Source organism: Hordeum vulgare, chromosome 7H (assembly GCF_904849725.1).
Source record: "Hordeum vulgare subsp. vulgare chromosome 7H, MorexV3_pseudomolecules_assembly, whole genome shotgun sequence".
Taxonomy (NCBI): Eukaryota; Viridiplantae; Streptophyta; class Magnoliopsida; order Poales; family Poaceae; genus Hordeum; species Hordeum vulgare.
The window spans coordinates 3,766,332-3,838,420 of NC_058524.1; the positions used below are offsets into that span (position 1 = coordinate 3,766,332).

General features: G+C 45.8%; 2 protein-coding genes across 2 annotated transcripts; both read left to right on the forward strand.

The window, feature by feature from the left end:
• The first annotated feature begins 31,736 nt into the window (after positions 1–31,736).
• On the forward strand, positions 31,737–54,689 carry LOC123410890 (putative cysteine-rich receptor-like protein kinase 20). The gene is made up of 12 exons (XM_045103817.1): positions 31,737–31,859; positions 32,008–32,083; positions 32,156–32,391; positions 45,003–45,261; positions 45,360–45,582; positions 45,661–45,811; positions 45,917–46,171; positions 46,257–46,515; positions 47,242–47,473; positions 47,554–47,704; positions 47,810–47,992; positions 54,288–54,689. The coding sequence occupies exons 1-12, from the start codon at positions 31,842–31,844 to the stop codon at positions 54,327–54,329; spliced, it is 2,085 nt and encodes a 694-aa protein (XP_044959752.1). The 5' UTR covers positions 31,737–31,841; the 3' UTR covers positions 54,330–54,689.
• An 11,889-nt stretch (positions 54,690–66,578) lies between these two features.
• On the forward strand, positions 66,579–68,461 carry LOC123407904 (UDP-glycosyltransferase 86A1-like). The gene has a single exon (XM_045101144.1). The coding sequence runs from the start codon at positions 66,582–66,584 to the stop codon at positions 68,286–68,288; it is 1,707 nt and encodes a 568-aa protein (XP_044957079.1). The 5' UTR covers positions 66,579–66,581; the 3' UTR covers positions 68,289–68,461.
• Positions 68,462–72,089: the final 3,628 nt, after the last annotated feature.

The following is a 72,089-nucleotide window of genomic DNA, read 5'->3' on the forward strand; positions in this document are numbered from 1 at the left end:
GGTGCCAAGCGCACTGAATCCAATAACCTTGTTCTGTGACAACACTGGTGCCATTGCCTTAGCAAAGGAACCACGGTTTCACAAGAAGACCACACACATCAAACGACGCTTCAACCTCATCCGCGACTACGTCGAGGGAGAGGACGTGAATATATGCAAAGTGCACACGGATCTGAATGTAGCGGATCCGCTGACTAAACCTCTTCCACGGCCAAAGCATGATCAACACCAGAACTGTATGGGTGTTAGATTTATTACAATGTAATTCACATGGTGATGTGAGGGCTAGATTATTGACTCTAGTGCAAGTGGGAGACTGTTGGAATTATGCCCTAGAGGCAATAATAAATATAGTTATTATTATAATTCCTGTATCAAGATAATCGTTTATTATCCATGCTATAATTGTATTGAATGAAGACTCATTTACATGTGTGGATACATAGACAAAACAGCGTCCCTAGCAAGCCTCTAGTTGGCTAGCCAGTTGATCAAAGATAGTCAGTGTCTTCTGATTATGAACAAGGTGTTGTTGCTTGATAACTGGATCACGTCATTAGGAGAATCACGTGATGGACTAGACCCAAACTAATAGACGTAGCATGTTGATCATGTCATTTTGTTGCTACTGTTTTCAGCGTGTCAAGTATTTATTCCTATGACCATGAGATCATATAACTCACTGACACCGGAGGAATGCTTTGTGTGTATCAAACGTCGCAACGTAACTGGGTGACTATAAAGATGCTCTACAGGTATCTCCGAAGGTGTTAGTTGAGTTAGTATGGATCAAGACTGGGATTTGTCACTCCGTGTGAACGGAGAGGTATCTCGGGGCCCACTCGGTAATACAACATCACACACAAGCCTTGCAAGCAATGTAACTTAGTGTAAGTTGCGGGATCTTGTATTACAGAACGAGTAAAGAGACTTGCCGGTAAACGAGATTGAAATAGGTATACGGATACTGACGATCGAATCTCGGGCAAGTAACATGCCGAAGGACAAAGGGAATGACATACGGGATTATATGAATCCTTGGCACTGAGGTTCAAATGATAAGATCTTCGTAGAATATGTAGGATCCAATATGGGCATCCAGGTCCCGCTATTGGATATTGACAAAGGAATCTCTCGGGTCATGTCTACATAGTTCTCGAACCCGCAGGGTCTGCACACTTAAGGTTCGACGTTGTTTTATGCGTATTTGAGTTATATGGTTGGTTACCAAATGGTGTTCGGAGTCCCGGATGAGATCACGGACGTCACGAGGGTTTCCGGAATAGTCCGGAAACGAAGATTGATATATAGGATGACCTCATTTGATTACCGGAAGGTTTTTCGGAGTTACCGGGAATGTACCGGGAATGACGAATGGGTTCCGGGAGTTCAGGGGGGGGGGGGGGCAACCCACCCCGGGGAAGCCCATAGGCCTTGAGGGTGGCACACCAGCCCTTAGTGGGCTGGTGGGACAGCCCAAAAGGGCTCTATGCGCCAAGAAGAAAAAATCAAGAGAGAAAATAAAAAAAAAGGAGGAGGTGGGAAGGAAGGGGGACACCCTCCCACCAAACCAAGTCCAACTCGGTTTGGGGGGGAGTCCTCCCCCCTTGGACTCGGACGACCCCCTTGGGGCTCCTTGAGCCCCAAGGCAAGGTCCCCTCCCTCCCACCTATATATACGGAGGTTTTAGGGCTGATTTGAGACGACTTTTCCACGGCAGCCCGACCACATACCTCCACGGTTTTTCCTCTAGATCGCGTTTCTGCGGAGCTCGGGCGGAGCCCTGCTGAGACAAGGTCATCACCAACCTCCGGAGCGCCGTCACACTGCCGGAGAACCCTTCTACCTCTCTGTCTCTCTTGCTGGATCAAGAAGGCCGAGATCATCGTCGAGCTGTATGTGTGCTGAACGCGGAGGTGTCGTCCGTTCGGTACTAGATCGTGGGACTGATCGCGGGATTGTTCGCGGGGCGGATCGAGGGACGTGAGGACGTTCCACTACATCAACCACGTTCACTAACGCTTCTGCTGTACGATCTACAAGGGTACGTAGATCACTCATCCCCTCTCGTAGATGGACATCACCATGATAGGTCTTCGTGCGCGTAGGAAAATTTTTGTTTCCCGTGCGACGCTCCCCAACAGGCAGCACGGTGTTGCGGTAGCCGGTGGGGACGCACGCAGCGATGAATGAGGGACGAGGAGGAAAAAGGAGGGAACAATGACCCGACTGGCCGACCGACCCGCATTGGTCAATTCTATTTATATTGCAATTATAGTGACAAGTGTTGCTTTAGTTATGAATTTGCTATTATAGTGACAATTGCGTGTTGTGATATATTAGGTGTTGATGGATGTTTTGTAAAGCTATGCATGGCTGCCAAATCCTTGCTGCCATTGGTAGAGATGGGAATAATATGGATAATGGCTAAAAACTGCAATAGCTAAAAAATGTGTGACATTGAGAAGATGTGTGATCTAGTCATGCCACAATGCTTTTGATTTTGCTGTTTATCTTGTTTGGTACAATGGCTACAAACTGTGTGATCTTGTCAAACATGGTTCGGGTTCACACACAGCCATACTTCAAACAACAAACTTACAACAGCAGCAGGTTCCAGCTTACAAACTAAAGCATAGTTCATCCTTACAACAACTAGAGCATAGTTCACACAATAAATAGATCCATACAACAACTAAAGCAGGTTCATTCTTCTTCATTCATTCATCTTATCACTTCATCTTTTCATTGAGTAGCAGGTTCCAGCTTGAATTGGTCACAACTTCTTCAGTGAGCTTCTCATTTGAAATGGTCCTAGCAACAAGTTCATTCTTCAACTGGGTCACTTCATCAGTGATTTTTTGCTTCTGACTTGGCTAGCACCTCCTGTAGATGACTGATCTGCAACTGCATGTTCCCCCTCTGTTCAATCAACCTCTCCTTTTCTTTCAAATGGTCGCACTTCAGATTTTGTATCATTTTTCCTTGAGCTCTTGTAAGGTTCTGAAGAATGACATACTTCTCATTCAGCCTCTGGTTCTCTCCCTCTTTCCTTCCTATCTTTACCTTCTGTCGTTCATATTCCTTTTTGTACTCAGTGACCACATACAAATGCTCTTTACACCTAGAATCTTGGGCCTGGAAAAAGGAGTCCACATCTTTAGCTATTTCCTGAAATTTATCTTCAAGACTCTTCTTCTCACATGTCAAAGTCTAAATTGTCACTGCACTATGCAGATTGTCACTCTTCCTGTCATCTTTGGCATCTTCATACATTTGCCAAAGCTTCAACAGGGCATTCTGCATTGGTATAGGCCAATATGGATCAACCCATTCAACAAATCCACAGTTATCAGCTCCCTGCAAATTAAACAATACACAGAGCATAGTGAGCATAGCATATTATCTATGCAATTAAATATAGAACACATGACATACTGAGCATAACATCTAATGAATACAGTAAACACAATCACTAACCTAACAAATACAGACAACTTTTAATTGCAATATTTACTAACAAATCTATTAGGCAGTCATTCCATTTAGCATATCCAGTGCTAAATTAATACAAAAATGCACTAATCCATACCTGCTCAGCACATGCCAGGAACCTCCTGCCACTGCTAGTTCCTTCAAAAACTACGAATCTCTGTGATGCTTTGCCATGCTTCCGGCAGAAAACCATAAGCTTCAACTCAAGGCCTTTGTAATCCTCGTCTTCAATGCTAGTAGGGATCTAAAGCGAGCAACAATCACAAATGAGAAACCCTAAATCCCCAAACCCAAATCAGCGGGCTAGAACCCTAACTCGAACCCTAAATCCCCAAATGCAGCAGGCTAGAACCCTAACCTTAAATCCCCAATTCCAACAGGCTGGAACCCTAACCCTAACTGCGAGCACTCACCTCGTACTTGTCGTCGTCCTGGCTGTTTTCGCGGAGCATGCCGGAGTAGTCATGGTTGTTGTCATCGCTGCTTTCCTCCTCGTACTCCATGGCGGGGCGCAGACGGCACGGACGGCTGACACGGCACGGCTGGCGGCGACGAAGAATCGTCGGGACAGAGGAGAAGGAGTCGTGCTGGGGAAGAGTGCGAGTGCGGCTAGATCCGAATCGAGCCGGCCTAGGTTGTTATGCGACCGATCCGGTCCGGATGGAGAGAGAGAGTCGGTTTTCCCCCGACCGAAGCGGTCCGAGCCGGGTTTTCCTGTAAGAGACTGATCGGTGGGCCATATCTACCAGAAAGAACAGTTCTATCAGAAAGAACATCTATACGTAGAAATACAAGTTTTGCAACAAGCTGTCTTTATCTTGGTACATATTTGCAAAAAATTTGAAAGATGACATCAACTTATGATTATGGCCCGAATTGTGGTACTCTTTTGCAATGATCTCATATAAAGTTGCATGGTTGATGTGCGCATCTTATGTTTTTCATTCTTTTTTTCTTATTTTGTAAATTCATACTTTTTAAAATTCGTGTTGTTGATAGAATTTATGTTCTTTCTCTGAATTCCAAAAAATAAAATCTTGTGAATTTTTAAATTCACAAATATTGATTTTCGTTAGTAAGTATGGATGAATGGAACTCCTTTGCTAGTCAGTGTAGTAAAAAGAAATTATTCCAGTTGTGTGTTCACCTAGACCAGTTGTATGCACATTTTTTAACACACTTGTGACTCAGTTACATGTCTATTCTCAACACGCAATTTGGGGCCACCCTCGACATACAACATGCCCGACCGAGCTGTATGTCCATCTTCAAAACACAATTTGATCCTAGATAACCTAGTTGCATGTCCATCCTCTGCACACAACTCGATCCAACTAGTTGCATGCTCATCCTTGATCCCACCCACTACAAGTTGGGAGACCCGAGGGTTTTGGTCCCATTTGCATGTCCACTCTAGACATGTAACCGGGCTTGTCATTTTTTCCCTAATTGCATGTCCACCCATTCGACAAGCAACAAGGCTTGACTCATTACAAGTCCACCATTGACACTCTAGGTCTGCTTGTTTTTGTCATAGTTGTAACCCATTTTTATGCCCGTTGGCTCCCACTGTGGTCACACTCTAATAGGGCCGCTCCGATTCCATGCTCGGGTGGTTTGCCTGTGCGTTGCATCAACAGTTCAACACAACAAGCGGCAAATAGGAATTGTTGGAAATATGCCCTAGATGCAATAATAAATTGTTATTATCATATTTCCTTGTTCATGATAATCGTATATATGTGTGGATACATAGACAACAAAGTGTCCCAAGTAAGTCTCTACTAGGCTAGCTCGTTGATGAAAGATGGTTAAGGTTTCCTAGCCATAGACATGAGTTATCATTTGATAACGAGATCACATCATAAGGAAAATGATGTGATGGACAAGACCCAAACCGTAAGCATAGCATATGATCATATGACTAAGTTTATTGTTATTGCTTTCTGCATGTCAATGTATCTGTTTCTATGATCACGAGATCATGCAACTCCCTGACACTAGAGGAATGCCTTGTGTGTATAAAACGTCACAACGTAAATGGGTGATTATAAAGATGCTCTACATGTATCTCCGAGGGTGTATATTGGGTTGGCATGGATCGAGACTCGGATTTGTCACTCCGTATGACGGAGAGGTATCTCTGGGCCACTCGGTAATACAATATCACAAGAAGCTTGCAAGCAATGCGACTAAGGAGTTAGTCACGAGATCTTGTATTATGAAACGAGTACAGAGAATTGCCAGTAAGGAGATTGAACTAGGTATGACGATACCAACGATCGGGTCTTGGGTAAGTAACATACCGCTGGACAAAGGGAACTCCATACGGGATTGACTGAATCCTTGACATCGTGGTTCGACCGGTAATTTTCTTCGTGGAATATGTGGAAACCAATATGTGCATCCAGGTCCCTCTATTGGTTATTGACAGGAGAGGTGTCTCGGTCATGTCCACATGATTCTCGAACCCGTAGGATACGCACGCTTAATGCTCGATTGAAGCTAGAGTAGTATTGGGATATGTACGTTGGCAGGATACATAGGCACTGAGCGCAACAACATTACCCTTAGTACTACAAGAGAAACGGAGTTCTCAGCCATTAACACGCCACCGCGAAGAGCATATGACGAACCGTGTGCTTCAAGGCGGCGCCTTCAGGAAGGTTACGACACCAAAAATGCCGCCACCGCCCGACCCGAGGATCAGAGTTTCCCCTGGAGCAACACGACGGGCAATGAGAGCCATGACGAAGCCTTCAATAAGGGAGCGAGCTACGCCGCCGACGGTCCGTACAAATATGGATTGGGTTCTCATCCCGGCCAACACTCACCACCACCGGACGCCACACCCCAGCGACCACGCCGCCCACACGGCCATGGCCACCGGGCAGCACCAAGCCACGACTCCGCCCAAGAACACCGCGCTACCACCACCAGAGCCGCCGCCCCGACATCCAAGACCTTATCACCACATCACGCGAGACCTGACACACCCCAACCAAAGAGAAGAGCGAAAAAGGTCGACCTTTCGCACCCCTGGGAGACCCCAGCGTTGAGACCCGATAGGCCGGCCAACGCTAGCCTCCATCGACCCATCATGCAGCCCCGAGTGCGAGACGAGCTCGGTCCCGCCACACCTTGCGCGAGACGAGGTCAGTTCTGCTGCACCATGCGCGAGACGAGCCGGTCCTGCTGCACGTGCGCGAGACAAGCTCGATCCTGCTGCACGGGGCGTGAGACGAGCGATAAACCGCGGCTCGGAGAGGGCCAGACCTTTGATGAAAGTAGCGTCAGGGCTACGCGGAAATGGGTCGCAAAGGCCGACACAGACCGCCTACAGACGAGTCGATGCCGGGATAAGCCAGCCGTCGCCGCAGCCAATCTGCCACCATCACAGCACTAGCGCCTCCACGTCCTGGCCAGATCCGTCCGAAGCTCCACCATCCCGCACCGGAGCAGCGAAGACACTAGCCGCATCACCACCGCCTTATCAGGGCCGCCGGCCACCCCAACCAACGCCATCCACTAATGCCATGTCGGTTGACTACCAGGGCGAAGGACACATGTCAACTTCCCGTCCAACGCCTGGCGCACGCATGAGGGAACGCCTTTGAGTATGAGAGCAGTCTCCATGGCCAGGGAGAAGAAGCACCCGAAGGCTGAGGTACTTCTCAACGATCGGCAAGGCAATGATCCGTTGGTGGTGTTTTGGATGAATGAGGACACACACAATCGATTATTTGCCCTTCCTCCTCCCCTGATATTGACGGGTAAGGACCGGACCACTAGTCATTGAGACAATCTTGAGGCAAATCCTAAAATGCCATGTAAAGTGGGGCAAGTGATCTAAATTCCTTACTACGCCTTGAACAAGTCATTGTTAAATGCTGCTACCAAGAAAAAAAATGAGAAGCGCTAGAAGGACGAGGAGGACAGTGATGACGATAACTTCTGGGATGAACTAAAACTGATTTCGGAGTATCTACAGCTGAGAGCCAAAAAAGATTTTTCATTTTGTCATTATTTTATATACTTTGACCTTTTTGTGTGTGTGTGTGTGTGGGGGGGGGGTTTATAAAACAGGGTGAGAACATGTTTCATGGATGCCCACAAAAAATCGAGTAGCACAGGCCACGAAAACAAGTCTGGTGTTGTCTCCTGCTGACACCAGGCCCCACAGTACGAGCGCACGAGGGCGAATCACAGCCACCAAGATCAAGATATTTTCGTCACCAACAATAGTGGACTCCTTGTAGTAGACTTTGAGTCGAGGAGGAGCTGGTGTCCATTCGGCCGACTCGATTCCGCCGGGGCACATGAGATTAGAGCAACTCCAACAGGTCCACCCAAACACACATTGAATTTGTTCATTTTTTTTTTGTTTGTTTGGATCGGTCGTCCGCCCAACGTCCGTCTATTTTAGATTTAGGTTGGCAGTGTGTCCAACTGCCGACCTATTTCATGTCCGCAGTCAACATATTTAAAAAATAGGGCCCGCGGTCGATCATGTCAGCGGCCATGTTTCATGCCAGCATCATGCCAGCGACCATGTTTCATGTCAGCAACATGCCAACGTCGGCATACAATGTTGGCCTCAAAAAATAGGACCACTGTCATGCTGGCGCACTCGGCAGCCGGCCGGCACACATGCCAGCAGACAAGAAAACAATGCAACTTTAGTTCGACCACGCCATTGCGGCCCGTGGTCATGCCAGCACACCTGCTGGCATCTAAAAAATATGGCGCTCGCCGTCATAGATCACTCGTTGTCGAAGTTGAGCATGTTGGCCTGCATCTTCTCGAACCACGACCTCTTCCTTGGCGACATGGTGTTGAGATCCACCTTCATAATCTCCACCCCGGTCATCATGCTCGCTAGAGCCACTTCTTTGGACTTGGTCTTGGCGTTGACGGCCTCGATCTCTAGCATCTTGGCTTGCTTCTCCGCCTCCATCTCAAGCATCCGTGCTTGCTTCTCCGCCTCCATGTCAAGCCTCCTCCTTTGGAGCTCCAAGAAGGCATTTATTTGCTCTTCTCTTTCTTGCCGGTGCTTCTCCTCCCTTGAGTCCTTTTTGGTGATCATGCTCTCCACAGTTGCGGTCAAGACGATCGATGCCGCATCCCTCTTGTCCTCCTTCTTGGAGTTGTTCTTCCCCCTCGGCCGAGCCTTCTCGCCGTCCCAACCTCCTCCACGGCTTGTTTCCCACCACACGACTTGAGGCCGGCATATTACGCCTTGAACTTCTCCTCGTCTTTGATCACCCTAAAGCAATGGAAGAGGTTGAAGCACTTGCCATTGTGTTGGACCTTGAATGCCTCCAACGCTTGAAATACCTACAAATGTATTTCATGCAAGCATTGACAAAATGATATGCAAAAGCATGTATATGATGACACAAAAAGAGGGCGGTTTGCTAGCATACCTTGTCTTGCACACCGATGCCGCTCACGGGGCGGGCCTTGACGCTCTCAAGAGTGGCCCAAAACTTGTTGCACTCTTGTTGGATCACCATCCAACGCTTCGAAATGGACACCCACCCGCGCGCTTGCTATTTGATACGGCGGAAACTTGTTGCGTTCATGAAACTCACGGTGAACACGAATCCAAAAGGTTGAATGCTTTTGTTCGGCGCCCGTCTTGGGGTCTTGCCCAATGTCTCTCCAACACTCGCAAAGAAGTTTGTCCTCGGCCGCCGTGTATGCCTTGGTCCGCTTGCTCTTGCGCTTTGGTGCCGTCCCGTCCGCTTGGTTGGCGAGCTCGTCCTCAAACAAAGACTCCGCTTCGATGTCGCACTCGTCCTCTTCCTCTAGCCCATAGTCCTCCCGGAACTCATGGTCGAGAGGGAAGCCGTACAGGTCCAGGCCGACGCCGAGCTGATCACGCATGAAGGCGGCCTGATCTTCGTTGTAGCCTCGGTCATCCTGGCTTTGTGTCTCGTCAGGATCGAAGCCAGCGGCCTGCGACCACCCTCGAAGATCATGTTCTGCATGTAGTCGTTGTTGCGACGGTCGACATTCCATCGAACAGGTTGCGTGCGCCCAACAGCTGGTCGGCTGGCGTCAGCCTCACACGTTTCCTCGCGCCTCCGGATGACGAGCCACCGGCCACCGGTGTGGCGTTGAGGTCGATGGTCGTGGGCGCGGGCGTGGAAGGCGCGACCACGCTCACCTCGGTCGAGCAGTCCCCTGAGAGGCGGGAGGCCTGCGGGTAGACGTGGAAGCCGAGCACCGGGTTGCAAGACGAGACGCGGGGCGAGTCGGGCAGCAGCGCACGAGGGAAGGCGGATGAGCCGGTGCTGACCGCGGCGGCCACGACGGCGTTGACGAGGCCGTGCTGGATAGGGTTTAACCCCAACATGCAGAGCGCCTCCCTCGTTGCCGTCGTGACGTGGGCGTTGGTGACTTGCTGCTGCGCGGCGGCCGCCGCGATGGCTTCATCCCTCGCGCCCGCCGCGTGCCTCCGGTCCTTCCTCTTGACCGACTCCTTTGCCCGATGTTCAGACGTCATCACCTTCTTCGGCTTCGGCGCGGCGGCCTTCCGGGAGGCGCGAGGCTTGCCTTTGTCGGACGCGAGGGAGGCTAGGCCGGCTGCGTCGTCGAGGTCGAGGTCGCCGTCCATGGCGGGCATGGGGCGGGAGCAGGCGCGGGGCGGGAGCAGGAGTGGGTTGGGAGCGTGCGCCGGCGGGAGTTTTTTTGGGGGGAAATGGCGGTGGAAGCCACCGACCGGCGGACCCGGGAAGAGGATGTCACGCCCAAGATGCGACCCTATCCTCAGTTTGGCACGAAGGCCTCGTCAGGGATAGAAGCGCATCTCGTCGTGTCGCAAGAATGGATATCGTTACAAGTACATGTACTAAAAAGATGAGATATAAATAGAATTGGCTTACACTCGCCACAAGCTACATCAGAGTCACATCAGTACATTACATAATCATTAAGAGTAAGAGCAGGGTCCGACTACGGACGAAAACAAACGAGAAAAGAAGAACGACGTCCATCCTTGCTATCCCAGGCTGCCGGCCTGTAACCCATCCTAGATCGATGAAGAAGAAGAAAAAGAAGCAACTCCGAATGAACAATCAACGCACTCGCGTCAAGTAACCTTTACATGTACCTGCAACTGGTGTTGTAGTAATCTGTGAGCCACAGGGGACTCAGCAATCTCATTTCCAAAGGTATCAAGACTAGCAAAGCTTAATGGGTGAGGCATGGTTAAGTGGTGAGGTTGCAGCAGCGGCTAAGCATATATTTGGTGGCTAACTTACGAGTGCCAGAAATTAGAGGGGGAAGATCTACGCATAATGGACGTGAACTACTCATGATCAAATGAATGATCCTGAACACCTACCTACGTCAGACATAACCCCACCATGTCCTCAATCGGAGAAAGAACTCATGAAAGAGACAGTCACGGTTATGCACGCAGTTGGCATATTTTAATTAAGTTAACTTCAAGTTATCTAGAACCAGTATTAAACAAAGTTTCCACGTTGCCACATAACCGCGGGCACGGCTTTCCGAAAAGATTTAACCCTGCAGGGATGCTTCAACTAGTCCATCACAAATTACTACAAGCCGCATAGAAATCCTCAATCACGAAGCTTGCGATCTTGTAGGATTCCCTAGTGGAAAACCTCGACTCTGAGATTACCCAAAGCATCACCGGAATCCCGATGCACAAGATATTTCGTCAAAGGTAAAACTAATCTAGCAAGGCCGCCCGACGTGTCGACGATCCCGATGGGAGTCGCGTACCTCGTTCTCAGGACACGACGGATGAGCGATGGTTACCACGCCAAACGCCGAGTTGCCCCGGGAAGCGTTAATAAGTTGCTCTGTTTTGGACCAACACTCATGAGTAGCACTGGCCCGGGGGTCTATTAAATTAGTCCGCGGGTGACGGTGGGTCCCTATGCATTATTATTAGGTTATTACGCAAATGTAGTACCAAAGTTGGGCCTTGCCAGACCAGCTTTAATCTAAAACGAAATATCAAGGGGGTCCCCATAACAACCCCGATCGTGTTAGGAGCGCTCAAATATGGAACATAACACCGGTAGCCGAAACTAAGGGGGCAAAGGTGGAACAAAACACTAGGCTAGAAAGGCCGAGCCTTCCACCTTTTACCAAGTATATAGGTGTTGGAATTATGCCCTAGAGGCAATAATAAATATAGTTGTTATTATAATTCCTGTATCAAGATAATCGTTTATTATCCATGCTATAATTGTATTGAATGAAGACTCATTTACATGTGTGGATACATAGACAAAACACCGTCCCTAGCAAGCCTCTAGTTGGCTAGCCAGTTGATCAAAGATAGTCAGTGTCTTCTGATTATGAACAAGGTGTTGTTGCTTGATAACTGGATCACGTCATTAGGAGAATCACGTGATGGACTAGACCCAAACTAATAGACGTAGCATGTTGATCGTGTCATTTTGTTGCTACTGTTTTCTGCGTGTCAAGTATTTGTTCCTATGACCATGAGATCATATAACTAACTGACACCGGAGGAATACTTTGTGTGTATCAAACGTCACAACGTAACTGGGTGACTATAAAGATGCTCTACAGGTATCTCCGGAGGTGTTAGTTGAGTTAGTATGGATCAAGACTGGGATTTATCACTCCGTGTGACGGAGAGGTATCTCGGGGCCCACTCGGTAATACAACATCACACACAAGCCTTGCAAGTAATGTAACTTAGTGTAAGTTGCGGGATCTTGTATTACGGAATGAGTAAAGAGACTTGCCGGTAAACGAGATTGAAATAGTATGCGGATATTGACGATCGAATCTCGGGCAAGTAACATACCGAAGGACAAAGGGAATGACATACGGGATTATATGAATCCTTGGCACTGAGGTTCAAACGATAAGAGCTTCGTAGAATATGTAGGATCCAATATGGGCATCCAGGTCCCGCTATTGGATATTGACCGAGGAGTCTCTCGGGTCATGTCTACATAGTTCTCGAACCCGCAGGGTCTGCACACTTAAGGTTCGACGTTGTTTTATGCGTATTTGAGTTATATGGTTGGTTACCGAATGTTGTTCGGAGTCCCGGATGAGATCACGGACGTCACGAGGGTTTCCGGAATGGTCCGGAAACGAAGATTGATATACAGGATGACCTCATTTGATTACCGGAAGGTTTTCGGAGTTACCGGGAATGTACCGGGAATGACGAATGGGTTCCGGGAGTTCACCGGGGGGGCAACCCACCCCGGGGAAGCCCATAGTCCTTGAGGGTGGCGCACCAGCCCTTAGTGGGCTGGTGGGACAGCCCAAAAGGGGCCCTATGCGCATTGGAAAAAAAATCAAAGAGAAAGAAAAAAAAAGAGGAGGTGGGAAGGGAAGGAAGGACTCCCACCCACCAAACCAAGTCCAACTCGGTTTGGGGGGGGAGACCTTCCCCCCTTGGCTCGGCCGAACCCCTTGGGGCTCCTTGAGCCCCAAGGCAAGGTCTCCCCTCTCCCACCTATATATACGGAGGTTTTAGGGCTGATTTGAGACGACTTTTCCACGGCAGCCCGACCACATACCTCCACGGTTTTTCCTCTAGATCGCATTTCTGCGGAGCTCGGGCGGAGCCCTGCTGAGACAAGGTCATCACCAACCACCGGAGCGCCGTCACGCTGCCGGAGAACTCTTCTACCTCTCCGTCTCTCTTGCTGGATCAAGAAGGCCGAGATCATCGTCGAGCTGTACGTGTGCTGAACGCGGAGGTGTCGTCCGTTCGGTACTAGATCGTGGGACTGATCGCGGGATTGTTCGCGGGGCGGATCGAGGGACGTGAGGACGTTCCACTACATCAACCGCGTTCACTAACGCTTCTGCTGTACGGTCTACAAGGGTACGTAGACCACTCATCCCCTCTCATAGATGGACATCACCATGATAGGTCTTCGTGCGCGTAGGAAAATTTTGTTTCTCATGCGACGTTCCCCAACAGTGGCATCATGAGCTAGGTTCATGCGTAGATGTCTTCTCGAGTAGAACACAAAAGTTTTTGTGGGCGGTGATGTGCGTTTTGCTGCCCACCTTAGTCTTTTCTTGATTCCGCGGTATTGTTGGATTGAAGCGGCTTGGACCGACATTACTCGTACGCTTACGAGAGACTGGTTTCATCGCTACGAGTAACCCCGTTGCTCAAAGATGACTGGCAAGTGTCGGTTTCTCCAACTTTAGTTGAATCGGATTTGACCGAGGAGGTCCTTGGATGAGGTTAAATAGCAACTCATATATCTCCGTTGTGGTGTTTGCGTAAGTAAGATGCGATCCTACTAGATACCCGTGGTCACCACGTAAAACATGCAACAACAAAATTAGAGGACGTCTAACTTGTTTTTGCAGGGTATGCTTGTGATGTGATATGGCCAACGATGTGATGTGATATATTGGATGTATGAGATGATCATGTTGTAATAGATAATATCGACTTGCACGTCGATGGTACGGCAACCGGCAGGAGCCATAGGGTTGTCTTTATACTAACGTTTGTGCTTGCAGATGCGTTTACTATTTTGCTAGGATGTAGCTTTAGTAGTAATAGCATGAGTAGCACGACAACCCCGATGGCAACACGTTGATGGAGATCATGGTGTGGCGCCGGTGACAAGAAGATCGTGCCGGTGCTTTGGTGATGGAGATCAAGAAGCACGTGATGATGGCCATATCATGTCACTTATGAATTGCATGTGATGTTAATCCTTTTATGCACCTTATTTTGCTTAGAACGACGGTACCATAATGAGGTGATCTCTCACTAAAATTTCAAGACGAAATTGTGTTCTCCCCGACTGTGCACCGTTGCTATAGTTCGTCGTTTCGAGACACCACGTGGTGATCGGGTGTGATAGACTCAACGTTCACATACAACGGGTGCAAAACAGTTGCGCACGTGGAACACTCGGGTTAAGCTTGACGAGCCTAGCATGTGCAGACATGGCCTCGGAACACATGAGACCGAAAGGTCGATCATGAATCATATAGATGATATAATTAGCATAGGGATGCTTACCACTGAAACTATACTCAACTCACGTGATGATCGGACTTGAGCTAATGTAAGTGGATCATGAACCACTCAAATGACTAGAGAGATGTACTTTTTGAGTGGGAGTTTAGCGAATAATTTGATTAAGTTAAACTCTAATTATCTTGAACATAGTCTAAGTCCATGTTGAATATATTTGTGTTGTAGATCATGGCTCATGCGACAGTCACCCTGAATTTTAATACGTTCCTAGAGAAAGATAAGTTGAAAGATGATGGAAGCAACTTTGTAGACTGGGCTCGTAATCTTAAGCTAATCTTACAAGCTGGGAAGAGGGATTATGTCCTTAATGCTGCGCTAGGAGATGAACCACCCGCTACGGCTGATCAGGATGTTAAGAACGCTTGGTTAGCACGTAAGGAGGACTACTCAATAGTTCAATGTGCAGTCTTGTATGGCTTAGAAACGGGACTTCAACGTCGCTTTGAGCGTCATGGAGCATTTGAGATGTTCCAGGAGTTGAAATCTATCTTTCAGAAGAACGCCCGGATCGAGAGGTATGAGACCTCCGATAAATTCTATGCTTGCAAGATGGAGGAAAACTCGTCTATCAATGAACATGTGCTCAAAATGTCTGGGTACTCAAACCGTCTAGCTGAGCTGGGGATTGAACTCCCGCAAGAGGCTATCACTGACAGAATCCTTCAATCACTGCCGCCAAGCTATAAAGGCTTTGTGTTGAACTACAACATGCAAGGGATGAACAAGTCTCCCGGCGAGTTGTTTGCGATGCTGAAAGTCGCAGAGTCTGAACTCCGTAAAGAGCATCAAGTGTTGATGGTGAATAAGACCACTAGTTTCAAGAGAAACGGCAAAGGCAAGAAGGGTAATTCAAAGAAGAGCGGCAAGCCTATTGCCAATCCGACGAAGAAACCCAAAGCTGGACCTAAGCCTGAAACGGAGTGTTACTATTGCAAGGGTATGGGTCACTGGAAGCGCAATTGCCCCAAGTATCTGGCAGATAAGAAGGCGGCCAAAGAAAAATCAGGTATATTTGATATACATGTTATTGATGTGTACTTAACCGGCTCTCGTAGTAGTGCCTGGGTATTCGATACCGGTTCTGTTGCTCATATTTGCAACTCGAAACAGGAACTGCGGAATAGACGAAGGCTGGCGAAAGATGAAGTGACGATGCGCGTAGGAAATGGTTCCAAGGTTGATGCAATCGCCGTCGGCACAGTTTCACTTCAGTTACCATCAGGATTAGTTATCAACTGAAATCATTGTTATTTAGTGCCTGCGTTGAGCATGAACATTATATCTAGATCTTGTTTATTGCGAGACGGTTACTCTTTTAAGTCAGAGAATAATGGTTGTTCTATTTCTATGAGTAACATCTTTTATGGTCATGCACCCAATGTGAGAGGATTGTTCATATTGAATCTTGATAGCGATACACACATATATAACATTGAGACCAAAAGAATTAGAGTTAACAATGATAGCGCCATGTTTTTGTGGCACTGCCGCTTAGGTCATACTGGTGTAAAGCGCATGAAGAAACTCCATGCTGATGGACTTTTGGAGTCACTTGACTTTGATTCACTTGACACGTGCGAACCATGCCTCATGGGCAAGATGACTAAGACTCCGTTCTCCGGAACAATGGAGCGTGCAAGTGACTTGTTGGAAATCATACATACCGATGTGTGTGGTCCGATGAGCGTGGAGGCACGCGGCGGATATCGTTATTTTCTCACCTTCACTGACGATTTGAGTAGATATGGTTATGTCTACTTGATGAAACACAAGTCTGAAACATTTGAAAGTTCAAGCAATTTCAGAGTGAAGTTGAAAATCATCGTAACAAGAAGATCAAGTTCCTACGGTCTGATCGTGGGGGTGAATATCTGAGTTTCGAGTTTGGTGCTCACTTAAGACAATGTGGAATTGTTTCACAGTTAACACCGCCTTGAACACCACAGCGTAATGGTGTGTCCGAACGTCGGTTTCGTACTTTATTAGAGATGGTGCGATCTATGATGTCTCTTACCAATTTGCCGTTATCGTTTTGGGTTTATGCAATAGAAAGAGCTGCATTCACTTTAAATAGGGCACCATCAAAATCCGTTGAGACGACGCCATATGAACTATGGTATGGCAAAAGGCCAAAGTTGTCGTTTCTTAAAGTTTGGGGATGTGATGCTTATGTCAAAAAGCTTCAGCCTGAAAAGCTGGAACCCAAAGCGGAAAAGTGCGTCTTCATAGGTTACCCAAAGGAGACAGTTGGGTACACCTTCTATCTCAAATCCGAGGGCAAAGTGTTTGTTGCTAAAAACGGAGCTTTTCTCGAGAAGGAGTTTCTCTCGAGAGAATTGAGTGGGAGGAAGATAGAACTTGACGAGGTTGTCGAACCTCTCATCCCTCTGGATGGTGGCGCAGGGCAAGGGAAACCTGTGTCGTTGCGACACCGTTTGAGGAGGAAGTTAATGATGATGATCATGAAACTCCGGTTCAAGTTTCTGTCGAACCACGTAGGTCGACGAGACCACGTGCTGCTCCAGAGTGGTACGGTAATCCCGTCTTATTAATCATGTTGTTGGACAACAATGAACCTACAAATTATGAGGAAGCAATGGTGGGCCCAGATTCCAACAAATGGCTAGAAGCCATGAAGTCCGAGATAGGATCCATGTATGAGAACAAAGTGTGGACTTTGGAGGTACTGCCTGAAGGCCGCTAGGCTATTCAGAACAAATGGATCTTTAAGAGGAAGACGGACGCTGACGGCAATGTTTCACAAGTTCAAGGAGTTGACTACGATGAGACATTCTCACCCGTGGCGATGCTTAAGTCCGTCAGAATCATGTTACCAATAGCTGCATTTTTCGATTATGAAATCTGGCAGATGGATGTCAAAACGACGTACCTTAACGGTTTCCTTAAGGAAGAATTGTATATGATACAACCCGAAGGTTTTGTCGATCCTAAGAATGCTAACAAGGTGTGCAAGCTCCAGCGATCCATTTATGGACTGGTGCAAGCATCTCGGAGTTGGAACAAACATTTTGATGAGGTGATCAAAGCATTTGGGTTTATACAAGTGGTTGGAGAATCTTGTATTTACAAGAAAGTGAGTGGAAGCTCTGTGGCGTTTCTAATATTATATGTGGACGACATATTGCTGATTGGAAACAACGTGGAGGACAAAAGCAATAAGCCTACATCGAGCCAGCGCCAGAACCGACCACCCGCCTCGCATAGAAATCCTCAATCACGAAGCTTGCGATCTTGTAGGATTCCCTAGTGGAAAACCTCGACTCTGAGATTACCCAAAGCATCACCGGAATCCCGATGCACAAGATATTTCGTCAAAGGTAAAACTAATCCAGCAAGGCCGCCCGACGTGTCGACGATCCCGATGGGAGTCGCGTACCTCGTTCTCAGGACACGACGGATGAGCGATGGTTACCACGCCAAACGCCGAGTTGCCCTGGGAAGCGTTAATAAGTTGCTCTGTTTTGGACCAACACTCATGAGTAGCACTGGCCCGGGGGTCTATTAAATTAGTCTGCGGGTGCCGGTGGGTCCCTATGCATTATTATTAGGTTATTACGCAAATGTAGTACCAAAGTTGGGCCTTGCCAGACCAGCTTTAATCTAAAACGAAATATCAAGGGGGTCCCCATAACAACCCCGATCGTGTTAGGAGCGCTCAAATATGGAACATAACACCGGTAGCCGAAACTAAGGGGGCAAAGGTGGAACAAAACACTAGGCTAGAAAGGCCGAGCCTTCCACCTTTTACCAAGTATATAGGTGTTGGAATTATGCCCTAGAGGCAATAATAAATATAGTTGTTATTATAATTCCTGTATCAAGATAATCGTTTATTATCCATGCTATAATTGTATTGAATGAAGACTCATTTACATGTGTGGATACATAGACAAAACACCGTCCCTAGCAAGCCTCTAGTTGGCTAGCCAGTTGATCAAAGATAGTCAGTGTCTTCTGATTATGAACAAGGTGTTGTTGCTTGATAACTGGATCACGTCATTAGGAGAATCACGTGATGGACTAGACCCAAACTAATAGACGTAGCATGTTGATCGTGTCATTTTGTTGCTACTGTTTTCTGCGTGTCAAGTATTTGTTCCTATGACCATGAGATCATATAACTAACTGACACCGGAGGAATACTTTGTGTGTATCAAACGTCACAACGTAACTGGGTGACTATAAAGATGCTCTACAGGTATCTCCGGAGGTGTTAGTTGAGTTAGTATGGATCAAGACTGGGATTTATCACTCCGTGTGACGGAGAGGTATCTCGGGGCCCACTCGGTAATACAACATCACACACAAGCCTTGCAAGTAATGTAACTTAGTGTAAGTTGCGGGATCTTGTATTACGGAATGAGTAAAGAGACTTGCCGGTAAACGAGATTGAAATAGTATGCGGATATTGACGATCGAATCTCGGGCAAGTAACATACCGAAGGACAAAGGGAATGACATACGGGATTATATGAATCCTTGGCACTGAGGTTCAAACGATAAGAGCTTCGTAGAATATGTAGGATCCAATATGGGCATCCAGGTCCCGCTATTGGATATTGACCGAGGAGTCTCTCGGGTCATGTCTACATAGTTCTCGAACCCGCAGGGTCTGCACACTTAAGGTTCGACGTTGTTTTATGCGTATTTGAGTTATATGGTTGGTTACCGAATGTTGTTCGGAGTCCCATATGAGATCACGGACGTCACGAGGGTTTCCGGAATGGTCCGGAAACGAAGATTGATATACAGGATGACCTCATTTGATTACCGGAAGGTTTTCGGAGTTACCGGGAATGTACCGGGAATGACGAATGGGTTCCGGGAGTTCACCGGGGGGGCAACCCACCCCGGGGAAGCCCATAGTCCTTGAGGGTGGCGCACCAGCCCTTAGTGGGCTGGTGGGACAGCCCAAAAGGGGCCCTATGCGCATTGGAAGAAAAATCAAAGAGAAAGAAAAAAAAAGAGGAGGTGGGAAGGGAAGGAAGGACTCCCACCCACCAAACCAAGTCCAACTCGGTTTGGGGGGGGGAGACCTTCCCCCCTTGGCTCGGCCGAACCCCTTGGGGCTCCTTGAGCCCCAAGGCAAGGTCTCCCCTCTCCCACCTATATATACGGAGGTTTTAGGGCTGATTTGAGACGACTTTTCCACGGCAGCCCGACCACATACCTCCACGGTTTTTCCTCTAGATCGCATTTCTGCGGAGCTCGGGCGGAGCCCTGCTGAGACAAGGTCATCACCAACCACCGGAGCGCCGTCACGCTGCCGGAGAACTCTTCTACCTCTCCGTCTCTCTTGCTGGATCAAGAAGGCCGAGATCATCGTCGAGCTGTACGTGTGCTGAACGCGGAGGTGTCGTCCGTTCGGTACTAGATCGTGGGACTGATCGCGGGATTGTTCGCGGGGCGGATCGAGGGACGTGAGGACGTTCCACTACATCAACCGCGTTCACTAACGCTTCTGCTGTACGGTCTACAAGGGTACGTAGACCACTCATCCCCTCTCGTAGATGGACATCACCATGATAGGTCTTCGTGCGCGTAGGAAAATTTTGTTTCCCATGCGACGTTCCCCAACAGTGGCATCATGAGCTAGGTTCATGCGTAGATGTCTTCTCGAGTAGAACACAAAAGTTTTTGTGGGCGGTGATGTGCGTTTTGCTGCCCACCTTAGTCTTTTCTTGATTCCGCGGTATTGTTGGATTGAAGCGGCTTGGACCGACATTACTCGTACGCTTACGAGAGACTGGTTTCATCGCTACGAGTAACCCCGTTGCTCAAAGATGACTGGCAAGTGTCGGTTTCTCCAACTTTAGTTGAATCGGATTTGACCGAGGAGGTCCTTGGATGAGGTTAAATAGCAACTCATATATCTCCGTTGTGGTGTTTGCGTAAGTAAGATGCGATCCTACTAGATACCCGTGATCACCACGTAAAACATGCAACAACAAAATTAGAGGACGTCTAACTTGTTTTTGCAGGGTATGCTTGTGATGTGATATGGCCAACGATGTGATGTGATATATTGGATGTATGAGATGATCATGTTGTAATAGATAATATCGACTTGCACGTCGATGGTATGGCAACCGGCAGGAGCCATAGGGTTGTCTTTATACTAACGTTTGTGCTTGCAGATGCGTTTACTATTTTGCTAGGATGTAGCTTTAGTAGTAATAGCATGAGTAGCACGACAACCCCGATGGCAACACGTTGATGGAGATCATGGTGTGGCGCCGGTGACAAGAAGATCGTGCCGGTGCTTTGGTGATGGAGATCAAGAAGCACGTGATGATGGCCATATCATGTCACTTATGAATTGCATGTGATGTTAATCCTTTTATGCACCTTATTTTGCTTAGAACGACGGTACCATAATGAGGTGATCTCTCACTAAAATTTCAAGACGAAATTGTGTTCTCCCCGACTGTGCACCGTTGCTATAGTTCGTCGTTTCGAGACACCACGTGGTGATCGGGTGTGATAGACTCAACGTTCACATACAACGGGTGCAAAACAGTTGCGCACGTGGAACACTCGGGTTAAGCTTGACGAGCCTAGCATGTGCAGACATGGCCTCGGAACACATGAGACCGAAAGGTCGATCATGAATCATATAGATGATATAATTAGCATAGGGATGCTTACCACTGAAACTATACTCAACTCACGTGATGATCGGACTTGAGCTAATGTAAGTGGATCATGAACCACTCAAATGACTAGAGAGATGTACTTTTTGAGTGGGAGTTTAGCGAATAATTTGATTAAGTTAAACTCTAATTATCTTGAACATAGTCTAAGTCCATGTTGAATATATTTGTGTTGTAGATCATGGCTCATGCGACAGTCACCCTGAATTTTAATACGTTCCTAGAGAAAGATAAGTTGAAAGATGATGGAAGCAACTTTGTAGACTGGGCTCGTAATCTTAAGCTAATCTTACAAGCTGGGAAGAGGGATTATGTCCTTAATGCTGCGCTAGGAGATGAACCACCCGCTACGGCTGATCAGGATGTTAAGAACGCTTGGTTAGCACGTAAGGAGGACTACTCAATAGTTCAATGTGCAGTCTTGTATGGCTTAGAAACGGGACTTCAACGTCGCTTTGAGCGTCATGGAGCATTTGAGATGTTCCAGGAGTTGAAATCTATCTTTCAGAAGAACGCCCGGATCGAGAGGTATGAGACCTCCGATAAATTCTATGCTTGCAAGATGGAGGAAAACTCGTCTATCAATGAACATGTGCTCAAAATGTCTGGGTACTCAAACCGTCTAGCTGAGCTGGGGATTGAACTCCCGCAAGAGGCTATCACTGACAGAATCCTTCAATCACTGCCGCCAAGCTATAAAGGCTTTGTGTTGAACTACAACATGCAAGGGATGAACAAGTCTCCCGGCGAGTTGTTTGCGATGCTGAAAGTCGCAGAGTCTGAACTCCGTAAAGAGCATCAAGTGTTGATGGTGAATAAGACCACTAGTTTCAAGAGAAACGGCAAAGGCAAGAAGGGTAATTCAAAGAAGAGCGGCAAGCCTATTGCCAATCCGACGAAGAAACCCAAAGCTGGACCTAAGCCTGAAACGGAGTGTTACTATTGCAAGGGTATGGGTCACTGGAAGCGCAATTGCCCCAAGTATCTGGCAGATAAGAAGGCGGCCAAAGAAAAATCAGGTATATTTGATATACATGTTATTGATGTGTACTTAACCGGCTCTCGTAGTAGTGCCTGGGTATTCGATACCGGTTCTGTTGCTCATATTTGCAACTCGAAACAGGAACTGCGGAATAGACGAAGGCTGGCGAAAGATGAAGTGACGATGCGCGTAGGAAATGGTTCCAAGGTTGATGCAATCGCCGTCGGCACAGTTTCACTTCAGTTACCATCAGGATTAGTTATCAACTGAAATCATTGTTATTTAGTGCCTGCGTTGAGCATGAACATTATATCTAGATCTTGTTTATTGCGAGACGGTTACTCTTTTAAGTCAGAGAATAATGGTTGTTCTATTTCTATGAGTAACATCTTTTATGGTCATGCACCCAATGTGAGAGGATTGTTCATATTGAATCTTGATAGCGATACACACATATATAACATTGAGACCAAAAGAATTAGAGTTAACAATGATAGCGCCATGTTTTTGTGGCACTGCCGCTTAGGTCATACTGGTGTAAAGCGCATGAAGAAACTCCATGCTGATGGACTTTTGGAGTCACTTGACTTTGATTCACTTGACACGTGCGAACCATGCCTCATGGGCAAGATGACTAAGACTCCGTTCTCCGGAACAATGGAGCGTGCAAGTGACTTGTTGGAAATCATACATACCGATGTGTGTGGTCCGATGAGCGTGGAGGCACGCGGCGGATATCGTTATTTTCTCACCTTCACTGACGATTTGAGTAGATATGGTTATGTCTACTTGATGAAACACAAGTCTGAAACATTTGAAAGTTCAAGCAATTTCAGAGTGAAGTTGAAAATCATCGTAACAAGAAGACCAAGTTCCTACGGTCTGATCGTGGGGGTGAATATCTGAGTTTCGAGTTTGGTGCTCACTTAAGACAATGTGGAATTGTTTCACAGTTAACACCGCCTTGAACACCACAGCGTAATGGTGTGTCCGAACGTCGGTTTCGTACTTTATTAGAGATGGTGCGATCTATGATGTCTCTTACCAATTTGCCGTTATCGTTTTGGGTTTATGCAATAGAAACAGCTGCATTCACTTTAAATAGGGCACCATCAAAATCCGTTGAGACGACGCCATATGAACTATGGTATGGCAAAAGGCCAAAGTTGTCGTTTCTTAAAGTTTGGGGATGTGATGCTTATGTCAAAAAGCTTCAGCCTGAAAAGCTGGAACCCAAAGCGGAAAAGTGCGTCTTCATAGGTTACCCAAAGGAGACAGTTGGGTACACCTTCTATCTCAAATCCGAGGGCAAAGTGTTTGTTGCTAAAAACGGAGCTTTTCTCGAGAAGGAGTTTCTCTCGAGAGAATTGAGTGGGAGGAAGATAGAACTTGACGAGGTTGTCGAACCTCTCATCCCTCTGGATGGTGGCGCAGGGCAAGGGAAACCTGTGTCGTTGCGACACCGTTTGAGGAGGAAGTTAATGATGATGATCATGAAACTCCGGTTCAAGTTTCTGTCGAACCACGTAGGTCGACGAGACCACGTGCTGCTCCAGAGTGGTACGGTAATCCCGTCTTATTAATCATGTTGTTGGACAACAATGAACCTACAAATTATGAGGAAGCAATGGTGGGCCCAGATTCCAACAAATGGCTAGAAGCCATGAAGTCCGAGATAGGATCCATGTATGAGAACAAAGTGTGGACTTTGGAGGTACTGCCTGAAGGCCGCTAGGCTATTCAGAACAAATGGATCTTTAAGAGGAAGACGGACGCTGACGGCAATGTGACCGTTTATAAAGCTCGACTTATGGCAAAGGGTTTTTCACAAGTTCAAGGAGTTGACTACGATGAGACATTCTCACCTGTGGCGATGCTTAAGTCCGTCAGAATCATGTTACCAATAGCTGCATTTTTCGATTATGAAATCTGGCAGATGGATGTCAAAACGACGTACCTTAACGGTTTCCTTAAGGAAGAATTGTATATGATACAACCCGAAGGTTTTGTCGATCCTAAGAATGCTAACAAGGTGTGCAAGCTCCAGCGATCCATTTATGGACTGGTGCAAGCATCTCGGAGTTGGAACAAACGTTTTGATGAGGTGATCAAAGCATTTGGGTTTATACAAGTGGTTGGAGAATCTTGTATTTACAAGAAAGTGAGTGGGAGCTCTGTGGCGTTTCTAATATTATATGTGGACGACATATTGCTGATTGGAAACAACGTGGAGTTTTTGGAGAGCATAAAGGATTACTTGAATAAAAGTTTCTCTATGAAAGACCTAGGAGAAGCTGCTTACATTCTAGGCATTAAGATCTATAGGGATAGATCAAAACGCCTGATAGGACTTTCACAAAGCACATACCTTGACAAAGTTTTGAAGAGGTTCAAAATGGAACAGTCCAAGAAGGGGTTCTTGCCAGTTTGACAAGGTACGAGATTGAGTAAGACTCAGTGCCCAGCAACTGATGAAGATAGAGAGCATATGCGCTCCGTTCTCTATGCTTCAGCCATAGGTTCTATCATGTATGCGATGCTGTGCACTAGACCGGACGTTAGCCTGGCCATAAGTATGGCAGGTAGGTTCCAGAGTAATCCAGGAGTGGATCACTGGACAGCGGTCAAGAATATCCTGAAGTACCTGAAAAGGACTAAGGAGATGTTTCTCGTGTATGGAGGTGACGAAGAGCTCGCCGTAAAAGGTTACGTCGATGCAAGCTTTGACACAGATCCGGACGACTCTAAGTCGCAAACCGGATACGTATTTATTCTTAATGGGGGTGCGGTAAGCTGGTGCAGTTCCAAGCAAAGCATCGTAGCAGATTCTACATGTGAAGCGGAGTACATGGCTGCCTCGGAGGCGGCTAAGGAGGGTGTCTGGATGAAGCAGTTCATGACGGATCTTGGAGTGGTGCCAAGCGCACTGAATCCAATAACCTTGTTCTGTGACAACACGGGTGCCATTGCCTTAGCAAAGGAACCACGGTTTCACAAGAAGTCCAGACACATCAAACGATGCTTCAACCTCATCCGCGACTACGTCGAAGGAGAGGACGTAAATATATGCAAAGTGCACACGGATCTGAATGTAGCAGACGCGTTGACTAAGCCTCTTCCACGGCCAAAGCATGATCAACACCAGAACTGTATGGGTGTTAGATTTATTACAATGTAATTCGCATGATGATGTGAGGGCTAGATTATTTACTCTAGTGCAAGTGGGAGACTGTTGGAATTATGCCCTAGAGGCAATAATAAATATAGTTGTTATTATAATTCCTGTATCAAGATAATCGTTTATTATCCATGCTATAATTGTATTGAATGAAGACTCATTTACATGTGTGGATACATAGACAAAACACTGTCCCTAGCAAGCCTCTAGTTGGCTAGCCAGTTGATCAAAGATAGTCGGTGTCTTCTGATTAAGAACAAGGTGTTGTTGCTTCATAACTGGATCACGTCATTAGGAGAATCACGTGATGGACTAGACCCAAACTAATAGACGTAGCATGTTGATCGTGTCATTTTGTTGCTACTGTTTTCTGCGTGTCAAGTATTTGTTCCTATGACCATGAGATCATATAACTCACTGACACCGGAGGAATACTTTGTGTGTATCAAACGTCGCAACGTAACTGGGTGACTATAAAGATGCTCTACAGGTATCTTCGAAGGTGTTAGTTGAGTTAGTATGGATCAAGACTGGGATTTGTCACTCCGTGTGACGGAGAGGTATCTCGGGGCCCACTCGGTAATACAACATCACACACAAGCCTTGCAAGCAATGTAACTTAGTGTAAGTTGCGGGATCTTGTATTACGGAACGAGTAAAGAGACTTGCCGGTAAACGAGATTGAAATAGGTATGCGGATACTGACGATCGAATCTCGGGCAAGTAACATACCGAAGGACAAAGGGAATGACATACGGGATTATATGAATCCTTGGCAGTGAGGTTCAAACGATAAGATCTTCGTAGAATATGTAGGATCCAATATGGGCATACAGGTCCCGCTATTGGATATTGACCGAGGAGTATCTCGGGTCATGTCTACATAGTTCTCGAACCCGCAGGGTCTGCACACTTAAGGTACGACGTTGTTTTATGCGTATTTGAGTTATATGGTTGGTTACCGAATGTTGTTCGGAGTCCCGGATGAGATCATGGACATCACGAGGGTTTCCGGAATGGTCCGGAAACGAAGATTGATATATAGGATGACCTCATTTGATTACCGGAAGGTTTTCGGAATTACCGGGAATGTACCGGGAATGACGAATGGGTTCCGGGAGTTCACCGGGGGGGGCAACCCACCGCGGGGAAGCCCATAGGCCTTGAGGGTGGCGCACCAGCCCTTAGTGGGCTGGTGGGACAGCCCAAAAGGGGCCCTATGCGCGTTGGAAGAAAAATCAAAGAGAAAGAAAAAAAAGAGGAGGTGGGAAGGGAAGGAAGGACTCCCACCCACCAAACCAAGTCCAACTCGGTTTGGGGGGAGAGACCTTCCCCCTTGGCTCGGCCGAACCCCTTGGGGCTGCTTGAGCCCCAAGGCAAGGTCTCCCCTCTCCCACCTATATATACGGAGGTTTTAGGGCTGATTTGAGACGACTTTTCCACGGCAGCCCAACCACATACCTCCACGGTTTTTCCTCTAGATCGCGTTTCTGCGGAGCTCGGGCGGAGCCCTGCTGAGACAAGGTCATCACCAACCTCCGGAGCGCCGTCATGCTGCCGGAGAACTCTTCTACCTCTTCGTCTCTCTTGCTGGATCAAGAAGGCCGAGATCATCGTCGAGCTGTACGTGTGTTGAACGCGGAGGTGTCGTCCGTTCGGTACTAGATCGTGGGACTGATCGCGGGATTGTTCGCGGGGCGGATCGAGGGACGTGAGGACGTTCCACTACATCAACCGCGTTCACTAACGCTTCTGCTGTACGGTCTACAAGGGTACGTAGATCACTCATCCCCTCTCGTAGATGGACATCACCATGATAGGTCTTCGTGCGCGTAGGAAAATTTTGTTTCCCATGCGACGTGCCCCAACAATAGGTGCATTTAATTAAATAGCATTTAATATGGTGATATAACAAGGAACCCATGCTTTCACATGGAAGCAATGCACCTGCAACTAGCAACGCTAACAACAGGGTTAAGCAAGCAGTAACATAGCCAATCAGTGGTTTGCTAGGTTGAACAGGTTGAGGGTTTCATGGCATTGTTGAGAGGCTGATATTTAGCATGTGGTAGGCAACGAGACATAAACGGTAGAAACGGTGAAACTAGCATGGCAATGATAGTAACGGTATCTGGGGAAATGGTCATCTTACCTGAGGTCCCGCTTGGAAGAAGAATGCCTCCGTGAAGCAGATGAACCGACGTAGTCGAACGGGTCCTCACAATCCGGCACGCTGCGGAACTCTATCGAGACGAAGCAAACCGGAAACAAAAATCAACACACGGAATTCACCACATGATGCACAACAAAAATGATGCAAGAGCAGTTGAAAACATGCAAGTCACGGCATGACAAATCACACAATCAAACACTACACATTAAGTGAAGTTCAATATGCAACGAGTTGCATATTGACGAAACTCCACGTTAATTATTTAGTTATATCCCGATTAGGTACACGACAATATTGAATGTGGTTAAACATGGCAAGAGGTGAAGCGTAATTAATCTACCTATCTAGGCATTTTAAATGAGGTCGGAAATGACATATAGCACCTCCGAGGCGACCTCACATGTTAATTTACAATTCTGTCCAGATCTGAACTAACACGTTTAATTAGTTGTTAAACAGCAAAACAAACAGGTTCACGTGATTCTACGCGTCAATGCAAGCAATCTACACGTAGAGAACATCTCCAACGGAGCTACGGATCAAAACATACAAGCACCGTAAGATATGATGGCATGAATGTAATATGTGTGCAACAATGATCACGAGCACTTCAAAACATATAACCAGCAAGAGAAAATGAAACTATACGAGATTCTAAGCAAGTTTCATATAGGACACGATCAAAACGGAGCTACGGATCAAAAGCTACGAGCAAAACAAGAAATCACTATAATCTGCCAAAATCAGCCACATAGCATTTTCTACACCCCACAACTACGGGCTACACAACTCCGATAAACTCAAGCAAGGCATGGCACGAAAGAGGGCAAGACGCACTACTACAAACAACTAACAACAACTATCATGGCAGCAAGGAGCACTAGGAAAAGAAGACACAAAATGACATCCCACACACTATTTCAGACTTAGTGAAAATTACACCTCATGAAAGTTCAGTTTTCGATCTGAAGCAATATTGACAGCAGCAAAACCATAAGCTACAGGTCTCCAAATGGCATGAAAATTCACTGCATGCTAGAGAAACACAAGGTTTACAACTTACTCCATTGCACCTTCCTCAAAAGATCTACAGATCAAAAGGTAGAAGCAAGACAAGACAGCAACAAAATATAACAGATTCCAGACTTAGTAATATTTCAGCACCTCCAAATCAGCACTATTTCTAGCAACTTGAGAGCAAGCAAACAACACCTAAACATGCATTTCTATTGCAACCAAAAATACCAGGGGCTAAACAAAACATCCAAGATCAACTCTCTAGTTGACAACTCCGTCAAACGAAGCACGGAATAAATCCTACGAAAATGACAAGAGGGCAACATGGCAAAATATCGCGCGAACTAACTTGCTCTAATGCTAAAACTAATTGCACAGAAAAATCCATGGGATTTTTATACCCCGGAAACATATAAAATATGTGGGGTTGCACAAAAAAATAAAGCCACACATAAATGCGGGAAAATAACCTATATACGAGAAAATAAACTAGCGGCAAATACCTACACGTAAAAATATAAATGACCGCTCTAAAATACATGGAAAATTAGTTCCTAGAACATGGGCATTTATACTACGGCATTCGAGCAAACCGGACTTGCGCGAAAATTAAATACAGGACGTATCCTATTAAAACAGCACGTTATTCTAGGCATACGGCACGCTAAATGTCGTCAAACATTTGTGCAAGTTTTAAAAACGGATTCTATGCGAGAAACTACATGAAAACCATATATTACTCGCTTCGTTCTGACTTACGGATAATAAACTACGGGCATTCGAATATACGTTATTTTTCTGAAATTAGTTATAAAATTCCGAAAAATCCCTAAAAGAAAAAAATAACTATCGGGCCTATACTATTTACTAATGGGCTACAGAGCATGGGCGTAACATAAAAAAAATGCACGCGGGCGAGGGCTCTCACCTCGGCCACTTGGGCCGGCCTGGAGAGAGGGGGCAACCGACCTGGAGGGTGCTGGGCCGAAGGCCTCGAGGCGGACCAGGGGCGAGGCGAGGCCGGCCTGGGGGTGAAGCAGATGGGCCGACGCGGGGCGGTCTGGGCCGCAGCGGCTGGTGGCGATAGCGCCACGCATGGCCAGGCGTTGGCGATGCGATCCGGTCAACGCGGGCAGAGCGAGCGCCTGCGCCTCCCGATCCGATCGAGGCCACGGCTCGCCGCGACGGGACTCGTCGGCGGGGCTGCAGGCGGCCGGGGGTGTCGAGGTAGCGGCGGGATCCGACGGGATCCGACCCGTGGAGGCGGCAGGAGGAAGATCCGGCGGCGGCAGAGCTCGAGGTCGGGCATGGGAGCTCGCAGCGGCGCGGGCATGGCAGAGGACGTGCGGGTCTCCGGCGAGCAGCGGGGATGCGGCGGCGAGGTGTTGCGCTCGGCTCTCCGGCGAGCTGCTGCCGGCAGCGGGGCATGAGGACCTTGGGGCGACGTGGCAGGGGGGTGGCGGCTCACCACCAGGGGCACGGGAGCACGGGGGTTGCGGGAGGAACGGGCGAGGCGGCGGCGGTTCGGGCCTGGCGGGCCCCAGATGGGCTCGTGCGGGCCGGCCGCTGGGGGGGAGGAGGTGCTGCGGGGAGAGGAGGGAGACCAGGTGGCGGCGGCTGGGTTGGTGGGCGCAGAAATCGAGGCAGCCACTAGGGTTTCCCTAGAATGGCAGGGGGCTTCTATTTATAGGAAGGGGCTAGGTTAGGGGGTATTTGGGGGTTTTTCGACCCTCCGATCGCGATCGTGCGGTCGGATTCGGACGATTCCGCACGCAGGAATGGGTATGTGACCGTGCAGGGTGGTTTACCGGAGACGAGACGGAGAACGGGCGGCGCGGCAACGAATTTTAAAACTCCGACAAACGTCCGACGGTAGACCGAATACGGTGCCGCTACGGTCGACCGTTCGGGTACCAGACGGACTCCGATCGCGACGAAATTCGACAGGCGGCCTAGCTATATTAAAATAAGACTGCACGTCAAATCTCAACCCGATCAAAGAAAGTTTTACGCACACTTTTAAAACAGGGTTTGACGATGCCGCGGGCGCGTGCGAGTGCGGTCGGACTCAGAACGGACAACGACGGATACCGGCAACTACTAACGGATGTAAGTTTTGAAAAAGGGCGGCAACGGAGACGCCGATGCAATGTTGATGATGCGCATGATGCGATGATGATGCGACAAATAAAAATAGACACACGAAGAAAACGGAAAGAGAGGGGAATCTTCTGGAACGTCGGCATCGGGCTGTCACAGAGGAGTAGCCGTGCGCGCGAGCGTCTGTCTCGTGTCCGCGCCGATGCAAATCCGTCCAAAATTGTGTCGGGAATGGGTCGCCAAACAGCCCGTCCGTTTAGGTCGGCGCGTTAGGCCGACTTTTGTGTCCACGCCGACCTAAACGGATGATGACGGACGAAATGGATCGTCACATTGAAGTTGCTCTTAGGCCCAGGCAACTAGTTAGTGAAACAATCCTGGAGCAAATCATAAAACAACATGTAAAGCGGGAAAAATTATCCAAATCCCTCACTACACCTTCAACGAGTCGATGTTAAACACCGTCATCAAGAAGAAAAAATGGGGAGCGCTGGAAGGACAAGGAGGACAGTGATGGCCACGACTTTTGGGGGGAATCAAAACGGGTTTCAGCAGTATCTCGAGCTGAGAACCAAAACCGATATTTCATTTATCATTGTTTTATATCGTCTAGGCTTGTACTTTGACTTGTATTTTTTTATAATTTATATAAAACAGGATGAGAACATGTTTGATGGATGCCCACAAAAAATTGCGTAGCACAGGCCACGGAAACAAAGTCTGGCCTCGGCTCCCCGGACAGAGATCAGTTGACATGCACGTTTGCATGTCACCGTGTGACTTACGGCCTAAATTCAAATTTAAACATTGCGAAAAAATCCGAAAAAAAATCATGCATGTTCACATCACATATTAAGATAACTCTTACAAAATTCAGATCAAAATTCGAAACATACACCGAGAAACAAAAAAAAAGAAACTCAGATATAAATAGTCTACACAGAATCATTGTGACTATTCATGACAGATTTCTCTTTTTTTTTTCTCACATGTAGGTTTCGCGAACCACAACCACAAAGATCAAGATATTTTCGTCACCAACAATAATTGACTCCTTGTACTAGTCTTCCAGTCGAGCAGGATTTGGGTGTCCATGCGGCCGACTCGATCAGATCTATTTTGCCTTCCACTTTCCTCTCTCTCAGATCTATCGACCCCCCATTGGTGTTGACTTGATGGCGGCTGCGAGGAAGGTGATTATAGCTGAGAATTCTTGCTGATTTGTACTTGTTGCATGCCCTCTAGATGCTGATTTGCAGGCCTTGGCTGCTCATCTCGTTCTGTTCTCTAAGGAAGATTTGCAGACTTTGCTCATCTCGTTTTGTTCTCTGACGATTGCAGAAGATCGTGGTGAAGGTTGAGCTGAAAGACGACAGCCAGTGCAGGAAGGCGCTCAAAGCACTCTCTGCTCTCCGCGGTACTACTATAACTTCTATTCATTGAAGTTTTATTTGATTCCGTTTCTGACGTGCACAACAACGGGCCTCAGGCATCCATGTGATTTCTGCTAACCCGAGGCATGGGAACATCACGGTCGTCGGCGAGGTTAACCCCGAGGATGTCCTGGCCAGGCTGCAAAAGAAGTTGTTTCCAAACGCTCAGATCGTCGCCGTCGGGCCCGTCATGGAGACGAACGAAGTTACATTCGAGTTCGTGAACCGCATCACAAACAATTTCTCCGAGGAGCGAATAATTGGTCGTGGTGGCCACGGAGTAGTTTTCAAGGTACTGCACGATTACTACTAGCATCTTTTGCTTTCTAGGAGTACTCCCTCCGTCCAAAAAAAAAAACTCAAATTTAGCAGTATAGCTTACAAAAGTTGATACATTTATTTTAACAATTAAGACGGAGGAAGCACATATAAAACTCATAATACAAACAGGAAATGAAAATAGATTATTGTTCCTCATCTTTGACGATATTCGTCTTAAAACATATACTCCTCTTCCAGCCACAGGACTACAGAAACTATTCTTAGAGCAGCTGACGGTTGTTGGACTAAATCCAACAAAAAACACGACCGTCAGCTGCTATCCTTAGAGCATTAGGGTGTGTACAATGGTTAATAAGGTAGTATTATTTTTAGTTTTGCATGTACTTTAAAAATGGTAAAAAATATTTATAATGGACCATCTCTTAGTTTTATCTTGTATAACTAGTTATTTTTAAAAATATGGTAAGACATATTGTGTTAAGAGATCATCTCTTGTCTTCTCTTACATAAGAGAAGGCAAACCTTTTTTATGAGTTCTCTCTTCTCCATCTCATCATTTATCCTATGTGGCACATCTAAGATATCACCATTGTACATACCCTTAGGACGCCCAAAACCCAAGTCAAACATCCGGACTAGACGAATGTCCCAAACGGGCCTCAAACATCCTAGTTGATCGCCTGATCGACATTCCACATATCTAGCCCAAAATTGATGCGGATGTGGATGTCCCAAACAGGTCTCAAACGTCTTAGCTGATCGACATTCCGCATATCTAGCCCAAAATTGATGCGGATGTGGATGTTCCAAACAGGTCTCAAACGTCTTAGCTGATCGATGTTCCGCATATCTAGCCCAAAATTGATGCGGATGTGGATGTCCCAAACAGGTCTCAAACGTCTTAGCTGATCGATGTTCCGCATATCTAGCCCAAAATTGATGCGGATGTGGATGTCCCAAACAGGTCTCAAACGTCTTAGCTGATCGACATTCCGCATATCTAGCCCAAAATTGATGCGGATGTGGATGTCCCAAACAGGTCTCAAACGTCTTAGCTGATCGACATTCCGCATATCTAGCCCAAAATTGATGCGGATGTGGATGTCCCAAACAGGTCTCAAACGTCTTAGCTGATCGACATTCCGCATATCTAGCCCAAAATTGATGCGGATGTGGATGTCCCAAACAGGTCTCAAACGTCTTAGCTGATGCGGATGTGGATGTCTCAAACAGGTCTCAAACGTCTTAGCTGATCGACATTCCGCATATCTAACCCAAAAATGATGCGGATGTGGATGTCCCAAACAGGTCTCAAACGTCTTAGCTGATCGACATTTCGCATATCTAGCCCAAAAATGATGCGGATGTGGGGTGTCAAGGCCCCTTGGGGCGCGCACAGTATGTCAGACCCGACCCATGCTGGTCCACCCGACTGCATATATTTTCGCCCCCATTTCCTTCCCGGACCAAACCAAAGCCACTCCACATAACCCCCTGCTCTCCACTTCGTCATCCAAGCTCCTATTCGGTGACTTGCAGCCTTCTTCGGTATGACGGGCAGGAAACCTGACTCCAACTAGTCCGGGTCCGTCAACTGGGGTGTCATCTCGTACTGGTTGGAGGAGGCGATGACTGTTCGCCTTGCACTCCGCCACTCCCGGGAGGACAACGCCCACCAGACGACAAGATCTGTACGACGCGACTCCATAGCATCGTTGCATCAAGTGCTCGGATCCTCCGAGGCTGGATCATCACGGTCACGGGATCCTTCAAATCACCCCTACCCATTACAGGTCTGACGGAGTATGAGTCCCATCGGGACCGGTGTGTCCGCCGTGGGAAGGAGAGGATGAGGGGGGCTGAGGCCCGCCTCACTGCCCACATGACGGAGGCGGAGGCGGCTGATGAGGTGGTGCAGGTGGCCGCAGAGGAGAAAGCCATCCGCGCACGCATAGATAGAAGCGGCACCAGGGGAACACGCACGCCCTTGCCTGATAGGAGAATCGGGTGATCCATGCCATGGCCGGACTGCCACCCAAGGAGGAGAAGGAGGACAACAACGGGTTGGACAGCTCCCGCGAGGAGAAGATCTTGCTCAATCGTACGTGCCTCCGACTAGTACTTCCGTGACAAGGATTAAAATGGCGACCGAAAGGGCAAGGGCAGCCCGTTGATCTTGTCCACCATAGCCAAACATGATAAATTTTGATAGTTCGTTGGCATGTTGTACGTAGTAACAGTCAATGTATACAGTGTATCATCATAGTTGCATGGGTTTGTATGGATTTAAGGTATGCTAATTAAAGAATTCTGGTGTGAGAAGAAATATTTGAGGCTTGATCGGACAATGCCCGCGGACGTGTCCGACGCGTCCTCAGACATTTGAGGGGCTGAATTAGCCCATCGCGGCGGCTTCGCCTGCTAAAAGTTTCAGCTGAAATCTGTAGCAACAGTTCTGGCCAATGGCTAGTATTTAGCGAAAATCAGGGAAAACACTAAATGAGGTAAAACGTTTCGAAATTACTTTATGTTGTAATTTAAATAAAATAAAATTAGATGGCTGTAACTCAGCTTGACCGAAACATGAAACGATCATCATTGAGTTCAGCTGTGTCTAGGATCCTAATCAAGTATTTCTCTCTAAAGTTGCCATATCTGCATCCAAGACCCAACTTCCACAGAACAATCTTTGTGATGAAGGTTGTCAGGCACCCCATATGCTCTGGCCCATATAGAGATAAGTTTATAAAAGGCAGCAAACTGGTGATTACTTAGCAATCTACTCCCTCCGTTCCTAAATATAAGACCTTTTAGAGATTATACTATAAACTACATACGGATGTACATAGACATATTTTAGAGTATAGATTCACTCATTTTGCTTCGTATGTAGTCTTCTAGTGAAATTCCTAAAAGGTCTTATATTTTGGAATGGAGGGAGTATATCACAGTACTTCTTCCTTTCAATCTAAAGGGATAATCATTCATCTCTTCAAGCTTATAAGTCTATGCAAACTTGATCATGAAAGATGTGTCCATTACCTCAGCAAGTCATTCACGTTCTCATGGAACAGTCACCTAAAAGCATTTGTAAAGGGCTCACCAGTGATTTCTCCATCCAGAAAAGACACTAAACTCCACACCTGGTTGTGCCACCATCAATTGTAATCTATCTCTGCAGAACATCCAACCAACTTAGCAACTGGACTAGCTTTTTTTTTAGAAAACGAGTTTTAGCCCCAGCCTCCGCATCTAGACTGGACTAGCTCTTGTTAGCATTGAACACTTATCTGACACATCCGTACGTGCTTTGCAATATGGGTGATACATAATAGTACCTCCTTGCAGTCCTTTACCAGGCGCCCTGGTAACAAGCATATTGTAACATCCTGCAGCACCGTACCTTTACAGCAACCCAACGGAGCCGATCTAATAACGGAGCCGATCTAAATGGACGACGATTTTATCCGTTTGTTGTTCGTTTCGGCTGGTTAGGCGGACACGAACATTCATTTCCATGTTTGAATCGACGCATGCGCTCAACGCTGGTCCGATTAATTTTGACGATGCGAGAAAAAAAATGCATGCATATTTGAAATAAAAACAACACTAATTAAACATTAAAGCCGGTCATAAAGGCCGACGAGAGTCCACGCGTCCACATTTGCATTCAAGAAAATTAAAAACAAACTAAACTACGAGGCGCGCGTTGCCCTAGGCGTCGTCGTCGTCGTCCTCGGGGTCCGTGAGGTCGATGAGCGTCGCCGGAGGGCCGGCCCAGGGGAACGCCGTGTTCCAGAGGGCGTTCATGTCGGACACGGGCTGTGCCGCCACGGCCTCGCGCCCCTTCTCCTCGGCTTCGCGCTGCTTCTCCTCAGCGTCGTGCTCGAGCATCTCGAGGTACTCACCATAGCGGCGCTCCTCGGCCAGGCGTCGCTGGCGCCAATGTTCGAGGTACGCCGGCGCAGGCCCAACCCAGACCGGTGGTGAGCTGACCCACTCGTGCACTACTCCCGTCCAGGAGTAGCGCTCGATCAGCTCCAGCTCCGGCTCGGCGTTGACAGGGGACAGCGGGGTAACTGGTGGCAGGACGAAGTCGCCCGCAGTGGAGAAGGCCATGTCTTGCGCCATGACCACCTCGTACGCCGCCTCCTCTTGCTCGGCCGCCGCCGCCCTGCGCCGCTCGTCCTCCTCGCTCTCCCGGTAGACCGCCGCAAGTTCCTCCTGGTAGGCATCCTCCGCCGCATGGTCTTCCTCGCGGACGATGAGCGGGGGCGGTGGCACGGTGCAGTCGACTTCGCGAACTCCGCGTCGCCTCGCCTCCTTTGGCTCGAAGGCGAACCACCTAGCCCAGTTGGGCGAGTCGATTGCGTAGGCGGGGTCGCAGCGCTGCTCCGGCGTCAGGAGCGCCCGTCGGCGCCGCACCTCCTCCGTGTGAGCCCTAGCCGACCCCGGCGCCGCCGGCACTGGGATCCTCTCCGTATCTAGGTGCCAGTCGTGCGGCGGGGTGGCGTCGGGTACGGGAGAGGCACGCGGTGCTGCCAGTGCCACTCCGCCTGGTGCAGTAGCACGTTGATGCGCTGCCTCGGCCGGTGAGCTGGCGCCGGCGGAGGCGGGAGGAACTCCGAGGGAAAAGGACTGGCGGGGGACTTGCTCTTGGCCTTGCTCCTGCCGGCGCCGGAGAAGAGCACCATCTGGCACGGCTGGGGTGGCTAGGGTTTGCCGACGACGGGGAAACGAGTGTGGCTAGATGGGGACGGGGCTAACGGATGAGGACGGCCCCGCCGCACGGTCGGCTTAAAAAAGGACGACCACCATCGCTGACGCGTGGGCCCGAGGTCATAAATTAAGGTGACCACATAGGCCGCGGGCAGTTGGACGACTGCCAAGTGGGAAGCAGCGGACACCGAGAAGGCGCGCCTGGTGTCCGTTCCGCGTCCGCGTCAACGCATTTAGGACGCAAATTTGGGCCGCAAATGCGTCGACGCGAAGCAGACTCGATTTGTGTTTGGGTCGGCGCATTAGGCCTCCTCTTTTGTTCGCGCCAATCCAAACAAACGACGACGGACGAAATGGGTTGCCCCAGTAAGGTTGCTCTTAGTTCCACTAAATTCGGTTAGATCTCTAACCACACCATTACTGTTACCTGCACCTCTAGGCGCGCGCCGCTACCCTCGATTGAACTTGAGACAGAGGTGCCTGATCACCCGCACGAAAACTTCCTGATGAATCTGAATTCTATCCCAATGCCTGCCTCATGCCCTGTGCATGAGCATCACAACCAATCTGACCCCCTACCCCCAGCAAACTGAGGTTGTTGCTGATGGTGCCACGCGGGCGGGACGGAGGAGCCATACCTGGGTGTGGGAAACACGGCTTCTGAACGAAGCTTTGCCAGTACCCCTGCTCCTGGTATGGCTGCTCTGCCTTTCCGGCCCCCTTCCACCTTGTTCATTATAGTTTCAACGGGAGCAGCAACAACCTCTGTCAACGGAAGCTGCTCTGAATCGACGGCAACGCTGCACTGCTCCTCGTCACCGCACTCATAGAACAACCTCTGTCGGACTCTGCAATCGTCGCCTCCACCGCTAGGGTCGCCATCGCCGGGCGGGACGCGGAGACGGCCGCCACGGCACCTGTCGCCTCCGTTGCTAGGGTCGCCGTCGCCGGGCGGGACGCAGAGACGGCCGCCACCGCACCTGTCGCCTCCGTTGCTAGGGTCGTCGTCGCCGGGCGGGACGCGGAGACGGCCGCCACCGCACCTGTCGCCTCCGTTGCTAGGGTCGTCGTCGCCGGGCGGGACGCGGAGACGGCCGCCACCGCACCTGTCGCCTCCGTTGCTAGGGTAGATGGCCGCCATCACCGCCGCCGCTTCCTCCGCTAGGCTAGAAACCTGGCCGACATCCATTTTTTATGAAACGAAGGCAAAAAGCTTTGCCTCATCTCATTAATTAAGAAGAAGAGAATTATTCGGTTGATTAACGGAAAACAGAACGAAAACCGTTACAATCACGTCTACACAGGACACATAAGACGACCTTGTAACCTACATAAGAACGCACATACGTCGCCGAGGAAAGAACACCGTCGAGGCTGCAACCCGGTGTCATAACCATCACGCCTACACAAGGAAGATTCCGACTCCACCATCGACGACCATCAGTATAGCCCTCACCACAAGCAAAAGCCGAGGCCCACGACGGCCATTACCAAACAGTCAACCGCACGCGCCAACTACCAAACAGTTCCGACTCTGTCGACAAACATTGCAGGACAAAAGCACTAAGCCTGCATCGAGCCAGCGCCAGAATCGACCACCCGCCTCGCATCATCGTCGCCGCAAGGGCTCCTCCTCAGCAGCTCCGACTCCAGAAAGATAAAAGTGAGGCACGGCCACCCCTCGAACATGCCAGATGAGACCGACTACCAAAACTCAGGAGCAAACGAACTCCACTCGAAGCCGCCATCGTTACCACACAAGAAGTCACGGCAACCATCCGCACCGCCAGTCGGGCACCTGCCGACCACGATGTTGTGCGTGTCTAGCTTCGAAAAAGCACGAGGGAGACCGATGACACTCAAGGTAAAGCCTCCAAGGGGGTAGCGATGTGGGAGAACGACGCCACACCCATAGATTAAGAACAAAAACCAAAACTGAAAAAGAAAACAGCCGCCGCCATCTTCTACATGGCCCAGGCGACCGCCAATGTGGTGGCCTCATAGAACACCTTGACCTCATCTCTGATCAGTCCAGCAAGCGCGAGCGATGTCAACTCTTTCTGCTCAAACACCCTGCGGTTTCTCTCTTTTCAAGTATTCCACGCAATGTAAGCTGCTAAAGTGATTTTTTTCCCTGTTCTTCTCCTTGTTCCCACGGCCTGCGCACAGTGTGGACCATCATGCCCCAATGGATGTTCCCGAGGGAGCCAGCATGCCCATCCTGCCATCTAGCTGGAAGTGCATCTAGACCTTTTTCACAAAGCAGCAGTTGAGGATGATGTGATCGGCCGTCTCCTTCGCTTGGTCACATAGAGAGCACATGTTATTGTGCGGCCATTCCCTTGCTTGCAGCCGATCCGTCATCCAGTTTCTGTTTTGGAGCAGTAGCCATAAGTAGAATTTAATCTTCCCCTCCATCTTACTCCTCCACGCATTAGCCCATCCAGGTTTGACAATTCTTGCCACAAACTGGACGTCATAAGTAGAAGCGGATAAGTAGCCCCGATGGGCAGTAAGGGTCCAAAGAACCTTATCTTTGCTGTCCGTAAGATGGATCAATTGGTTTTCCAGTTTCCATCCAAAGCCGCACAAACTGACTGAGTCGTGTTAAACCATTTCAAATTCAGATTAGAAACATCCGGCTGACAGAGCCAGCCATACTCGGTTAGGTAGTTAGAGATATATTTCAGTTTAACTTGTGCTTATCTCTTCTATCTCTTCCGTGTATCTCTCTGGTTGTTGATCAACCGACTCATGTAACCTAAACCTCATATATCAATATAAATACCGTGGGCCTCTCTGTATAGAGGTTAAGACGCTTCATAATCTTCACATGGTAATCAGAGCAAGCCTCTTCCGTAGCATCTATCGCTCTTTTCCCATCTCAGCCATCATCCCCGATCATCACCACACCAGCGCCCCTGCCATGGCCACCTCCACCGCTGATGTCTCCTTTGGCCTCAACTACAATACCTCGGAGCCTCTCACCCGGACAAACTATGTTCTCTTACGAGCCCAAGCACGATCCCAGATACTGGGCGCCGGCTTGTATGGCTATATTGATCAATCCATCGCACATCCTCCACAAACAATCTCCACCAAAGACAAAGATGGCAAGGATCAACTAGTTCCCAATCCCACCTATACCCCTTGGTTAGTCCAAGATCCACAGATAGTAGCATATCTCCTTCGAAATATGTCCAAAGATGTACTGGTTCAGGTAGCTTCGCTCGAGTCATCGCATGCCGTCTGGACTGCTTTGGCAAACATGTTCTCTGCCGTATCTTTATCTCGTGTCAACAATATTCGATCTGCTCTACCCAATGCACAGAAAGGATCTCAATCGGCCTCTGCGTATTTTGGTCATATGCGCTCTCTCTCCAATGAACTTGCTGCAGCAGGCAAACCTCTCGAAGATGGGCAGCTCATCTTCTTCATCGTCGCCGGGCTGGACATGGACTACCAGCCCATCATCTCCGCCCTCGACGTTCGCACTGAACCTATCACCATCGACACCCTCTTCTCGCTGGTGGCGAACTTCGATCAACGAGTCGAGATGTTCCATGGAAACGGCGGCTTCAAGTCGTCAGCAAACGCTGCCTCAACATGATCGAAACAAGCGATGTGAAGTTTCACTTCATCCGTGACAACATGGAAACTGGGCAAGTGGAGGTCGATTATGTGCGGACACAAGAACAGCTAGCAGATGTCTTGACGAAATCCGTTGGAAGAATTCAGTTCACTGAAATGCGTCCAAGGCTGAGCGTAATGGAAATCACCGTGTAGAGAATATTGACTAGTTAGGAAATATGAGATAGACTAGGATTTGTCCTATCTTTCCTTGTATTTTAAATTGATCATTGTACTCCTATATACATGCCCATGAGGCTTACGAAATACAACAACAATTATTCTATCAATCCATTTATTTCCGTTCGATACAACATATCGAACGCCAAGCTTGGCGCAGATATGTTAGAATAACCTCTCCGTCGGCCATTAGGGCCTTTTCAGACTTTTTAATGATGTGATGTTCACATCGCAGCATGGGCGTGTTCACGGCATATTCCTGTTTTCCCTTTGCTGTTTTTTTTCTAAACCCGGTCAGCATGGCACATCGGTGTGAAAGAGATCGCGGGATGGCGCGAATCCGGATCACAGAAGTGGTGAACGGGGTTTATTAAATACTAGCAAAAGGGCTCGTGCGTTGCAACGGAAGAAAAAAATCACCATCTTTAATGACGATGACCACATTATGTTCTTATCTCATCGCATTATTTTTAAAATTTGTTCATAAATGCAAGAAAATATTTCTTCTTTTAATTTTATTCATAATTCAGAAGTTGAAACAATGTTCATATTTTTTTTAAAATATAATGGTTGTAAAAAAACTTGGTAACTCAAAGAATTATTCTGAATTTCAAAAAACATTTTTTTAAATATACTATAATATTCCGATCCACCCCGACAATTAATTCTTCAAAATCCACTCAGGTATATAATTAGAAAGACTCAAAAGCATTACTGTTTAATTGCATACATTCAATCATTCGTGAACATTTTTACAAATTTGGGAACATTTTTAAAATTGAGAACATTTTTTACTATTTATAATCATTTTTTAAAAAATCCAAACAATATTTTATGTTGCGAACTGTTTTCAAGTATTTTCTTGTGAATTGGCGAATAATTCATTTTTTGAATTATCAAACATTTTCTTTAGTTGCATTAAAAATTTGCTCAAAATGATAGACTTTTTTTGATTCACGAATGTGTTCTCCAAAATTATGATTTTTTTTAATATGCAAACATTTTTACAAAAATCCCGAACAATTTTTGAATTTGCAAACATTTTATGTTTTATCAAACATTTATGTAAATATAATCTTTTGAATTCGATTTTTTTGATTTATTTGAATTAGAAAATTTAAAAAGGAGCAGATAAATAATAATTAAAAAAGTAAAACTAAAAAAACAGGCCCCCACCCATGGGCTGGCACAAGTGGGCATACTGTTTATTTTCCAGCGAGCAGAGCCTAGTATGGCTGGTCCCTATGTTTTGGTCGGCCCATGCAATGATTCCCTGCAAAACGTTTTTTTATAATTTATAGGTGGTATTGGTGGGTAATATTAGACAATTTTAATGACGTACCACAGAAGCAATAGGTGCTTTATTAATAGGTAAAGATCTTTCGGATGTAAAAATAATAAGGGGTTGGAAGGAAAACTAAAAACGGGGTGACTTTTGGAGGTCGTCCTGCCCGCTCCCGCGACCGCGGGGGGGGGGGGGGGGGGGCTCCCTAGGCGGAGGCGCGGACGGCTGCGGGTCAGGTGGCCCGTGTCTGCGCAGGGACGCGGGGGTGCGTTCGATCCAGGTCTGGATCTGAGGCTCCTCCGGTGGGCTGCCTGCAGGAGGCGCGGGCCGAGGCGGCGTGGGCTTGCCGTCGTCGGTGGCCTCGGCTGTTGGTGTGGGTTGGCGTGGGTTCGGGCCGGCTGTAGTTCTGTCGAGGATCTGGCATGACGGCGCGGGTCCGGCGAGATGGAGCTGCTCGGGGTCCTCCGGGCGGTGTTGCTCGGCTTGGTGGCGGTCCGGCGACACGGCGGCGGTCGCCGACGGCGGGCGAGGTGGCGGCGTTGCTCTTTGGCGACGGGGCACAGCGGTGGCACGGGGTGGCTGGCGGCGCGCACCCGGCCCAGATCTGGGCCCTACGGGGCCCATCTGGGTTCTAGCAGGCCGGCCCTCGGCACGGTTGTGATGTCCTCTGCGTGGTGAGGAGGAAGGGCAGCTTGGACGGGGAGTGGTGACGCCGATGGCGTGCCTGGTGCAGCGCGATGGCAGGAGCTTCACGGGCTTTGAGGTCCCAGCCGGGCCTGTGGGCCCACGGTCCTGCTATGCTTCGGCCACTGTGTCCGGTCGGCGACCGCCGTTGGCGGTGGAGGTTGAGCCCTCCCGCATGCCGACAGTGATGATACTCCTTGTCCCGGCCCATTCTTCGTTGTTGTCCAGGTCTCACCTTGTAGTGTCGTGGTGAGACGGCATGGAGGCCTCAAGGCTGTGTTGGCGAAGGGTGGAGGTTGGCTTGGTGGCAGGCTTCGGAGTGGCCGAGGTGCAGGTCGGGATCGGGGGAAACCCTTGTCGGCTTGGCCGACACCGTCACGGTGGCGCCTGTGGGTGCCGCCGATATCCTTCCTGAAGGGCGGCGGGGCTAGCCTTCCTTGCACCTCTTTGCGTACCGGGGGAAACCCTTGACAGCAGCGTCGTCATCGCCGCGGTCCTTCTTGGAGGTGCTGATTGGTACCGGCGCTCCAGAGTCTTGGAGCTTGCTGGGAGATCCCTGGTGGGCGCAGCGGTCACGAGGCTTCTTCGTTTTTGTCGATCCGCCGGTGTCGGCATTTGTTTCGTTTCTTTTCTTTTTCTTTTTCTTTTCTTTTGGGCGTGTTGTGCTGCTTCCGTCCCAGCACCTATCGTTGGTTGTATCGGCTGGTTGCTTTGTAATACAAAGTGGAGGGAAACCATTTTTTGAAGAAAACTATGCGCAGTCAGTTGCAACACAATACTCGCCTCTCTCTCTCATTATTTTTGGCTCCGGCTCATAATTTCTTCTCATCGGCAAATCGATAACGACAAATTCGTTCGTTTTTAGAAAAAAGGAATATATTCATATCACAAAGATATCAATTACATCCAGCCACTGCACCTACAAAATGTCACAAGACATTGAGGATGCACACAGCTAAAGGAGAAAAACATAAGATAAAAACAAGATCCCGTCACAGCGATCAACTCCTCTCAAGAGTAGCACTCCAACCACAACGCTGCTTGTGAGAGTTACGAAACACTTATAAGAATTAAACTTTGCAACTCCATGCTTAAAAAAACAAAATTTATATACAAACATCTCAACATAAACTCACTGAGAACATCAAATAATTCCCATAGCAAAGGGTGGGATTTACACCCGCTCCTTTTGCTTCCCTTCTCCAACTGAGTCTCTATATATAGCTGCGCATGTAGTAGCGGCGTGTCAACATTTGGAGCGGATGGTCAGGGAGTATTTTACCCAGGAGCATGGATGGCGATCTAGTCTAAGAATTGATGGTTCATAGCATTTTTCTGTTATTTCACTTGTTATAAAATTCTTATGTGTGTGTGTGTGGCTGTATGCATCTTAGTTATGCAGAGGCCGGGAGTGATCTCAGCACGATTGTATCATCTTGATGTAATGATCTGAGTTTAATAAAAGCTTTCTTTATCGAAAAATGTAGTAGAGGGTTTGACATTCCACCTCAGCCCCTATGGTCTGGCCACAATTTTGAACTAGTTCCACTACCCGCTCTTGTGCTTGCGAGCTCTAGAGATTGACCCCCATCATGGTCATCCTGAACCTGTAACCACACACAACGTACACAGCATCCAGCGGAAATCGCACTTGGCTCTAATCCTTTCTCTGGAGATTGGTGTGCTCTCGCCCCGCGCACCACCGGCACACCCAAGCGAAGACGTCCTTGGCAATCCGCCAATGCCAAACCATGCCCCCTTCAGCGATAATGCCAAACCACCAATGCCAAACCATTTCCACCACTAACACATTGTAGCTCTCCCGTACGTGCTTCTTCCCACAGTCGGTGTTGTCAAGTTCTCTTTGGATCTCTGACATGCTCACGATAAAGATCGGAAGCCCGTGGGCGAAATCTTACCATCTGACGTGAGAGATCTCCCTATGGCAATTCTACCCCGGCTCCAACAAAAAACTTCCTAGGATCAACTTATCTGAGTTGTAGAAGTGGAAGTAGTGAAGAACCGTCTTGATCCATTAATTTCTATACCATCTATAATATTAAATGCTTAACCAACAATATTATATGTTAGCATATAGTGACCTAATAGATATGTTTTAACAGGGATTACAGGACAATGGGGAATGCATTGCTGTGAAGAAGTTTCATCTCATGCAGGGGCTTGACAACGAGGAATTTAAAAATGAGTTTAATAATCTTATGAGGGTCCAACATCAAAATACCATACGGTTAGTTGGTTACTGCCATCATACAGCACAAGTGCCTGTTGAGCGCAATGGAGAACATATTTCTGCTAGAGTGGAAGAAAGAGCCTTATGCTCTGAATACTTGCCAGGAGGAAGCCTTGATAGACATCTTTCTAGTATGATTATGCTCTACTTACACTATCATTTTTGCATGCAAGGACAATGATCCCTAAACTTTACATCTTGGTAATACACATTTTGCTTACTTCTATAGATGAATCATGTGCGCTTGATTGGCACATATGTTATAACATAATTAAGGGATTATGTGAGGGTTTACATTACCTTCATGAAGGATTCGGGTATCCTATTTACCATCTGGGATTAAAACCTTCAAAAATTTTGCTGGATAAGGACATGATGCCCAAAATTGGGGGTTTTGGTTTCTCTAGACATTCAACAGAAACCTTCAACACATCAGATGTTACGGGAACAAGGTATGCTAACAACCATGAGAAGTAATCGGATTCTTTCATGAACTTTTTGTGAGAATAAATTCCTTTTGTACTATGCAGTGTATACATGCCACCAGAATACATCAGTACACGTCAAATTACACCAAAGTTTGATGTATTCAGTCTGGGCGTTATAATCTTGCAAATAATGGCAGGAAAGCAGAGCTACATCAAATGTGCAGATATTCCTCCTGAAGAATTTATTGAGCTTGTAAGAAAAAACTCTTATATTGTGGAATCTATTTTTTTCCACTAATATTAGGTTGTTCCATACATCTAAGCCTGCATGCCAAGGAATTGTGTTTCAATTCTGCAGGTATATGAATTATGGGTGAATAGGCTGCAGGCCACAATATCGAAGCGTACTTCACGTGAAGTTAGAACATGCATCCGAATAGCTCTAAAATGCGTGGAGTTCAATCTGATGAAGAGGCCTACCACAAATGAAATCATACAAGAACTGAATAAGATTGATATTGTTGAGTGGTCATTTGAGTTTTTAGAACGCATTACAAATGGTTTTTCTGAGCAGAACATAGTTGGCCGTGGCGGATATGGAGTTATTTACAAGGTATAGTTATTACACTTCTAACTGTCAAATGAGGCCGTCCGTTAGTATCAAGAATTGTGTGACATAAAATCTGAGATTTTAACAGGGGGTGTTAGAGAATGGAGAAGAGATTGCTGTTAAGAAACTTCATCCAGTGTTGTGGATTGATGATGAGCAGTTTAAGAATGAGCTTAATATTCTAACGAGGGTCAAACACAAAAATATCGTACAGTTAGCTGGCTACTGCCACCATACATCACAGATAGTTGCCGAGTACAAAGGAGAACATGTTTCTGCTAGTGTGGTAGAAAGAGCGATTTGTTTGGAATACATGCATGGTGGAAGCCTTGCCGATCAACTTTCTGGTATGATTCTGCTCTACTTCTATTAAATTATATTTGAATTTTCTAAGACATAATTAACTACATAAGGGGGTAAATATGAGTGCAAAGTTTTGGTGGACGGGGTATTTGACGACTTTATTTCAAAAGATTGAAAAACAATATTTCTATGTTTCAAAAAAATCCGAAAATAAATATGTGAACACTTATACATATTTGCAGTGGATCCGTAAAATTTCTTTCAAAAAATATATTTTTTGCAAGCTGCACAAAAATAAAAAAATTCCGGCCCAAGAACAACAAAAAGGGCCCATTTTCATTTGTGTTTTTGTTTTTTTATGTGTACGCCACGTATAAAGTATATTGTTATGAACTTTTCCTCAACGTGTTATATATGTATCTGCGTATGTATAAATTTTTTGACCTTTTTTATGTGGAAATATATTCTCTTTTAAGTCCACCCTGGTGCCCGGGTTCCATTTGCACTTTTCGGGTAAATATGGTCTATTTGCTCACCCTTGGATCCATATATATGATTCTTCTTGGGCTAGCTGTTGAGGTAGCAACCAACAACAAATGAGATAAAAGGTTAGGGTTCAGGTAGATAACAGAACCATTTTTTGGGTAGCATCTACGAGTAAAAATCAGGCGGTACGATAAAAGTCAGGAGTACGTTTTATAGAAAACAAACTTGATAGTACTAGTATGCCTTCTATTTAATAGTAACATGCTTTTTCTTTACTTCTGCAGCTGAAGCTTGCACACTTGATTGGGACAAATGCTACAAAATAATAAAAGAAATTTGTGAGGGTTTACATTACCTTCATAATGTTGATGCTCCCATTTTCCATCTGGACTTAAAACCTGCAAATGTTTTGTTGGATAAGGATATGGTAGCAAAACTTTGTGATTTTGGTTTGTCAAGATTATTTGATTCGATGCAAACCTATATCACAGAATCCCAAGATATGAAAGGAACACGGTAAGTTAATAACTCAGAAGTAATTAATCAACTTGTTTTCTCAAACTTGTAGAAAATTAACTATATTTGCTGAAGTGCAGTGGATATATGCCACCAGAATACATCAACAGACAACAAATCAGTCCGAAGTTTGACGTATTCAGTCTCGGGGTCATAATCATACAAATAATGGCAGGAAAGGATGGCTACTTCAATTGTGCAGACACCCATCCAAAAGTATTTATTAAGCATGTAAGGAAAAAAGATCCGATATCAGGGAAAGAAATCCCAAATATTTTATTGTGCCTTACCCCTATTCGTGCATGCCTCTTTTGGCATTATGTTTCAATTCTTCAGGTATGTGAAAACTGGCGAATGAGGATGGAAGCAAATATGCCGTCCCATGTATCTCAAGTGAGGACATGCATCAAAATAGCATTAAAGTGTGTGGAGGACGACCGAACCCGAAGGCCTACAATAGCCCAGATTGTCAATGAACTAAGTAACATTGGTATTCCTAAAAGTAAACCGATACGTCAGGTACATATTCTCTGCTCCCGCGGATCATCTCTTTTCACTATGACTGGTCTTACGTCTTTCATGATCCTACTTTAATTCATATGTTCCCTGCCATAATCTGAAATCATCAACACGTGTGGTTGCATTGGAGGAATTTTAAAGCAAATTATTAGTATTCAAATAATATAAAATTTTGTAGAAAAAACATTTAGGACTTTGTTTGGAAACATAGTTCTTTGATAAAAATAGTAGTCTCGACGAGCTACTTTTCCCAGCCCGCAACAGGCTGGCTCCACCAAATCCCTGTAGCAGCCGCCATGAATACGGCAAGGAGGAGGCCATGCTGCATCAAGTTAGAAACATTTTGGTTGTCTTACAGCACCTTAACATATGGAAGTTTGACCCACAAATTTATCCCACGATTGCTTTGTTGTTATGACCGGTACAACGTACCAACGGAGGAGGCCTAATGGGCAGGGTTAATTACGGGCTTAGCCCAAGTTATCTTACCTATCTTAGAGTCCAAGTTATATTAGAGTCCAAGTTAGAGTCCAAGTTATCTAGGGTTTAGTGAAGGATGTCCTCCTATATAAACACATGTACCCCTTCGATATTAAGCAGACAATAAACAGAATATTCTGTTGTCGTCTTCCTCAGGAGACGAGAGCCCCAAACCCTAGCCGCCTCTCTCTCTCTCACGCCGCGACGACGCCCAACCGCCGGCGTCAGCGTCCCCAACCTCGCAGCCCGCACTTCCACCCCTACAACCTACGTCCGAGACCTGGTAGAACCCTAGCCTCTACCAATTTAGCCTCTACCATTTGTGCTATGCCTAAAAGCTAGTTAGTAATTACAGAACATATCCTCAATGCTAGTAGGGGTTATGTGGTTGGTTTCTGAATGCACTGATTATTTTGCAGTCTAAATATAAGATACCAGCAGTTAGCCATTTAGACCTTCATTCCGAGGGACTGCTTGAGAAAAGACCAATTCACCTTATCATAGGCTTTTGGGAGTGAGATTCGGCTGGGAACAAACTGTAATCCATCTGTAATAAACCAAAATCGCTCGCCTCACCTCCAGGGGGGCGACTCAGGCGCTCTAGCCGCTGCAGCCCTCAACCTCTCTCCTCCACTGCTTCCCCGCCGCCGCCGGAGGAGGCCGGCGAGCGAAGCTCGCCCGGGCGGACGGCGGACGGAAGGCCTTCCTTCCTTCTTCACGAGGGGATCCTCTGGCTGAGATGCGACGGCGCCCCTGGGCGTACGGCATGGAGGCGGAGTTGGCGCGCTCGGACGGTGGCCCAATGGAATCCTGGCGGTGCTGCGGGGGCTAGCATCGGCGGATCTGGGGTTCACAATCCCAGATCGGTCCTCTTTGGACTCGGGTGTCGTCCTACGGCTCTAAGCGGTGGTGGGCGTGCGTGTTGACTGTTCTCCTTCACAGATGTGATTGGGGGCAGCAGGAGGCGTTGGTTGGCGTGCTGCTGGATCTGAATAAGGTGGTGGCGCCATCCCCTTTGTCAGGGATGACGGCCAGGTGGTGGGTCCTTGTGGTGTCGCCGGTGGCGGCGGATCTTGGGATCCCGCTTCTGGGGACGTCGCACGATGTGGTGGCCCGTGCAGGAGAGATGGGTTCTTCGAACAGATCTGGGTGAAAGCTTGCTTTCGGCTACTGCCAAGACCGGCGATGGCGACTCTGTCTACGTCGTTCCCTTCCTAAAGGCATCGCTGAGGAGAAGTTCAAGGCCACTCTCTGCTAGCTTCGAGGGAAACCCTAGATTAGTAGATCGGATGACGCCGACGCTCTGGTGTCGTTTCCCTCTTGGGGGCGTCATTCATGGAGGTACACACGGCCTCGAGGGACCATTGGTCGGCATCTACGGTGGAGCGGCGTTCCATGTGACACCCCGACGTCATGGAGTCTCGGCGGCGAGGCGCAGCAAAATCTCGGCGATGGATGTGTGATGATGAGCGTGCGTAGGGAGAAGGCGCTGTCTGGCGCCGTGGGGGCATCGACGGCAGGCCTTGCAAGGTCGATGCGTCACTAACTGTTCTGAAGATGGATTGATGGAAAGCGGCGGCGACGACCTATGAGGGTGCGTTGGACCGGTTTGTGCCCCTGACCCGGTATGTGGCTCGGTCGGGGCTTCCGGCTTTAGATGTTAGGCTAGGCGAGAGGTCTGGATACATGGCTCACACTTTCCGCACCCCTTAATCATTGGATAGGAGTAGCGATAGATGTTACCAAGAGGGTGGCTTCAGACATATTGATGTATTGCTTTGTAAGATCTTTGTGAATAAATAATAAAGTGGATGCATGCATCTTGCAGATGCAGAAGCCCGGGGTCATCTTTTTTTCTAAAAAAAATAGGTTTTTGAGAGTCTATTTAAAAATAACATCGTTTAACTTTTTAGAATGAAGCTCGTGGATTGCCTCATGTATACCTAAGAAACACTAGCAAAATGGCCCGTGCGTTGCAACGGAAGAAAAAAAACATAATCTTCAATCATGGTGACCACATTATGTTCACATATCATCGCTTGATTTAGAAATTTTGTGCACAAATGCAAGAAAATGTTTCTTTTTTTTAAATTTATTCAAAAATTGAAGCAATCTTTACATTTTCAAGAAATATATATCATGGTTGTCAAAAATCTTGGTAACTCAAAGATTTATTCTGAATTTCAAGAATTTTTTTAAAAAAACATATAATAATAATCCGATCCATCCAACAGTTAATTTTTCAAAATTCACACAGGTATATTGTCATAAAGACTTATAAGCATTAATGTTTAACTACATACATTAGATCCTTCATGAACAATTTTACAAACATGGGAATAATTTTAAAATCGAGAATATTTTTTACAATTCACAAACATCTATTAAAAATCGTGAATATTTTTTATATTTCGAACGGGTTTAAATATTTTCTATTAATTGGCAACCAATTCAAGAAAAGACGAACATATTTTTTTATGTTGGAGGATTTTATTTTAAATTTACAAACATTTTTTAAAACACATGAAGCTTTTCTGAATAAACAAACATTTTTATAAATCAGTCATATATTTATTAAATTCATGGACATTGTTTTGGAATTTGCAAAAAAAAAAAATCCGGCGCTTTTTTTGAATCCTATTTTTAATTCAAAATAAAAATTCATCAGCATTTTAATTCAAAATTCCTATTTTTTAATATGCAAAAGTTTTTGTAATTATAAATTATTTAACTGATAAATAAACAAAAATGTAACGGAAAATTTTAAATATAAAAAATAAACTATCTTATTGTACATGGAATTGTATTTGAGGTCATGGACTTTGCTTATTGTACAAACATTTTTTCTAAAATTGCAAACATTATATTGTATATGCGAGTATTTTTTACAAAACTCCGAGCAGTTTTTGAAGTCACAAACATTTTAATTTTTTAAATATGTTGATTTATATTTTTCAGTTTATTAAAATTTTAAAGATTATTTGAAGTTCTAATTTATTTAAAATAAAAAATAAAACGGAACTGAAAATAAATAAATAAAGGGAACTAAAAGAAGGTGCCTGTGCATGGGCCGGCCCATACGATGTGCTGGATATTCTCCCAGCGTGCAAAGCGTAATATAGGAGGTTTTTACATGGGCCGGCACAGTTCAAGATTTTTCGCTTTGTGAAACTTTTTCTACTCCCTCTGTTCCTAAATATAAGTCTTTAAAGAGATTTCACTAGAAGATTACATACGGATGTATATGGACATACTTTGGAATGCACATTCATGCATTTTACTACGTATGTAGTCACTTAGTGAAATCTCTAAAAAGACTTATATTTAGGATCGGAGGGAGTATTACTTACCGTGGCATGGTGGTAATTTATGTAAAATTTGGGGATAATTTCCAAGACGGACGACCAGAAACCGAATTTTGCTTTATTATTAGAGAGAGATTTTATACATGGAATTGTATTTGAGATCATGGACTTTGCTTATTGTACAAACATTTTTTCTAAAATTGCAAACATTATATTGTATATGCGAGTGTTTTTTACAAAACTCCAAGCAGTTTTTAAAGTCACAAACATTTTAATTTTTTAAATATGTTGATTTATATTTTTCGGTTTATTAAAATTTTAAAGATTATTTGAAGTTTTAATTTATTTAAAATAAAAAAATAAAACGAAACTGAAAATAAATAAATAAACGGAACTAAGAAAAGGTGCCTGTGCATGGGCCGGCCCATACGATGTGCTGGATATTCTCCCAGCATGCAGAGCGTAATATAGGAGGTTTTTACATGGGCCGGCCCAGTTCAAGATTTTTCGCTTTGTGAAACTTTTTCTACTCCCTCTGTTCCTAAATATAAGTCTTTAAAGAGGTTTCACTAGAAGACTACATACGGATGTATATGGACATACTTTGGAATGCACATTCATGCATTTTACTACGTATGTAGTCAATTAGTGAAATCTCTAAAGAGACTTATATTTAGGAACGGAGGGAGTATTACTTACCGTGGCATGGTGGTAATTTATGTAAAATTTAGGGGTAATTTTTAAGACGGACGACCAGAAACCGAATTTTGCTTTATTATTAGGGAGAGATTTTATACATGGAATTGTATTTGAGATCATGGACTTTGCTTATTGTACAAACATTTTTTCTAAAATTGCAAACATTATATTGTATATGCGAGTGTTTTTTACAAAACTCCGAGCAGTTTTTGAAGTCACAAACATTTTAATTTTTTAAATATGTTGATTTATATTTTTCGGTTTATTAAAATTTTAAAGATTATGTGGAGTTTTAATTTATTTAAAATAAAAAAATAAAACGGAACTGAAAATAAATAAATAAACGGAACTAAGAGAAGGTGTCTGTGCATGGGCCGGCCCATACGATGTGCTGGATATTCTCCCAGCGTGCATAGCGTAATATAGGAGGTTTTTACATGGGCCGGCCCAGTCCAAGATTTTTCGCTTTGTGAAACGTTTTCTATTACTTACCGGTGTCTTCGTGGGTAATTTATATAAAATTTAGAGGTAATTTCCAAGACGGACGACCAGAAACCGAATTTGCTTTATTATTACTAGCAAAAGGGCCCGTGCGTTGCAACGGGAGAAAAAAATACCACACATTTTTAATCTTTTTTATAATCATTTTGATTTATTAAAATAATAAGCTAACTAACTAATGTAGTCAGTCCTATCCTATTTTGTTGAGGAATCAACCCGTTCATTGTTAATTCCATCATGATGAGAAATTGAGCAGGACAAGCAAAGCAAAACAAAGAGGCTACGTGAATTGATCAATGGACTGTTATCTTATTTCACTCATGGGGTAGAGAATATGGGATCAGATGACAAACTGAAGGTGGTGTTCCATTCTCTGTCTCTACAACAATACAATCTTATATTCAATACATTCATTCATCAGCAAACAAATCACCACAAAACAAAATTTCTTGCCGGTGCTTGGCACACGATTGGAGGCATGGGGAGGGGATCTCATCAGATGATGAGTTCCTGCCGGAGGAGGGGATACGATGAGGGGAGCAAGGGTTAGGCGTCTCTATCAGGCCATAAGGAGTCGCCGTTGCCGCGCCATAACCTCGGAGTTCTCCGTGTGAGCCATGGAGGCCCGCCTCCACCTGCAAGTACTTCGCTCCGTCGCGCCTTATCCGCGCGCCGTCGCCGTTCTGCATCGAGCAGACGCATCATCCCCAGTCACTGTAGGTGTCGCGTTGATTTGATCCAGAAGCTGTGCTCGAGCGCTAAAACGGGGGCATCAAGCGGGCAGAGGTACGGCCGCGGAGGCGGGTGGGTTGAGATCGACAATAGTGGTGGTTGAGGTCGGCCGCGACGGCGAGTGGTGTGGCAGCGGCCTGGGCACAGGCCAGAGTGGACCAGGGTCGACGCGATGCACTCGATCTCCGCAACAGGGGCAGTGAGCGGGGAGAGGTATGGCCGCGGGGGCGGGTGGGTTGAGATCGGCAGTGGTGGCGGTTGAGGTCGGCCGCGGTGGTGAGTGGTGTGGCGGCGGCCTGGGCACAGGCCAGGGTGGCCCAAGGTCGACAAGAGGAGGCGATGCGTACGGGTATAATTTTTGCAATGAATCGTTTTTTCCTTTTGCATTGCAGATAAATGATGGAGCGCGGGTTGAATAACCAAAATTACAGGGTTTTTTTTATAAAAATGCCGCGGTGGGTTTTTCGACGGAAGCAATAGCCGCTTTATTATTAGGTATAGATTAAGGAGAGATAAGGCATGTGCGCGCGAGTGTATGGATTCATGCATGATTTAACTGCTCTTTTCTCTGGATACAGTGGGCAAACAAGCTGACTTCGTTGAAGACCTTCCTCACTTGAAGCATTGGCTGTTCGTCTTAGTTGCAGCAATTGCCATATTTTTGCATGGCCTCAATACTCGATGTTTGCAAATCGATGCATCATATCGACGCATCATAGCCAAACAGGATTGCTTACATCAACACACAAGTTCGTTGGCTTCAATTAATGTGCGCAAATCTTCGAAGTCATTGAGTATGTACTTCAAGCACTGATGTGCGTGTTCTGCTTGTAATATCTCGGCACCATGAATCTGTAAAAATTAGTGTGTAATGGGTACGCTGGCCAGATGTTATAGACGAGGGCTAATGTGTTGGAACTCGGTCCACTCGATCCCATCATATCACGATAAACACGTGCATAAAAAATCTTGTAGTCAAATGTCCTTGTCGTACCTTAATTTTCCTTTTTTATTTTTTTATTTTCTCTCAACTCATGATATTACAAGAATCACGACAGACTCAAGTATATATAGAAGCTATCCTACACGCACCAAGCCGTCCACAGCTACACACGGAATCGGACTTTGACTTTCTAACCGCTAATACGTACGTGACTCCTAGTACTAAGAGAACTCTAACCGCTAATATACTCCTAGTATTACGTACGTACATGAAACCTGACTCCAAACCCGACTCATGATGCATGTCTACTTTAGACACGATCAAGCTAATTAATTTAGTCAAGATTAAACCCATCAATCTCCTCCTAATTTTGATTCCTCCTAATCTGAACTTATCATTGCTTTGTACTCCTTCTGATCGTGGCTCTCGTTGTAGATCCACGACCTGACGATTCCATCCCAATGTATGATACAGACTCACAGTCACGTTGTTAGAGGACAACATCAGTCACCCCATCAGTAACGCAATACATGCTAATGTATCACACACCATCCCATGTAGAGACATGTCCTCATTGAAAAGGCTCTCCTTTAGTGGTCATCGTCCCACTACACGCTTGAGCTTGATCTTCATTTCACGTCTTCGCCCTCGGTACTACACCACACCGGACAACCCGTCGACCCTGAGACGCTTCATCTTCAACCGGACCATATAGAGACCAGTACTTGCACATGACGACGATGACTCACTGACACGACGACGACCGAGATGTGCCAACCCGCATGACTCCTTGACTCATCTAAGTCTCCATGACGACGATCTTGATGACTTTTGAGCAACGTTACTTGGCACCACTGCTCCAGCGGGCTCCGGCCGCGGCGGCGGCTGTGCTGGGAGCCGGCGGCAGTGGGAGGAACCCTAGCGCGGGGGGCAAAGGATACCCAGTGCTCCACCACCACTGAGGTAGTAGCTGACCGGACGCAGCAACAAAAGGCATACCAGTCCCGCTGGCCCGTGGGTACGGCCAGGCCCTAAAGGGGCCCTGAAGCCACTGTTGTCGTGATGCAGCAGGCGCGTCATGGCTCCGCCGATCCACGTCCGAGCAGGAGCGCATCTCTATCCAACCGAAAGCAGCACCGCCAGAGGACCGAACTGGCCCGCCTAAAACCCATATGGGGCCAAGGGCGCAGATCTAGGACGGGGATGACGCACCGGACCAACACACCGGAGGTCACTACCACGCCGCCAAGGGACAGGTCCACCACGGACAAGCCACCTCGAGATCGTCGGACTGCCTGCCGGCCGAGGCGCATCGCGATCCGGTCGCTCCCCCGAGCGGGAGGCCAGGACACGTGGGGAAGGGAGGTCCCGTAGCCGCTGACATCACCCAGGCCTTGCCCGATCGCTCCCGCCGACGGTGGCAGGGAGGGGCGGCGAGGAAGGGAGCTGGTGACTTGGGCGAGCGGCGCCGTCCCGTTCGCCGCTCGGGGCAACGCTGGGGCGGGGGGCACAGGGAGGCTGGCGGCCACGGCGGCGACTGTGCTGGGAGCCAGTGGCGGCGGGAGGAACCCTAGTGCGGGGTGGGGGCACATCATTAGGAGAATCATGTGATGGACTAGACCAAACTATGAATGTAGCATATTGATCGTGTCATTTTATTGCTATTGTTTTCTGCGTGTCAAGTATTTATTCTTATGACCAAGAGATCATATAATTCACTGTCACCGGAGGAATATCTTGTGTGCATCAAACGTCGCAACGTAACTGGTTGACTATAAAGGTGCTCTACAGGTATCTCCGAAGGTGTCCGTTGAGTTAGTATGGATCAAGACTGGGATTTGTCACTCCGTGTGACGGAGAGTATCTCGGGGCCCACTCAGTAATACAACATCACATACAAGCCTTGCAAGCAATGTGACTAAGTGTAAGTCACGGGATCTTGTATTACGGAACGAGTAAAGAGACTTGCTCGTAACGAGATTGAAATAGGTATGCGGATACCGACAATCAAATCTCGGGCAAATAACATACCGAAGGACAAAGGGAATGACATACGGGATTATATGAATCCTTGACACTGAGGTTCAATCGATAAGATCTCCGGAGAATATGTAGGATCCAATATGGGCATCTAGGTCCCGCTATTGGATATTAACCGAGGAGTGTCTCGGGGCATGTCTACATAGTTCTCGAACCTGCAGGGTCTGCACACTTAAGGTTCGATGATGTTTTACTATAGTTGAGTTATATGTGTGGTTACCGAATGTTGTTCGGAGTCCCGGATGAGATCAGGACGTCACGAGGGTTTCCGGAATGGTCCGGAAACGAAGATTGATATACAGGATGGTTTCATTTGGTCACCGGAAAGTTTCGGGCATTACCGACAGTGTACCGGGAGTGACGAATGGGTTCCGGGAGTTCACCGGGAGGGGCCCACCCACCTGGAAGTGAGCCCAAGGCACTAGGGTGGCGCCACAAGTCCTTAGTGGGCTGGTGGAGTCAGCCCAAGGGGCCCATGGCACCACTTAAAGAAATACCAAAAGAAAATAAAAGGAAAAAGAGAAAAAAGGGAGGTGGGACGAATTGGAGGAGGAGTCCTCCTCCTCCCCTTGGCCGGCGCACCTTGAGGGCTTGTCCCTCAAGGCTAGCCCTCCCCCTCCCTCTTATATATAGTGGTCTTTTAGGGCTGATTTGAGACAACTTTTGCCACATGCAACTCAATCCTAGACCACATAGTTCTACCTCTAGATCGGATTTCTGCGGAGCTCGGGCGGAGACCTACAGGAGTAGATCATCACCACCACCGGAGCACCGTCACGCTGCCGGAGAACTTATCTACTTCTCCGTCTTGCTTGCTGGATCAAGAAGGCCGAGATCATCGTCGAGCTGTACGTGTGCTGAACGCGAAGGTGCCATCCGTTTGGCACTAGATCGAAACGGATCGTGGGACGGATCACGGGACGGTTCGTAGGACGGTTCGAGGGACGTGAAGACGTTCCACTACATCAACCGCGTTTCTTAACGTTTCGTGCTGTGCGATCTACAAGGGTACGTAGATCCAAATCTCCTCTCGTAGATGAACATCACCATGATAGGTCTTTGTGTGCGTAGGAAAATTTTTATTTCCCATGCAACGTTTCCCAACAGGTTTTTCCTGTAAGAGACTTACCGGTGGGCCATATCTGTCACAAAGAACATCTATACGTAGAAATACAAGTTTTGCAACAAGCTGCCTTTATCTTGATACGTATTTGCAAAAAAATTGAAAGATGGCACCAACTTGTGATTATGGCCCGAATTGTGATACTCTTTTGCAATTACCTCATATAAAGTTGTATGGTTGATGTGCGCTTATGTTTTTTGTTCTTTTTTTTCTTATTTTGTAAATTCATCTTTACCTACTAATAAAGAAAATAATACTTCTGTCGTACGTCATAAACATTACCCATAAAGTTGCTTAAAATTACCCACTATGTCATCCATAAGTCAAAAGAAAATGGTTTTTTTTATCACAAATCGTTCTGCCATCTATTGGTTTATAAGATGTTGAATCACAATTTGACAACTAAGCTGTCCTAGCGTAGTGGCTCGAGCGCGACCCCTTCTTCGTGGAACACCCGGGTTCGAGTACTGTCCTAGCATATATATTTTTTTTTTACCTTTTCTTCTTTTCTTCTATCAGGCTGATTCAAATCAAGCAATTTTCGTTTTTTTTTTCCTTTTTTTCTTTACCTTTTCTAGCATACTTTTTTTTTCTTTTTTTGTTTACCTTTTCTTCTATCAGGCTGATTCAATATTTTTTTCTTTACCTTTTCTTCTATCAGGCTGATTCAAATCAAGCAATTTTCGTTTATTTATTCCCCTTTTTTCTTTACCTTTTCTAGCATATTTTTTTCCCTTTTTTTGTTTACCTTTTCTTCTTTTTTTCTATCAATTTTCGTTTATTTTTTCCCCTTTTTTCTTTACCTTTTCTAGCATATTTTTTTCCTTTTTTTGTTTACCTTTTCTTCTTTTCTTCTGTCAGGCCTGATTCAAATCAAGCAATTTTCGTTTTTTTTTCCTTTTTTTCTTTACCTTTTCTAGCATACTTTTTTTTTTCTTTTTTTGTTTACCTTTTCTTCTATCAGGCTGATTCAATATTTTTTTCTTTACCTTTTCTTCTATCAGGCTGATTCAAATCAAGCAATTTTCGTTTATTTATTCCCCTTTTTTCTTTACCTTTTCTAGCATATTTTTTTCCCTTTTTTTGTTTACCTTTTCTTCTTTTTTTCTATCAATTTTCGTTTATTTTTTCCCCTTTTTTCTTTACCTTTTCTAGCATATTTTTTTCCTTTTTTTGTTTACCTTTTCTTCTTTTCTTCTGTCAGGCCGATTCAATATTTTTTTTCTTTTTTTTTTACCTTTTCTTCTTTTCTTCTATCAGGCTGATTCAAATCAAGCAATTTTCGTTTATTTTTGCCCTTTTTTGTTTACCTTTTCTAGCATACTTTTTTCCTTTTTCTGTTTACCTTTTCTTCTTTTCTTCTATCAGACTGATTCAAATCAAGCAATTTTCGTTTATTTTTTCTCTTTTTTGTTTACCTTTTCTTCTTTCCTTCTATCGGGTTGATTCAAATCAAAGCGATTTTTGCTTTCTTATTTTTATTTATCTTTTCTTCTTTCTTCTATTAGGCTGATTTAAATCAAGCGATAGGAATTGGGAGGAGAAGATGAAATGGACTATTTTTGGAAGAGGCCAACTATCTATGATAGGTTGTTAAATTGTATACCACTAACTAGACTGCGAACATTTTTTTTTGCCTCAATGGCCTATGAATTAGTTCATCTTGATTTCGTTCACTCATGTACGACAGTATGCATGCAAGCACAGTGGCGCCCGACGTACACAACATCGACCAGATATATGCATATAGAGTGGTTGCTGAATTTTGAATCTATTTCATGCTCCCATGCGGCATTTGGCCAGTGAAAATCTTGAATTGCACTTTTGTAGGGTAAGTTCATCTTTGTTTGTGTCGTAACTAAAAAATCTCATATTATAGATCATTTTTTATAAATTAAGGGCGTGTAGCATTTTTTCTTCCGTTGCAACGCACGGGCCCTTTTGCTAGTACTTTTTAAAATTCTTGTTGTTGATAGAATTTATGTTCTTTTTCTGAATTCCAAAAAATAAAATCTTGTGAATTTTTAAATTCACAAATATTGATTTCTGTTAGCAAGTATGAATGAATGGAACTCCTTTGCTAGTCAGTGTAGTAAAAAGAAATTATGCCACTTGTGTGTTCACCCTAGACCTGTTGTATGCACATTTTTTGACACACTTTTGACTCAGTTACATGTCTATTCCAAATTTGGGACGTTTGGTGCATCCCGTTGGATGTTAAAAATGTGCAGACCATGCGGTCATGATATTTAGGGACGCTTTTAGGTACGACGTTGGAGATGTTCTAACACTGTGAGCCTGAACTATCGAGAACTTACCAGGGAAATCAATGGGAAAAATGGGAAATACTACGCAGGCTTCCAATCATGGATGCATAGCTTTAGTTGAAAAGTTTTAATCTTTTCTTTCTATTTTGACAAAACCGAAATTTTAAAGTCGGAACTTTTGCCAGGTTTACGTCAATAATTGTTGGTCAGGTTAGCATGCATTCCTTATGCGCACATTAAGTAATCCAGAGATTAAATTAGCTTAGATATGCACCGTTGGATCGTCATGTCTTAATATCCTTTACTTCTCTTTTTTTTTTGAAAATGAGGATAATGCTAGACTTTCATTAATTGTTGCAGACAACCATAATTTATTGTGAAGTACTCAAACGTACATAAGAGATAAAGAAACGTCCACTCGCTAAAATCATCGCAATAGAGATTATATGATGCATGTATGCATCACAAACGCTATTACTATGCTACCTCCCAAATCGGATAAACAAACCCCATGCGGCCATCTCCAATTTGGTGCACCCAAAGTCTAAGTAACCGGCGCCTCCATGAGCTGAAGAAATGACCACGTATGAATTTAATGTGTAGCCTAATGCATAACCTCTAAGAAATTAGAAACTCTTTTAGTTGTCAAAAAAATATCATTGTGACACTTCCAAATAGAGCATACTAAAGCACACATACCAATACAAATTTGAGTTTTTAGTCGTTTACTAATGCCCACTAACCACTTTGCAACCATATTTGGAATACTAGCCAAAGGCAGAAGGTCGAAAGCCATGAACGCCATCACATAAACAACATTTCTTGCCATTTGAGCGTTTCGGGCTATTTAGCACTGTTTGACCCGAGGCTTGCCCAATTTTCTAGCGACATCATTATTGTTAGGATGATAAAAATACTACATCCGATATATACTAAGTATTTCCTATTTACTATAATTTTGTATTATACTAATCAGAGACAAATAATATGAATCATGATTTGCCATCGGTTGTACTACACTACTCACTTTTGACAATTAATATTACATTTGAGGCTCTAAGCTGTATATGGGAGGTGGTGTTTTCATTTGTATATATATAACACATTTCAAAATGTTAAAAAATTCCAAACAATAATTTCATGTGTACAACAAAACATTTTATATACGCACACGAAATTTCGCAAAAATACCATTTTTTGTGGCATGTATGCACATATGTGTGTGTGTGTAATTATATATAATGTCCCATGAATAGTTGTTATTAAGCATAAAAAATGACATTTTTACAGAAGCCATAAAAAATGTCCTTTTTCACTGATACTTCACGCACGGACATATAATTTCCGGACGTACATGGGGAATTTTCTCCCAAACTTTTTAACTTTTAAAAATGTATACTTAGACTATCGGTGCATCCACACCTAAACCTGATCATTCCTCCGGCCGGGCTTGGTAAAGCCCGAACAAAAAATCCCAAGCCCGAGCCCACCCGGAATTACATAAACAGTGAATTTTTTAATTAAATTAATCATATTTGCGATATTATATTAATTTAGTATACCTATATTTTAATAAAAAATATTTATTTGGGCTTTCGGGCCGGGCTTCGGATGAGAAAGTGGAGCCCGAGCCCGGCCCGAATGCTGGGCTTCAGGTTCGGGCCTCCGGGCCGGGTTGTTCATGAACAAGTTTATCCACACCTATGAGCCAATGGTAATTTCTGATTTTCGTGTTGTATCTCAAAGAATTATGTGTCTTTTGTGAAGGAAAACGTAAACAATGTCGTTATTTTTGTGCCAAGATCCCTATAAATTAGGGATAAGTATATTTTTGGTCCCCCGATTCTTATGAAAGTTTTGATATCGTTCCTGAACTTCAAACCAATTAAAACTTTGTCCCTCAATTTCAAAAGAGTCAATTACACCATAGGTGTCCGAACTTGACAAGAAAAGTCAGTTTGATGCTAAAATTTACGACATACATTGAACCGGTGATAAAACTTGACATGCACGTGCATCTACGGTGCTAATCACGTTTTGTATACATATAACATGCTGATGAGGCGCGCCATCATGGCATGTGACCCAATATCAGTGACGAGAAGGCGAGGACGGGCATGTGGCCTGATTTTTTAAGAAAGCACCCTGATATTTCACCTTTTCTCACAAAAACCTTCTCATTTTTCACTTAAAATAACACTAGAAGGTTACTATGACAATTGGGCCCACCCGTGCGGACACAATGCAACAAAGGGAAATGAGAAGGCAAAATTAAGCACTGTCCAGGTTCAAATACACGACATTCGACACCACCTTGGACAGGCTAGCTAGCCATCACACCACATATCACTTGTTGTATAAATGTGATTTCTATCCGCAATGACATATAGACAAACACGTATATAGGCCTTAAATGACCTGCGATCACAACAGACCAATTTCACATGTTAGTTTTTAGTTTTCATAGCACTTTGTAGGAATATTTTAAAAAATATTATACATACAAATAAGTTAACTTGTTTAAGATAATATTCTTATAATTATAAGAAAAATATTTAAGATAACGTTCGCGTAATTCCAAAAATATATTCTTATTTAACAAAATGTTCATGTAATTTTAAAAATAATTTTCACATGATTCTAAAAAAGGTTCTTATTTAAAAGAACGTCAATCTCGTCCTATCAAATATTACATTATTTTTTAGAAATGTTTTCATAGTTAAATTAGTATTTATGAATAATAATATTTTTTGCAAATTATTATAAAAATCATGCATTATTAATGTACTCAGAAAATACTCATGTGTTTTTGGGTTGTATTCATGCATTAAGGTAAATATTCATGTACTTACCTTACGAGAAATATTATTACTTAAAGTACTGTTAATGTAATTCTAAAATACATATAAGCATTATTTAAAAATATATTATGTAATTGCAATAGTAATATGAATTATAATGATATATGTGAATTAAAAACACGAGCATGATAAATATGAGTCACGGTCATTGGAGTCCATTTAAGGCCCATCTAGGTCATTAGGGTGTTTTTCGCAAAAACTTAGGTCGCACGTACGTCCCCGCGTCTCCTGTCATTGACGTTGGGTCTCACGTCTTGTTGGCGCGTCTTGTCAGTACGTTTTATGTATAAAAAACATGATTAGCACCGTAGATGCATGTTCAAACCAAATTCTATTGCTGGTTCAATGTATGCCGAAAGTTTTAGAACCAAACTAACTTTTCTTGCCATGTTCAAGCACTTGTGATGTAATTGACTCATTTCAAAAATGGATAAGTTTAGTCCCTCGAGCAGTTTCTCTCCGACGCGAGCGATGTGTCGGTGAACAGTAAATTCAGAAAATAGGCAAAAAAAGAAAGATATGATTAATTGCTCCCATTTTCTTGATTAAATATGAGGTCACATGAGATATTTCTCATGGCTAAGATATAGTGGGAGATGTAGTATTGGGAATGACCAGTTGCATGAAAATAATAGTTACCCAACGATAGATACCCCAAAAGCAAGGGAAAATTAGTACGAAAAACAGATTAAGCCCTTCCTTAGTATCCAGGCCGTGACTAATGCAGAGAGTAAACAAAAACAGGAAGAAAAAAACGCAAATGGTATATTCGTTTACCCAGCGTATCTTCGTAGCAGCAAGGGACCAGATCGATCGAGACATCCACAGATGGTATCAGCAAGGGATGTCATAATCTACACTTGAATGAGGTAACAAGTGTTTAAGAGTTTAAGAGTGGCTGACACGCTGGACGGGGCTAATTAAGTATTAGTTAAATAACGTGGGCTGCAATTGCTATTTTTTTGAGGGCCGCTAGATCTTGTTAAAAAAAACACTAGCACCTTTTTAGCCATTAGTTCAATTTGCATGCATGTGGCGAGTTGACCCACCGGCCCACATCCACATGCAACCTGCCACATGCAATTCCGAAACAAAAAAAGAGAGCTGGCATGAACCACACGATCACGATGGAGCTCAAAATTCTAACATGTTATGTAGCTCAAACCTTCGGCCCAATTTAAAATCCATTTCCACTATTAAATCTATCACGGTGGGATCTTCAACACTAGATCTCATATTGATTTGTTCCTACTCCCTCCATCCATATATTCACGATTTTTTGTGTTACCTTTTTACCGCATGCATGTTCGAGTAATAATATATGACATGTATGATACACATAGCATATTATCGAATTTGTGAGAGATGGAGTTTCTAATGATATTTTTTATATCATACATCTTATATATTAATTTCCATACCGATGGTCAAACGCAACCTCGAAATATGTATGAGGCCCTAGATATATAGATGGAGGAAGTACTACTTTCTTTGGTTAGAAGTATCATGACTGGATTACATACATTACCATGCATGCAGTAAGCAAGTTATCATGGTGTTTTCGTTAAAGTTACGAGGAACTTAGAAAAATGTTCCCTCAACCTCTCCCCATATGCACTATATATGGGGAAAAATATGTCATCCTAGATATCCCCATTTCGAAAATTCTAAATATTTTGTACTTCAAACCGACGGTCAGATTCAAATTTCTGTTTCACCATAGAAAACCACCATCACGAAACGTTTGGAACTAGATTCCCATGTTGATATGTTCCGATGACTTTTTTAGGGTCAAAAGTTACCAGGCCCTATATATATGTGTAAGTTACCATGCTTTTTACACGGAAGTTATTGGGCTATGTTTCAATAACTTTTTTTTCTAGGTCAAAGTTACATGACGTTGTACGTACCTTATAAGGTGTGCGGTGGCTAATTGCCAAGTTATTTACACATAAGCTACGAGAGTATGTTTCAACAACTTCCCCTCCCTCGGGTCAAATTTACTGCGGTGTTTGTTCATGAGTTATCAGGTTTGTTGTGCATAAATTATCATTCTATTTACACATAAATTACCATGGGTATGTTTAGACAACCTTTTTCTTCCTAGTGAAAGTTACCATGCTGTTTGTACATAAGTTACAATGGGGTCAAACGCATGTTTCTGGTAAGGCATGTGCATGCTCTTCAGGGTGCGTACTAGCACATTTTCTCCAGTGATGTGCAAAGCACTTGAACAACCTCCAGACTCTAATTCGTAGTCATGCACTAATAAGAAGAGACAAAAATGATCAAATATTGCTATTGTCTTTGAATTTGACAGGAACTAAGTAGGGAGTAGTTGGCAAATGGATCAAGGTTTTAAGGTTGTAATCTTTATTTCAACTTTTGGCTTTGACATGAGTTTTAGGCCCACAAAACTAAATTGCGCTCTCTGGACCCACCTTCGCGTAAGGAAACTTCACCTTGAGTGGAACAATTAGGTCAACATCCACTTGCCCATGTTCACCATGCAAATTGTCATCGTCTCGGCCCACATCACGTATGAAAGCTTTAGGTTGGTCGTAATGAGAGTATCATAGGTACTATCATGCATGTCAACTAGGCATATTTGATGAGGTGGTATATAATTAAAGAAAAAAAAGATTGAGTATCATATCATGATACCATATCATATTAAATGTTCTTCTAGTATGTGTCATGCATGACAATAAATGAATTATACTATGATACTAATCTATGATAGTATACATTACGAATGTAGTATTATACACTACTCCCTCCATCACAGTTTAGAAGGCAAGCTTAAATTTATGTGCATTTCCAGAATAGATAAAGTTTAGGGCGCATTGAATTTACTCCTAACAGCTAATTAGTACTCCATTGTGCCACTATTATATGAATGCGTAGTTTGAATGCTATTTTTCAGTCCATCTCACAGTCAATCAATAACGATATAGCTTCCACAGAATTTTAAAGCATGCCTTCTAGTATGATATGCATGATACTGGTATATGATATTCACCATTGCAACTAGTCTTACCGTGTGATGGCAAGAAATCACACCCTTACCCCCATTAAAAGCGCTAATCCCACAAGAATCGCCATCCAATTAAAGACCGTGTGAAGGAAAGAAATTTGGTCTACGCCCTTCCCACGTGCGATCTCCGTTAAAAGCCCAATCCCATATAAATCACAATCCAATTAGAGCGTCAATTGTCATGCGATTACTCTTAGAGATTGCAGCCACGCGATCGCAATCAGACGGCTCCCGATCATTCGGATATGTTAATTAGAAAAAACAATAGTTCACCACTTCATTTAGAACACTTCTGAACATTGACTAGCCTTGCCTTCTTCACAGTTTATCTTTGAGCTCTCTCTACAAAAAAAAATGCAGCACACCTAAAGCATTTTTAAGCGATCTAATTTTTGTTCTCACGATTTTCCTTTCTGAAAATGCAAAAAGTAATAATTAAAATGGAAGTTTAAAAAAATAGCTTAAGGAAAATTTTGAGTTTTCATAAATTTAAGCTTCAACAATGCCGAACCTCCAAAATCTAAAGTATTCATAAACTTGAATGAGGTTGAGGTGGTAGAGCAGATCTTGTTTGATGGGATAAGGCCAAGGAAGTGGTCACATGTCACATGGCATGTGGGCCCGCGGAGCATTTTGTCTCGTTTACCCACTCTCTGTCGGATGCTCGGACTCATGTGCGCACGCCGACGACCGCGGCCATGGATCCCAGCGCCTCATCATCCATCGGTATATCTACTACTACGTGCCACCGTCGTCCTCAACCTCCCTCCCTCCCTACCTACCGATCACGCACGCGCACCACGGGCAGGTCCAACCAACACACATGGGGCACGAGATGGTGGCATCCAACGGCGCCGGCGGCGGCCGGAGGACGACGAAGCCGCACGCCGTGGTGATCGCGTACCCGTACCAGGGCCACGTGATCCCCGCGGCGCACCTCGCGCTGCGGCTCGCCGCGCGCGGCTTCGCCGTCACCTTCGTCAACACCGAGTCCGTGCACGAGCAGACCGCGCGCGCCCTCGGCGTCGACCGCCACCGCTACGACATCTTCGCCGGCGCACGCGCCTCGGCGGAGGCGCTCGACGTGCGGTACGAGCTGGTCAGCGACGGTTTCCCGCTCGCCTTCGACCGCTCGCTCAACCACGACCAGTTCAAGGAGGGCGAGCTGCACGTGCTCGCCGCGCACGTCGAGGAGCTGCTCCGCCGCGTCGTCGTCGACCCGGCCTCCACCTGCCTCGTCGCCGACACCTTCTTCGTGTGGCCGGCGACTCTCGCCAGGAAGTTGGGCATCCCGTACGTGTCCTTCTGGACGGAGCCGGCCCTCATCTTCAACCTCTACTACCACATGGACCTCCTCGCCGCGCACGGCCACTTCAACTCCTCCAAGGGCCCGCCGCGGAAGGACACCATCACGTACGTCCCCGGCGTGCCGGCGATCGAGCCGCACGAGCTCATGTCGTACCTGCAGGACACGGACGTGACCAGCGTGGTGCACCGCATCATCTTCAAGGCCTTCGACGAGGCCCGGCGCGCCGACTACGTGCTCTGCAACACGGTGGAGGAGCTGGAGCCGTCGACCGTCGCCGCGCTGCGCGCCGAGAAGCCCTTCTACGCCGTGGGCCCCATCGGGTTCCCCCGCGCCGGTGGCGACGCCGGCGTCGCCACCTCCATGTGGGCCGAGTCGGACTGCTCGCAGTGGCTGGACGCGCAGCCGGCGGGCTCCGTGCTCTACATCTCCTTCGGCAGCTACGCGCACGTCACCCGGCAGGAGCTGCAGGACATCGCGGCCGGGGTGGTCGGCAGCGGCGCCAGGTTCCTGTGGGCGATGCGGCCGGACATCGTGAGCTCCGACGACCCGGACCCGCTGCCGGAGGGCTTCGCGGCGGCCTGCGCCGGGCGCGGCCTGGTGGTGCCATGGTGCTGCCAGGTGGAGGTGCTCGCCCACGCCGCGCTGGGCGGATTCCTGACGCACTGCGGCTGGAACTCGGTGCTGGAGAGCGTGTGGGCAGGCGTGCCCATGCTCTGCTTCCCGCTGCTCACGGACCAGTTCACCAACCGGCGGCTCGTGGTGCGCGAGTGGCGCGTCGGCGTGCCCATCGGTGACCGCGGCAAGGTGTTCGCCGACGAGGTGGCGGCAAGGATCCAGGGGGTCATATCCGGCGAGGAGGGACAGCAGCTCCGGCAGGCGCTGAAGAAGGTGAGGGCCAAGCTCAAGGCCGCCGTGGCCCCCGGCGGGTCGTCGCAGAGGAGCTTCGACGACTTCGTCGACGAGCTCACCGGCCGTTGCGGACGTACATTGATGAGCTAAACCGATCCGATCGGATCCCATCGGCGGCCTGCATCTCAATCATTCAATGCATTGTAGTATCCTAGGGAGTAAGTGCTCATGATCTTGCATGTTGAGCTGGATGTTGGTTGCTCCTTTTTTCCTCCGATCCACTATACTACCTGCTGCTATAATTAAACGACATTCCAAGTAAATTGTCATCGTTCGATTGTCGTGCAAGTAAAAGTTTCATTGTTCATGGTTGGTGGAGTGTACCATGTGCATTTTCCACAAAAGTGTTGATCATGGCACTAGCGACTTCACGAGCAAACAAAAACAAAGGGGGAAAGAACAATGATATTTGTAAGAACTTCTTCGGCCATGACTTACAAATTCGGACCCTCAAACACCCACGACGCTACCGGTCAGTGATCGGAGGTGTCCCTTATTTGTCGGTCCAGACAGTCATACTTAAAAAGAATCATATATCCGGTCATTTTGCACGTGATTGATGGAGAGGAACACAAAGAACGAAAAAAAAGAACAAAGAAAAGAAAAATGTGGTCCGGGATGGAGTCGCGTTTTATGTGACGGACTGACCGGACACGTCCGCGAGCCTTCATATCCTCCCCATATTTGTGATGGATATGATGGTTCGCGTACAGTCCGGGCATATATGGACGATATGAGGGGTCCGGTTGGTCACTTTTTTCCTTTTTTTTTCTCCTGTCCCGTCACTAATCGAACGCGCCAACGGGCATATGAAGGATCATTTGAGGGGTCCGGTTGGTCACTATTTTTCTTTTTTCTTCTGTCTGGTCACTGATCGAACGCGCCTACGGGCATATGAAGGGTCATTTGAGGGGTCCGGTTGGTCAACTTTTTTCCTTCTTTCTCCTGTCCGGTCACTGATCGAACGCACCTGCGGGCATATGAAGGGTCATTTGAGGGGTCCGGTTGGTCACTTTTTTCCTTCTTTCTCCTATCCGGTCACGGATCGAACGCGCCTACGGGCATATGAAGGGTCATTTGAGGGGTCCGGTTGGTTACTTTTTTCCTTCTTTCTCCTGTCCGGTCACTGATCGAACGCGCCTGCGGGCATATGAAGGGTCATTTGAGGGGTCCGGTTGGTCACTTTTTTCCTTCTTTCTCCTATCCGGTCACGGATCGAACGCGCCTACGGGCATATGAAGGGTCATTTGAGGGGTCCGGTTGGTTACTTTTTTCCTTCTTTCTCCTGTCCGGTCACTGATCGAACGCGCCTGCGGGCATATGAAGGGTCATTTGAGGGGTCCGGTTGGTCACTTTTTTCCTTCTTTCTCCTATCCGGTCACGGATCGAACGCGCCTACGGGCATATGAAGGGTCATTTGAGGGGTCCGGTTGGTTACTTTTTTCCTTCTTTCTCCTGTCCGGTCACTGATCGAACGCGCCTGCGAGCATATGAAGGGTCATTTGAGGGGTTCGACTGTAGATGCTCTAAGGTACCGGTTTTACAAAAACTTTATTGTTTTGCTAAGTCCCAGTAGACTGAGACTTCACTATGTCTCAATCGATGGTATATGCCTTTGATCCTGCATGGATATTTTTTTTTCTTTTCTTATTCTTATATACGATGTCACTTCATTGAAACTTGGTTAAATCTTAGTCGACTAAGATCTATCCACACCCAAAAGTTTACGCATCGGTTCAATCGGATAAGGATATGCTAAAAGCAGAGGAGCTTCGACGAGTCCGGCGACCCACCGTTTGTGGTGGACGTAATTAAGTTGAGTTGAGCATGCATTTTAATCATTCAGTGTATCCTAGAGAGTTCATAATGCATGTTCTTGATGTTGATCTTAAATCCTTCTTTTTTGTTATCCACTGCTCACACAAATCATATTGTATGTTAAGTTGCACAATCAAAAATTTCACCTAAATTTCCACTATACCTACCTACTATATGGTGGCAGCAAAACAAAATTCCAAGCAAATTATCATCGTAGTGTTTCATTGTTCATGTGGTTGGTGGATTGTTACCATATGCATTTTCCACGGAGCTTTTAAAAAATGACAGTAGCAAGCAAGGGGGCATATGTGGGCACACACAACCCCACCAAAAAACAAAATGGAATAAAAGCAAGTGGGGTGAACCTTTCTATGGGTGGAGAACAAAAACAAGTGGACAACAAAACCCAACCATCATCAAATGGAAAACAAAAATGCTAGCATTACTAGCTAGGACCGATGATTGGGTTCTAGGAAGCTTCTGATTGGGCAAGCGTGCATGAGATTGTCGGCGAAAACTATGATTTCCATTGCTTTGAACCTCCGTTGCAAACTGAAGAGTGAAGAGCTATGCTCCAGCATGTGGCTTGTTCTGACGACGACGGTGGTTGCTCGTTGGTTCGATATAATTTTAATTATGTTTGAAATGTTTTGTACTTTTGATGAATAACAATAATATATTTCTTTTTCACATAAAAACCACATCCAGAGCTGAGGCTTTGTTTAGGAGCACACTCTGGTTGCATAGGATGCCAAGTCCTGGCTTTGTATTATTATTATTATTCGTCGTATATAATTTTTTGGGGATATTATTCTACATAATTGCTTGTGTGGTGGTCATGCATGTGCATGATCGGTGGCCAGCCACCAAGTCCTTCCTTGCATTGCATAGGTGGCATGGCAGCAACATTGTGGGCCCCACGTCCTTGCTTTCATTTTTGGAGTCGTGCCGACATGGACAATCACGCTTGCATGCATGCATGCATGCATCGATTGAAAGCACACATCACCATCACAAACTGTTGCATGCATGCATCCACAGGACACACACGTCATCATCACAAATTGTCGGGTGCATGAACACGCGTGTGTATACTACTAAGTACTCCCTCCGTCTCAAAATAACTGTCTCAAACTTAGTACAACTTTGTATTAGAGCTAGTATAAAATTGAGACAGTTATTTTGGGACGGAGGGAGTACAAAACATGTACCCCTCTTCCGTTTCTTTACTGTGCATATAATTTTTGTCTAAGGTCAAACCTTGTAAACTTTGAGTGACACTGTAAGAGAAAATATTAACATTCACAAAATAAAATACATATCATTGGATGCATCATGAAACTAGTTTGCATACCATATAACTTTAGTGTTGAACATGTGTCCAAGTTTTTCAATATAAATTTGATCAAACTTTATAAATTTTGACTTCAGACAAATTTCATATACAAAGTAAAAAAGGAGGGAGTGTCTTCATTGGTACTCCCTCTTTTTTTACATACAAGGTCACAAACTTAAATTATGGATCTCAAGATAATATTTAATATATATTTTGCAAATCAATATTTTTTTTTTACTGCGATCATTAATACACCGCATGCATGCAAGAGAAATGAATGAAAGATGTAGCTAAATGTCATTACGGCTACATGCATACAAGTATTAAACAAGTTACTTGTATGAAAAAACATCATTATTTTTTCCTCGATGAGCATTGATGACCTTGTATAGTTATAAACTGTATATTTTATAATGACCTCGTATAAGTAAATGGAGGGACTAGTATATATAAGACATCATGGCAGGAAACATGGCCGGAAACACGCTACTGAAGAATCTCCAAACAACAGAATTGTCATAAAAGAACTAATTTTGTACTCTCTCTGTCCCAAAATAAGTGTCGCAGATTTAATATTAAATTAGTATAAATTTTGAACTAGATCAATGACACTTATTTTGGGACGGAATAGAAACGTAGCAACTTTTTTTCACATATGATGTGGTTGTGCTTTGTAGTGAATATTAATAGCTAAAATACTACCTCCGTCACGGTTTAAAAGACGTGTTTGGAAGTTC

Excerpts from the sequence above, each read along its gene's own strand:
- LOC123410890 (XM_045103817.1), top strand. Across the intron at positions 46,172-46,256 it reads GATATGGAGTTATTTACAAG|GGGGTGTTAGAGAATGGAGA; the intron begins GTATAGTTATTA and ends AGATTTTAACAG. Across the intron at positions 47,705-47,809 it reads CAAAAGTATTTATTAAGCAT|GTATGTGAAAACTGGCGAAT; the intron begins GTAAGGAAAAAA and ends TCAATTCTTCAG.
- LOC123407904 (XM_045101144.1), top strand. The coding sequence starts at position 66,582 with ATGTCACATGGCATGTGGGCCCGCGGAGCATTTTGTCTCGTTTACCCA.